Genomic DNA, 55,438 nt, shown 5'->3' on the forward strand with positions numbered 1-55,438 from the left:
TCCCACCAACAACTTGAATTTCTATAACAACCACCTTTGATCCTCAAGTTTAAAGGTTTGCTTCCATAAGTTGAATTAGTGCAATCCTCTCCACTAATGTAGCTTAGCTTTACAACTTAGATCAAAAGGACTTGACTAGGCTTGAATGTTAGGCTTGGGTTATGGTATGGTATAGGATGTATTTAAGCTAGCTCAACACCTAACCACTTCACTTGTCAAAAACCGAGTCTCTTCCTTAAAAAAATTTTTCTCTTGACCCTCTTCCCTAATTCAATACTCACAAGTACTTGATATTAAAATTGACTTCTCTTGCTATGTTTATTCTCTTCTTTTTTTTTTTTTTTGAACTAAAATGGGTGGAACACCCCAAACTTAGTTGCAAGCATATGTATTTTTTTTTTTTTTCATTGCTGATTTTTTTTTTCATATATTAGAAAGACATTTATTACTATATTATACTTATATAATAAATAGCAAGAGAAGGTTAATTGAAAGTTCATACTCATATACTTTGTGAGCTAATTCCCCCACCCCAAACTTACAACCCAACATTGTCCCCAATGTGGCTAAAAGTATAACCTTGAATTAGCTCGCCACAAGTTACACTCACCGCACTCACCCCAAACTTAATGTGAAACTTGGCTCTTGACAAGTGAGTAATTAAGTTAGGACATATGTGGAAATGCAAATTAAGATTGGCGTTAGATGTAGGATTGGGTTGCACAACAATAATAGGCTAAATGGCTCAAACTTGGGTGACTAGGGAAAAATTGAATTCATAGGGAAGGTTAGAAAAGCTCAAACGTCCAAAGATGGCCTAAATCATTTCTAAGTTATAAAGCTCGCTAGGATTTCGCCTCAAGGATTACACTAGCTAATTCTAGATGCTTAAACTCTCTCAAAGCGTTGGCTATTCTAAAAACTCAAAGTATGGTGGGATAACACAAGCACACAATTGTTGAAAGCATTCCTCATAGGCTAGCATGTAGACAAAAATAACACTTAAAATTAGCATTTTCAACACACAAACCAAGGCACTCCACAAATGGAGGAAAATGGATATGTTTCATCATCGAGCGCTACCCTAAACCAAGCTGAAAACACAAGCAGTATTTTTCTCATTTGCAAGCTAAAACATAACATCACAAACATGACAAAACAACATGATTAATACACATCTAATCCACATAATATTTATTACTCACACAACTAAAGACGACAATAAAAGTAAACTAAGTAAACAATCAAACACAACCAGCAATAACAATTTAACTAAGGAGAAAAAGAAAACTCCCTCAAGATTTGAACTCTTCCCCACTAGAGTCTCTGCTTCAAAATGCTGAAGCGATGCTGATCCAATGCTGTACTGGGACCTACTGCTTCAACATACAAATTTGCTCACACCATATTGCAGCAGCCCCTTTTTTCTGTCATTCCTTGCTTTGCACCAGCAATAAAGATCACCACACTACAGCGAAATCATTAGTAAATGTAGGAAATTAAAAGTTATATATATATATATATATGTAATTATATAAGTATGTATATACTAATTTTTTTTTTTCCTTTTTCTTCTTTTCCTCTTTTTTTTTTCTTTTTCTTTTTTTCTTTTTTTTTTGTTTATTTTTTTTTTCAAGGGGTGGCACACCCCAAACTTAATTGTAAATACATATATATTTTTTTTCAAGGGGTGGCACACCCCAAACTTATTACATAGCATATATATAACTAAATATAATCCTGTTCCTCCGCTCTTGGGTTGCCCAAATGTGATTCACTAAAGCCATGACAACCCGAGACCCTTCTTCCTCAAGCCTCTTCCAATGTGATGGAGGTCTTTGCTCGATCAACCTCACCACTCCCAAACTTCACTCCTTGGCCTTTCACCAAAAATTTTCTTCTTGAAAGTGCATCACGTAGTTCTACCACCCCATCGGGGTACTCTCACCACCAAGAAAGATCCATAACACCTTGAATCTAGTCGTCCATGAGTAGCCTTCATTAAAGAGTTAGCAAAAATCACTTGTTGCCCAACTTCAAACATTTGAGACCAAAATTTTCTACTAAACTTCTTTTTCTTTCTCTTCTTTTTGGGTGGTTTTTAAGGGTCAAATGATGTTTTGTCTTTGCTTTCTTGCGGCTCGTGATCCTTAGCAATTTCTTTAAGGGGAATCTTCTTTCTCACCTTCTTACTATTTTTGAATTTGGACTCCGCAACCATGTTAGGATCCATATCTCCAATTGCTAAGCATTCTCCTATTGCATCCGGAGCACGCATAGGATGAAAGACCTTGAATGTGGCTTGCTCATCTTGAGCTCTCATGGTAAGCTCTCCCTTTTCAACATCTATCAAAGTTCTTCCCGTGGCAAGAAATGGCCTCCCTAAAATGATTGGAACTTCCCTATCTTCCTCATAGTCAAGAATAATGAAATCGGCCGGAAAAATGAACTTATCCACTTGTACCAACACATCTTCAATTTTCCCTTCCGGATGAGCCATGGAACGATCCGCTAATTGCAAAGTGACGGTGGTTGGCCTTGCTTCTCCAATTCCCAACTTCCTAAAAATAGACATGGGCATGAGATTAATACTAGCTCCCAAGTCACAAAGAGCTCTTCCAACATCTCGACCCCCTATAGAAATAGGAATTGTAAAGCTGCCCGGATCTTTCAATTTGGGTGGAATTTTACTTTTCAACATAGCACTACATCCCTCCGTCAAAGCGACCGTTTCAAACTCGCCAAGCCTCCTTTTCTTTGTCAAAATATCCTTCAAAAACTTCACATAAGTTGGCATTTGCTCCAAAGCTTCCACTAAAGGTATATTGATGTGGAGCTGCTTTAGAACATCAAGAAATCTCCGGAATTGACCATCGTCTTGTTGCTTCTTGAACCGTTGAGGAAATGGTAGCGGTGGCTTTTGCAAAGACTTTTCTGCAGTAGAATGTTGACTGGATGCTGTAACTACTGGGGGAATTTCAGCTCGAAGTTGCTGGTTTTTCTTCATTTCCCCCTCTTTTTGGATTGAAGAGGGCTCTTTCTCGCCGCAGCCACATTTGACTCAATTATTTTTCCACTTCTCAAGGTTACCGCTTTGCAATCTCTTCTTGGGTTTTCGGTGTCACTAGGCAAAGTGCCTTGTGGTCTATTCTTCAAATCATTGGCCAATTGCCCCAATTGAACTTCAAGATTCCGAAGAGATGCTGCTTGGCTTTGAATTATAGCGTCATTCTTGGCCATATAATCTCTCATTAAGCTCTCCAAAGAACTAGTTTGAGAGCCTTGAGGTTGGTGAGGTTGTTGAGGTCTTGGTTGTTGAGAAAAACCCGGTGGAAATGATTGCTTTCCTTGTGCTTGTTGTGCTCCACTTGAACTTGCCCCTTGACCTCCCCATGAAAAGTTCGGATGATGCTTCCATGCCGGATTGTAGGAGTTTGAGTATGGATTGTTGTTGCGGTTGAAGTTTTGATTACCCACATAGCAAACCGAAGCTGGATTTGAAGGGCAATTTTCAAAAGTATGCCCATCACCACAATACACACAAGAGATTTCTGCCCTTTGAATGGCAGCGGCTGGTTGTACACTTCCTCCCATATTCATATTCTTCAAAATGTTGGTCATTGAGGCCATTTGAGCGGTTAGAGCGGTCAAAGCATCTACTTCAAGGACACCCGCTACTTTTCGACTTGTCGGAGCTCTATTAGTTGACCATTGATAGTTGTTGCTAGCTATCCTTTCCAAAATCTCAAAAGCTTCATTGTAAGACTTGGAAAGAATGGCTCCATTAGCCGAAGCGTCCAACACCATCCTAGAAGCCGCATTGAGACCATTGTAAAAAGTCTCAAGTTGGATACAATGGGGAATACCATGGTGTGGGCACTTCCTCAACAACTCCTTGAATCTTTCCCATGCATCACTAGTAGTCTCATCTTCCAATTGTTGAAAGGACATGATCTCGCTTCGAAACTTTGCATTTCTTGTTGGAGGAAAGTACTTTCTCAAAAATTTTTCAGCCAAGTCATTCCAATTAGTCACCGAATCGGGAGGAAGAGTATTAAGCCATGCTCTAGCCCGATCCCTCAAGGAAAATGGGAACAACTTCAATCTTAAAGCCTCTTCACTTACTCCTTGTAGCTTGAAAGAATCACTCACCTCCAAAAATGAGCGAATATGGAGGTGAGGATCTTCCGTTGGCGACCCACCAAATTGACCAACCGTTTGGAGCATTTGAAACATGACGGGCTTGAGCTCAAAGTGAGGTGCTTGGATTTCGGGTCTCACAATACCCGGATTTAGCTCATTGAACATAGGGGCTGCATACTCTCTTATTGCTCGGGCTCTATCATCGGCCAAAGCAATAGGATTGGCTTCATTATGAGCACCCCCAATTTCAAACCCATCGGCCATATTGCAGCGTTTTTTAGCCTTTTGTTCCTTCCTCCTTTGTCTAAAAGTGCGTTCAATTTCGGGGTCAATAGGAGCAAGTTCAAGGTCTTCTTCTTGCTCGTTCATGCACTAGATTAAATCTGAAAAAGAAAAAAAAATCAGCGCACCAGATAGGATTAAAACTTTAAACCAGAAAATAAATTGCACAATAGTTGATAATACACAATATTTAGTTTCAATCCCCGGCAACGGCGCCAAAAACTTGTTGTGAAAATTATATACGCAAGTATACGCAGTCACACAAGTAATAAAGTGATAAGTAAGATCGTCTCCACAGGGATTGCAAACAAAGTTTGATATAAAATCAACTAATTACAACTTAAAATAAAAAGAAATAATATGTAAATGGTTGAGTAATGATTCAAAATTAAAATTGACAAGAATTAAACTTGCTAAAATTAAAACTATCCGCTAGAAAAATTGTTTGCAAGATAAAAAATATAATATGGCAAAAATGGCTTGAATAACTAATTCCTTCTAGTCAGGTTTTTTTACAGTCAGTACAGCATTGGTTCAGCATTACTTTAGCAATTTGCACAGAGATAACAACAAATTCCTCTAGGCTTGTGAGAATTTTCCAACACTCACAACTTTAATCCTACCATTAAGCTCAATATATTCCTATATCAAACCAGCAAGCAGGACACCATTCAAGCATTCATTTGGTAAGTTATGCAAGGTAAATGAAATATTCCTATCCACTTACAAAGAAAAGCCTAAATCTAGGTTTTCACTTGCTTCATTCAAGTTGAACTACTAGATCTAGCCCTTCCAGTACAAGATCTAGCTTAGCGAATTGTTATTCATGGCCAAAAAACAACAATCAATTAAAATGAAACTCACTTGAATGAACAAAGGCAAACAAATACTAAAGTAAGCTTAAAATTTAATCATACCCAACTTAGAAGTTCATAGTCATTCAAGCCTCAAAAGCTTAGCTCATATTCAAATAAAAAGATAAAATCCAAGCTAAAAATACTTCATCCATGGCTGCTGCCCAAATTTACAATCTCAAGAAGTTTTGAATACTAAGTACAAACAACAATAACAAAGAGAAAAATAAAGAAGACTATCAAGAAAGGGTAAAAGAAAATTCAAACACTAGGCTTGGTCCCCTCTTCTTTCTTCTTTGTTGTACTTCCTGCTGCAATTAAAGCTCCTCCATAGAAAAATGGCAGCTGCCCCGTACTGTACATACAAGATGATGAAGATGACTCCCATGTACTTGCTCTTTTCTTTTCTTTTTGATGTTGGGTTTTTAGGGTACCAACCTCCTCACCCAAAATAGAAGCCCAAACTTTTCCACTTTGGCCCACTAGGGTGAGACCCCTTTCTTCCATGTCAGCTAGCTGATGCAATTTGAGTGATTGGACCGAAGTTGCTGAGGTGGATAAGTGAAATTCGTGTTTCCACGTCACTGCCAGGATGCTGAATTCACTTCAGCATTGCTTTAGCATTGCTTCAGCAACCAACCCAGTTCCAGCTTGTACTCCTTTTCTTTCTTGCTTCTTTCTCTTTTACCTATCAATTTAATTCCTCCTTTTTCAACAAAATAAGCACAGTTAATTGGAAAAACACACCCAACAATATCAATATTTACAAAACTTAAAGGTTAGATTACTAAATAGAAAATAACACTAAAACTAATTAAAAATAAGCAAAATAAACACATTTTCATTACTCTCCTCACAATACTTTAGTTTAAAAGCATAAAAATTAACTCTATACCATAGAGTTATCAGTTCAGATATTGATAATGCTCTGCTACAGAAAGGAATCAAGGGCTAGATATCTGAAAGGAAGGAGTCATTTAATTCCGCTGCACCCAATGTAAGGTTTCCTAAACTTTATATGTGTTTATTTCATCGTTTTAGAAAGTTCATATTTAGGGTGTTAATCAACATACTTGTGAGTAGATCTAAGATCCTGGTAAAATAATTTCCAACAGAAACCTCAAAAGAAAAGAGATTGATAATGATGATCAAACTTATCTATGGCATTTACGTTTAGGTCATATAGGCTTTGATAGACTCAATAGGCTAACCAAAGACGGTCCATTGAAAAATGTCGTCCTAGGTGAATTGCCAGTTTGCGAGTCCTGCCTGGAAGGAAAAATGACTAAACGTTCTTTCTCTGCAAAGGGAAAACGTGCCAAACAACCCCTAGGGTTAGTGCATTCCGATGTCTGCAGACCTTTGAATGTAAAAGCCCGAGGAGGTTATGAGTATTTTGTCACTTTCATTGACGATTACTCTAGATATAGTTTTCTTTACCTAATGCAAAAGAAATCTGAAACGTTTGAAAAGTTTCAAGAATTTCATGCTTTGGCTCAAAACCAATTAGGTAAAACATTAAAGATCTTGCGAACTGATAGGGGTGGAGAATATATGGATATGCAGTTCAAATATCATTTAATTGAACTTGGAATTGAATCCCAATACACTGCCCCAGGCACTCCACAACAAAATGGAGTTGCAGAAAGAAGAAATCGCACTCTTTTGGAAATGGTTAGGTCTATGCTGAGTTATTCAACTCTGTCTACGTCCTTCTGGGGATATGCTATACAGATGGCTAATGACATTTTAAATGTTGTTCCATCTAAAGCAGTCCCTAAGACACCCGTCGAACTTTGGAATGGTCGTACACCTAGTTTACGCCACTACAGAATTTGGGGGTGCCCTGCTCATGTCTTGAGAAAGAAAGAAGGCAAACTGGAATCGCGAACTGAAATTTGCATGTTTGTCGGAAATTCTAAAGAGACTAGGGGTAGACTATTTTACAGTTACAATGATAACAAAGTGTTTGTTTCTACAAATGCTACTTTTCTTGAAGAGAACTATATTAAAGAAAGCAAACCGAAAAGTAAAGTTGTTTTAGAGGAAATGCTTTCAGATATAACTCCTTCCAATGTTTCGTCCTCTTCCACTCAAGAAGAGGACAATCCCACTCCCTCAGTCCAACCTACTGAGAAAACTACTACCAAAGTTCCTATTCAGAAGATCACCGCTCCTCGTCGTAGTGGGAGGGTTTCAAAAAAACCAGCTCGTTATGGCTTGGATGGTAAAATCAATATGGTCGTTGGTGACGGTATTGAAGACGATCCATTAACCTATAAACAGGCAATGGCTAGTCCGCAACGGAAACGATGGTCAGTCGGCATGGATTCAGAAATGGATTCCATGAAAAGGAACAAAGTCTGGGAATATGTAGACGCACCTGATGACTATCATTCGATAGGATGCAAGTGGGTTTACAAGAAGAAAAGAGGAGCTGGAGGCGAAGTCGAAACTTTTAAAGCTAGACTTGTAGCCAAGGGTTATACCCAAAGAGAAGGTGTGGACTATGAGGAAACTTTTAGTCCTGTTGCCATGCTCAAATCCATCCGAATTCTTCTCTCCATAGCTGCTGCTTTCGATTATGAAATCTGGCAAATGGATGTCAAGACTGCCTTCCTTAATGGGGTACTTGAAGAAACCATCTATATGGAACAACCAGAAGGCTATGTTCTTCCAGGGCAGGAAAAGAAAGTTTGCAAACTAAATAGGTCTATCTATGGACTTAAGCAAGCTTCTCGCTCATGGAATAAAAGGTTTGATGAAATCATCAAAACCTACGGCTTTCTTCAGAATGAAGATGAACCTTGTGTTTACCAACTCAAGGAAGACCAAGTAGTAGTATTCCTGATCCTTTATGTTGATGACATTTTAATTATTGGAAACAATATCAAGAAAATGACTCACATCAAGGAATGGCTTAACACTCAATTCGATATGAAAGATTTGGGTGAAGCAGCCTATGTTCTTGGTATTCAGATTATCAGAAACTGGAAGAACAGATCTCTTGCTCTCTCTCAAATAACCTACATTGACAAAGTTTTAGAGAGATTCTCCATGAACAACACCAATGGGGCAAACATGCCTTCTAGATATGGTATCCGTCTATCTAAGGAGCAGTCTCCTACTGATCCTCAAGAGATAGAGGACATGGCGAAAGTTCCCTATGCTTCTGCAGTTGGAAGTCTAATGTATGCAATGTTATGCACTAGACCTGACATCTGCTATGCAGTGGGAATCGTGAGCAAGTATCAGTCTAATCCAGGACAAGAACATTGGAATGCAGTTAAGTATATTCTAAAATACTTAAAGAGTACAAGGAATCTTGTGTTAGTCTACAAGGGTGGTGCTTTAAATCCCATAGGCTATACTGATTCAGATTTCCAGGCATGTCTTGAAGACAGGAAATCTACATCAAGAATGGTGTTTACTCTTGGGGGTGGAGCAGTGGTTTGGAGAAGTGCAAAACAAACCCCGATATCGGACTCGACGATGGAACCTGAATACATAGCTGCAGCAGAAGCTGCTAAAGAGCTTGTCTGGCTAAGAAAATTCTTAACCAGTATCGGTGTCGTGCCTGGAATGGAAAAGCCTATGGTCCTACTTTGTGATAATAATGGAGCAATAGCCAACAGTAAGGAACCTCGAAGCTACAAGAGAAGCAAACACATAGAAAGGAAGTATCACATCATCAGAGAATATGTGGCAAGAGGGGATGTACTGGTTGAGAAAGTGGACACAGAAGACAACTTAGCTGATCCATTCACCAAAGTCTTGGTCGTGACTGCATTTGAAAAGCACCTTCAGAATTTAGGATTAATTGATATGTACTGATTAGTTTTATATTAGTGCAAGTGGGAGTTTGTTGGATTTTATGCCCTAAATAAAACTCCATTTCAATGTAATCCATTTTATTCAACATCAATAAAGAAACAGAAGTATTTTTCATTCATTTGTGTATGTTTTGGTTCACCTTATCAATTGCTTGTCTATTTGATTTATAAATTCATCTGAAACTCTTTTCACATACTTGATCCTGTTTATTGTGTTGTCAACATATTGGAAAGTAAACATGACTATGTGAATAAAAATTCCTAGATTTATTAGACATAGGGTTTTACTGATATGATAATCTACTACAGAGTTTACTTGCATTTGGAGAAATGCTATGTTCTTTCCAGAGCATTGGTTAAAGTAAAGCTCAGGTTGGATGCATGGAGTATGCATCGGAAGGGACCGATATTGAACTTTGACTTAGATTTATTAAACTTACCGTAATATCTATTCAAGTGAATATCGCCTAATTGATCCTAGATCAAATGATCTTAATCCTGTTATGATTAGGCTCAATCTCAAGAGGTTATTCGTGTTCTTTAATTTGTTAGTTAAGCCTACTTTTGGGTCAGGGTGATACGTACATTTTGGGAACACGGTAGTGCAATTGAGTGGGAGCGCTAACATAAACATGGAATCTATAGCTTCTATTTGGCGAATAGTAAGTAAAGGATGATCTCCTTCGAGCTTGACCAAACGAAAATAAATGGTGGAGTACTCATTTCACATAAGCTGAAATATCATTTATACGGGGTTAAGTGTTTTAAGGATAAAATACATTGTAGGGTGTAACGGTAATTTAATCCCTTTACAGTGTAGATCATTCATATAGAGGATCATTGATCAAATTAGGATTATAACAATGGATAACTAATGATGTGTCTATATGCTATATACTGAGAGTGCAATTCTAAGTTCTATGCGTGGATTCAACGAAGAATTAATAAGTCAGTGAATTTAGGTTAATAAATTCTTGATCTGCTTATTGGAAGCTCGGTTATATAGACCCATGGTCCCCCCACTAGTTGAGATAATATTGCTTGTAAGACTCATATAATTGGTTTTGATTAATCAATTATAATTCTCAAATTAGACTATGTCTATTTGTGAATTTTTTACTAAGTAAGGGCGAAATTGTAAAGAAAGAGTTTTTAGGGCATATTTGTTAATTATGATACTTTGTATGGTTCAATTAATAAATATGATAAATGAAAATATTATTTAATAATTATTTATAGTTATTAAATAGTTAGAATTGGCATTTAAATGGTTGAATTTGAAAATTGGCGTTTTTGAGAAAATGAGATGCAAAAATGATAAAACTGTAAAATTGCAAAAAGTGAGGCCCAATTCCATATTGCCTAGGCCGGCCACTTTTATAGGGTTTATCATCTGATATTTTCATTATTTTAATGCCAAATAATTCAAGCCTAACCTTAGTGGAATGCTATAAATAGATAGTGAAGGCTTCAGGAAATTTACACTTAACTTTCACACTTTTCCTTCAGAGAAAACCTGAGCCTTCTCTTTCTAAACCCTAGCCGCCACTTCTTACTCTTCTTCTTCCTTCATAATTTCGAACCACTTAGTGATTAGAGTAGTGCCCACACACAGCAAGTGATACATCAATCATAGTGAGGAAGATCGTGAAGAAAGACATTCAACAAGGAGGAGTTTCAGCACTAAAGGAGGAGAGAAAGAGATCCAGGTTCAGATCTTGATAATACTTTGCGACAGAAAGGATACAAGGGTTAGAGATCTGAACGGAAGGAGACATTTAATTCCGCTGCACCCAATGTAAGGTTTCTCATACTTTATATGTGTTTATTTCATAATTGTTTTCGAAGTTCATATTTAGGGTGTTAATCAACATACTTGTAAGTAGATCTAAGATCCTGGTAAAATAATTTCCAATACATTTATACTTGGACAAATAAGCAACAACCAAATACTCACACTCAGGAACGTCTTGATTGGGCTATTACTAACTCTGATTGGGAATCACTCTTTCCAAATCACAACCTTCTTCATGGTGATTTTTTCAGATCTGACCACCGGCCTCTCATTTTAAACCTTCATCACCAAGCGCAATCCACATCTCCCATGCCGCGCTTTATTTTCGACAAACTTTGGATGGCTGAGGATGGCTTTGATGATTGTCTTCGCAAAGCTTGGACATCGGTTCCTCGTGTGTCTGAATGTGACCCAATCATCAACATAAATAAAAGACTTGAACAATGCTCTTCTCATCTTAGCCAATGGAAAATAACCCTTGGTCCATCCTTGAAATACAAAATAAGGGACACTCAGTTGCGTCTCAAAACTGTGCAAAATTGTCCCCAACCGACTGAGGCTCAGCTTATGCTTGGGCGGAAGCTGGAGAATGAGCTTGATCAACTCTTATATAAAGAGGAAGAATATTGGAAACAACGATCCCGTGTGAATTGGCTAAAGCTTGGTGACAAAAATACCAAGTATTTTCACCAATTTGCTTCCTCAAGAAGAGCAACAAATAAGATCAATTCTCTTCTTCACCCTGACGGTTCTATAGCTAAGGATAATGACTCTTTCGCTCTCATTATTGAACAATATTTCTCCCAACTCTTTACTAGTCAGAATCCTAGCGATGCACTCATGCACCGCATTTTAACTGGCCTAACTGAGCATATTTCGGAGTCAGAAGCTGAATCCCTTAATAGTATTTATACGGATGATGAAATTCAGAGGGCTACTTTTCAATTGGCCAGTGATAAAGCACCGGGTTCGGATGGTTTTACTGGCACATTCTTGGCCAGGATGTCCTCCGTGCGGCTAAGGGTTTTCTTAATGGGAATGCTGACCTTGGAGCAATCAATAACACTGTCATTGTGCTTATCCCGAAACGTTCCCATCCTCAACAAATCACTGACTATAGGCCCATTAGCCTTTGTACGACCCTTTACAAAATCATATCTAGAGTGTTAGTGAACCGTCTCAAACCTATTCTTAGCCGCATTATCTCCCCTACCCAAAGCGCTTTTCTTCCAGGTAGACTCATATCGGATAATATTATCATTGCGCAGGAGATTACCCATGCCTTAACCCACCGTAAAACGGGTCAAACTGGATGGATGGGCCTCAAGCTGGACATGGCTAAAGCCTTTGATAGAGTCGAATGGGGTTTTCTTCAGAAAGTTATGGAAAAATTTAAATTTCCTCTTCGCTTTATCAACCTTGTGATGACACGCATTTCCACAGTTACCTTCTCCTTTTCCATCAACCAGCAGATTTTAGGGTCAGTCAAGCCTTCCCGTGGCATCCGTCAAGGGGATCCACTTTCCCCTTATCTTTTTCTGCTTTGCTCCGAGGTTTTGTCTGCTATCATTGCCCAAAACACTTTGAACTCTCGCTCTCATAATCAAGGTCTTGGCCTGAAAATTGCTCGTACCGCTCCAATCATTTCCCATCTTTTCTTTGCGCCAAGCAACTCCTTCTGCGGCTGCAACAATCAAAGAGGTGTTACATGATTACAGCCTTGCCTCTGGCCAGATGGTCAATTTTGAAAAATCCTCCCTTTATTTCTCGCCTAATACCACTGAGGATATCAAGCACCAAATTACTTCCCTTTTGGGCATTCCTATTCGTGTCTCCATCGAGAAATACCTGGGCCTTCCCCAATCTTTTGGGAGATCAAAGAAAGAGGCTTTTAATTACCTTACCGATCGAGTCTGGTCCCATTTGAACAAATGGAATGCTCAACACTTCTCCAAAGGAGGAAAAGAAGTTCTCTTAAAATCGGTTGTTCAGGCTATTCCTTCTTACGCTATGGCTTGTTTCAAGATGCCTTTCTCTTTTCTTTCGAAAATTGAATCTATGATGTCTTGTTTCTGGTGGGGAGGCACTGAACATAGTAGGAAAATTCATTGGAAAAAATGGTCCGCTCTTAGCCTTTCCAAGTTTCATGGAGGCCTTGGGTTCCGCTCAATGAAGGCTTTCAACCAGGCCATGTTGGCCAAACAAGCTTGGCGCTTACTTCAGGCACCTACTTCCCTTATGGCAACTGTTCTAAAAGCCCGTTACTTTCCCCGCACCACCTTCCTTGATGCTAGCAAAGGATGTAGGCCTTCGTTGGTATGGATCAGTATCTCTTGGGGTAAGGAGCTTCTTAAGATGGGGATTAGGAAATCGATAGGTGATGGCACCACAACTTCTATTTTTAATGATATTTGGATCCCAGGTCATGGTAAAATTAGTTATCTTGCACATCTTTCGGATGGGATCTCCAAAGTCTCTGACCTTATAACCCCTTCTCATCAATGGAATGTTTCTTGCATTGACACCATCTTTCCCTCTGACATCAGCCAAGCCATTCAATCCATACTCCTCATTCCCATTACCTCCCTCGATACCTTTTATTGGCCTTTCACACCTCATGGTAATTATACAGTCAATTCTGGCTACCACCAAGCACATAGTCTAAACTATAAACATGACCCCTCACCCTCCAACACCACCAACAATCAAACCTGGTGGAAAATCTTGTGGTCACAATCGATTCCCTCAAAAACCAAACATTTCATTTGGAGAGCTTATTATGACATCTTGCCAACTAGTTTAAATCTGCACAAAAGGAAGACCCTAACTACATCTACCTGCTGCCGATGCTCAAATCAAACTGAATCCCTAGAGCATGCTCTCTTCAGGTGTGGAACTGTCCAGAAGGTATGGAAGCTAACAAATCTTTATAATTTCATTTCAAAATATATTACACTAACTTGCAGGGATATTCTACACTTGGCGGGCACTGAGCTCATGGCAAATGAGTTCCAATTTTTTCTTTGTTTGCTTTGGAAGATTTGGCATTGCAGGAATGAGTTCCTTCACCACAGGAAGGGTCGTGGCACCATCAAATTCATACTACACCAGATTTTTTGGTGCAGTACCAGCAAAACAACAGACATCAAAGCTCTTTCAAGACTTCTTCGGTGGCTGAAACGGTGAACAGCGATGCTTCCTCAGGTTTTCATTTGAAACTCACAGTTGACGCTGCCCAGAATGTGACAGCAAACAAAATAGGTCTTGGCTTTGCTCTTTACAACAACAATGGGGATCCGATTTTGACTGTTGCGTCACCTTGGAATGGAATTCAACCACCTCTGCTAATGGAGGCACATGGACTATATTTTGCTTTATCTTGGTGTCAAAGACACAACATAGCTCCAGACTATATTCTTTCTGACTGTAAATCTTTGGTGGATTATATTTGTAAGGCTGCTACACATTATTTACTTCTGAATAGGTTTGCAACAAATATTAGAAGCTTGTTGTCTTCTCTCCCTAATGCTACTTTCAGGCACATCCCAAGACCAGAAAAATGAGGATGGTCATTGCCTTGCAAAGTTTGCATTAGGCTTAGATCAGGAAGCTTGTTGGAAAGCTCACAATTTCACTCTGTAATCTGTATCCTGTACACTATGGTTTATTTTGAAATGGATACATCATTCTTATTAAAAAAAAAAAAAGCGGATTTAATATGAGATGAACCCTCTCTATGATTATCCCATGTTAAATTGTCACCTTCAATGGGCAAGTCAATCAAATCATGGGAGTTAATCATCTCAGAAATAAAGAGTAAAAATTGGTCCTTTCTTTTTGACCCGACATGTTTCGAAGAATTCAGAACAAAATAAATATCTCCAAGAATCTTCCAAGAGCCACCAAACTTTACACCAAGATTTAAAATATTTGACCAAAACTTTTCTTTTTATAAAAATAAGGCAGACCATACACACAAGCCGAAAATCAAGGATAATTAGCGGTCAGACTATACAAAACCAAAAATATGAATTTTGGATAAACTAATATTCTAAAAAATAAATCCAAATTTCTAAGCTAACAAAATACCCTCACATTAATTATCTTAAGTTAAGCTTGTTTATACTTTATAGTTTCAAATAGGTACGTGAATACCAGTCACAACAACTAAATAATACATTATTTTATTTGTTCATTTAATTTTTCAAAATACTCACGTCTCTTAAACCTAAAACATGCAAAAAGTTTGAAAGACAATTAATGAAACGTGGAAAATGTTTGTTTACTCTCTTCTTACTTTGGCTATTATAGTCTCTATCTCTCACTTTAATTAACGCTTTGGAATATCTAATAGTATATATTCATTCACATATATCCTAAGTAATGTATTTTGACTAATTATTAGTTCTCTGATTCTTTTTCACATATTACCCATTGATATTTTTCTATATATAATATAATAGCTTGTGTTCTAGACGTTAGGGATTCTAATTTTTTATTTTAAAATATTAAATGATGAACTCGTATAGTATACGTGTCCGAGTGTTTATTAAATAGACTATAGGATGTTTTGGATAGTTATAATTTTAGAGTGATTCTACAATACACCACCTTAAAAGGATGTACTGATGCAGCCTCTACTTGTTTTGGTATTTAAAAAAAGTTTTTAGTCTAATTTTTTTTCTTCATATGTTATAGTTATTTAAGATATCCTACAAAATTCGGAATAATTTACAATATAGAAAATAATGTTCAAATAATCTATTTTACACTTGTATAAAATAAAATAGTCACGCGTACAATACACTGCTTGAACGTAATTTTCGGCGTATTAAACTTTTCTGAATTTCTTAAAATTTTGTAGGATGTCTTAAATAATTATAATTTACATATCCATGAGAAAAAAAAATTGACTAAAAAATTATTTCGTATACTAAAACAGATAGAGATGTATCAGTGTATCTCTTTTAATGGAGTGCATTATAAAATTTCCCATAATTTTAAATTTTTTTATATGACGGTGTAAAGATGCATATAAAAGGAAAAAAAAAATAAATGCATTTGTAATCAATTTTCTTATTTTATTTTTAACCTAATAAATTATTTTGAATTTATAAAAAAATTTGGATAACTGATATTAAATTATCCTGAATTTTTGAAGATAATAGTTATTATATTTAGTAAAAGATAATAATAATTGTTATTTTTATATAGACAAATAATAATATTTAATGTTTATTTTTAATAGTATAAATATTCAATATTTAAAAAATTGTATTTTGTTCAGTTTCGTCAATATAAATTTTATTTTAAATTTATTAAAAAAATATTTAAAAATAAATAATATTATATATTTTTATCTAGATTCAATAATCTAGAATTTATGCTTTATTTTAAGACAATAAGAAAATTACAATTTTAAAAATAAAGACAATAACAATTAAGTTTCTGTCACTTACAAATTTGAAACGCTTACGTCGGTATCTACCCTTTTTATATTTTTATTTTATTATCAAAGTTGACAGGTTTGGTGTGGCTCTACGCCGCTTACGCAGACAAAAGTCAAAGTCATCTCCCTCATTTTGAGTATCAAATCAATGTATTCGCACACACATTTATGCAGAGCTAACATTACTAAGAATGATTACCAGAAATCCCTCCATTTCTTCGCTCTTCACTGCCTTATGGACTTTCTTCTTCTTATTCATTTTCCTGCAACTTAGATCTCTAGCTCAAAACGCCACCACCGACCTTTCCGAAGGTAAGCCTTTTAATTAATTATTATTATTATTTCAAAAGAGAGTTACTATTGTTCATACATTGATATGGTTTGTGATCCATTTGGGGAATTCACTTGGCTTTTAGATTTCTACTCTGCACTTGTACTAATCCTATGAACGGATGTAAATGTATTCACAAATTTGAGTTGATCCTCTCTTTTTTTTTTTTTTGCTGGGTTCTACTTGCTTTGTTGGGGTTTTGGTTCGATTTTCTTACTCTGCTAATGCTTACTCTTTTTTTTTTTCCTTTAATTATAATTATTTTAATTTGTTTATTTACACATGTATGCTTACTTGAAAATTAAAAAAGAAACAGGATAAGAAGAAGAAAAAAAGCTGTGATGATTGCTTAGTTAATTCTCTAACAATGGTCAATTTGAAGTGGATTATGCCTTTTGGTTGGTTTTTGCTGTTTTTATTCTGAATAATTTGAATAACATAAAAGTAAAAGGACTGAAACTTTTTACAGTTTTTATTGGCTCATTGACATTCATAATTATTTATTTTTTGAGTGGTATTGTTGAACAGCTCAATTTTTGTGTTGTAATTGGCATTGGTGGAGATGGAGTCATATGCAAAGAAATTTTTTAATTAGTTGTAGCTTAAAGCTTTATCAAACGATTTGTAGTTGGCTTACTTAAATTTGAAGCTGCCCTTAATTGTAAATTATGCAGCTGTGACACTTGTTTCATAGCTCTTGAGACTTGTCTTTGCTTTATCATTTAAGCTGTAAACCAAAGCAAAGACGAAAGCATTTGTGTGTTATAATTCGTTTTGATATTATTGTAATTTTTTTGTGTTTATTACAATAAAGATAAATGAATATAATGTTTATAAGCAATGAAAATCAATAGTAAGAGAGTCATTCTTTATATTTGTTTATTTAATTTATTAAATTTAGGAAAGGGAACTTGATTAAATAAGGGCGCGTTTGGAAAGCCACAATATAATTGGATTTGTGTGTAATTGGAGGTAATTACACAATTTGTCATGTTTGTCTGACCATGTAATTACAATGTTACTGTGTAATTGTAAGTAATTGAGGGTATCCAATTACACTTTCCAATTCTCATAGCCCCCATGAGAATTGAATGTAATTACACTGTGTAATTATTAAAAACTTTTCATATTAAACATTAGCTACTAATAAATATTATTTTCCCATGTAATTACTAACTATTTTGCCAAATAAGATATTAAAAATTCATATATAATTACCACCTCATATCCAAACAGACCTTGAATTTTAAAATATAGTGTAATTATTAAACTGTGTAAATACTATCCTAGTAATTATCCTACTTAGTAATTACACAGTTACTTACAAACACACCCTTATTTCTACGAGCCACTTTTTGAAGCAACTCGACGTATAAATTTTTTTGGTACGAAGTGTGAATTTAATATTTCACTCAAAATATGAAGAAATGATTTCCACTAATGCATTGACAATAATTTTGGATCTTCCTTACAATTATGTGTAATATAGTTCTTTTTTGTATATAATATTTCGATTTGTTTATTTTAGCTCGTACTTTGTATGTTGAAGAGATGGCATCTAAACTAGTTTTGTATTATGCTTAACGAGATAGTGAGTGCCCTGAACTCAATATTCCAACAATGGGATGCACAAGCAACACCCCTATGGAACATAAGTGGAGAGCCATGTAGTGGATCTGCCATAGATGAGACAGAGTTTGAAAGCAGTGGTAATAACCCAGCAATTAAATGTGATTGTTCGTTCAACAATAACAAGACTTGCCACATTATTCAACTGTATGTTCTTTCTTTATGAACTACTGTGTGGTTCAATTACAAAAGTTAATCTTCAATTACAAAAGTTCTGGTGTTGATATTGGCGTGTCATGTCTCATGTTCAACAAGGAAAAATAAATTAAGCTATCATTAGTTACTACTTTCATATTGATATGTTAGCATTGTAGCACTGATATTGCTTAAATGTTTTTTGTAGCATAGTATAATTTATAAGTTATTATTGCAGGAGACTGCACAATTTGGGCAAACGAGGCATGATTCCTAGAGAAATTACAGCTTTAAAATATCTAGCTGTTTTGTAAGGAATTTCTTTTCAACCTAATTTTCTTTTGTTATCATTTTGTCATTCTTTTATGTACTTTGGATGAATTGATTGCTTGACAATTGGTCAAATTGTTTGTAGCAAGATCGATGAGAACTACTTCACTGGTCCTTTGCCTGCCTTTATTGGAAATTTATCTGCACTATTGATCTTGTAAGTGTTTGTTGGATAACTGAAGTTTTTCATATGGGTTAAAAACTTACCACAAGCTTCTTACAATTCTATTTTTGAAACTTTCCTTTTACGCTTTTCTATTCTGCACTTTCTAATTTAAGCTTCCTAGCTTACAGAGCCTGTGTGTAGTAGGGTTACTGATGGCTGGTAGGGAAATCATAATCATCATTTTCTAAAATTTTCATCTCCTTGAATGTAATTTCCCAAATGGTATTCTAAATCAGCCCAAGATGTTCATAACTGCAAGGTTCAATCTTTAAGTTATAGAAAACATACGTCATCCTAGTAATGACTGCTAACTTTACTCGTTATTTTGATCATTTGGAAACCCCAATTTTTTTTTTTGAAAAGGGAATAGACCCACATAAGGAGGGATCTTCCCGATATTATTAATGAGCCTCACTTATGGCGGAGGAAAACCATGATTACAATTACCATCAGACAAAACCTAAAACAGAATCATTCTCGACAGCTTATAAAATGGTTTTCCATTCTCTGCTTAAGTCTAAAAAGGACAAATTCTCAAAATGTTTTGTTTTAAAGACCCAAGTAGCTGTCCAAAATTTAACTGTCTCCCACACATCCGCTTCTGATTTAGCAACCCCTTCAAAAATTCTAGCATTTCTTTCAAGCCACACAGCCCAAATTGTTGCTAAGATCACAGTTTTCCAAAGCTTTGTTCTGCGTTTGCTGCCAATTAACTTGGAAGCCATCATTTGTGTTACTGACCTTGGCATAACCCAAGCCAAATCAAACTCCTCTAACACGTGTTTCATAGACACCGAATAAACTTGCAATCTCGAAATAGATGTTCCACATCTTCTCCACTGCCTTTACAACAAACGCACCAGCCAGGGGATATATACAGGAAAGGCTTCCTTTTTTGCATCTTGTCATGGACACTCACTTTGTCTAAGGCGACGAGCCACCCAAATACTTTAACTTTTGATGGCACGCAACTTTTCCATAGTATCTTTGTCCAAGCCAGGTCCTCGATTGATGGGTTTGATGTCAACCAAGAGAATTTGGAAACCCCAATTTTCTTTTTTAAACCATACAAGAATGAACTTTCTGATTAAGAATATAGTGAAATTCCCACTTCAGTGCTTTGATTATGTCTCACTTGGATGGAGTGAGATAGAAATATTGCCAAGACTTGTCTTACAACTTATGTTATCCTTTCTACTGAGACAACTTTATCTGTTACATATAAGAAGTGTGACTCTTTGAGTTCTGAACAGTTGCAAAAATATTCCTTTGGATAATCTGGGGGAAAATGAAGATCATTAATTAAATTAATTTGTTGCTTTCTTTCAGGTCGATCTCTCATAATTCATTTTATGGAACTCTTCCTAAGGAGCTTGGGAACCTCAAGGATCTTTTTATGCTGTAAGAAATCAAGCCACACTATATTTAACATCTTATCTTTATGGAACGGAAAAGTATTTTTTAGAATGCAGTTTGAGAATATCAAAATTCTCATTATAAGGCAGGCATAAGTAGATGGGTTATAGGAACATAACTTATGAATCTCTGTTATGGTATTCTGTAATCTGATATTTAGATTTTAGAATAATCAATCTATGTTTTTAAACTCTTTGCATAATATTTTTTCCTTAACCCACTTAACCATGTTCATGCAAAGAAATAATGTTAAACAGACTTTGTTGCAAACTATAATCACTATTCACAATAGGTCTAATTCTACTAATATCTTAATATATTAGGTCTATAACTTGTACATGATTGGTTAACTATACTACAAATTTAATCACAGGAATTCAGTACTATTGTAATGTCAATAATAACAGACCTATGTTAAAAGATGTTTTACAGAGTAATCTTTTGTATGGTTGTGTGTAGTTTTGAGTGTGGTCAAGTGTGGTGTCAAGCATGCTTGATTGTGGTTGAGAAATACTATACTGAAAAATAGAAAAATTGGCTTTTTTACTAATAAACGCTTATAAAATGGCATATTTTGCCAAGAACCCTAATAATTAGATTATTTTGTCATGACAACACTTTTCAATACAACATATAGTATCATCTATGTTTATGCATACAAACTTATTTCAGTGCCAATTAGTCTTTTCCAATATTTGTATGGTTCTTTGAAATGTATATTGCAGTTCAATCGGTTCAAATAACTTTTCTGGTACTCTTCCTCCAGAGCTAGGCAATTTGATCAATCTTGAGCAAATGTAAGTTTCTTCACATATTTAAGACTTTACCCAGTTCATTAAGAACAAATAATGCTATTGCTATGGTTTCTATTTGGTCTGCATGTAGTTTCTTATCGTTTATTTTGGCATTTTTTATCCTTAAATTGAGTTTTAGATATGGTGTTTGTTGGAGATTTAATCCAACACTAATCTCAAATCCTTGCACACAAACAATAATAAACCAAAAAGTGCAACACAAATACAATAACAAAGCAATTCACAATTTGAACCAATAAAAGAAAGTAAAATCAAAGAAATAATACAATGTTCAAAAAAAATGCAATTGAGCCTTAAGGCGTTTTTTTTTTCTGTAAGGCGAGGCGTAAGCGTCAAAAACTAATGTAATCAATACTTTTAGAGCACTTAAGAATGAATAAACTGTCACATAAATTTCACACACCATAAGAATATCTTCGAAAAATAATAACCATAAAATGTCTCATAAATTTCAAACATACAAAAAGATATGTCTCATAAAACTCAAACTAAAATAAAGATAATTATATTTTTAGAATTAGAATCCTAAATTCTACTATCCTAGAACACAGCTGCACAAAGCGAGCAACAAGTTTTTGTTTTTTTTTTTTCGTTGTTTGAAGAAATAAGCAGCTGCACAACTGCTGTGAAGAAGAGAGGGAGATAGGAAGAAGATAGAATTAGGGGTTTTTATTTTTAAATTTTATTTGGGCTCACTTAAATATTTCATTGGACTTTTTTATTTTTTTTTTTTTGGAAAAAAGGGAGGAGGGACCACTCACTAAGATTGGCCCCCACCCTTGAGATAAATAACAACCCTCGCTTATGGCGGAGGAAAACCGTGGTTACAAAGTGCCCTAAATTCTAAGGCTTAAACAAAGTCTCAAAGATATGATTACAACGAGCATATTCTCTTGTTAATTCTTTACAGCAGTGCTCTCCATTCTCTCATTAAATCTGAGAAAGAAACATTTTCAAAGAGCTTAGTCTTGTACACCCAAGAAGCAGTCCAAAATTTAATTTTATCCCATAGGGCTTCTGAAGAGCTCTCCGGACCTTCAAAGATTCTGTTATTACGTTCTAACCAAACCACCCATAGAACTGCCAAGACTGCTGTTCTCCATAAACATTTGCTTCTTTTACTGCCCCCCACCTTGCTCACTATCATTTGAGAGACCACACAAGGCATAACCCATTGAGTCTCAAATTCGTTAAACAACTTTGTCCAGAGATTACATGCAAGGCGACACCTTAAAAACAAATGAGTTGCATCTTCCCCACTTGACTTACAACAAACACACCACCCCGGTGACAAGCACATAAATGGTCGCTTCTTTTGCAGTCTGTCATGTACGTTCAACTTATCTAGAGATGCCAACCACCCGAACACTTTAACTTTAGAAGGTCCTCTGCTTTTCCATAGAGTCTTCGTCCAAAACACCTCACCAAACTCCTTGGACGAAGAAAACCAGTAGAATGCTGATTTAGAGGAGAAGATCCCACTGGGATCCGGAATCCACAAACGGCTATCATCAAGGATGTTGAGTACTCTAACATGTTCCAACTTCTGTAAAAGTTGTGTCATTTCGGGATTTCCCTGTCCATAAAGTTTCTTCTGAATTTAAAGTCCCAGCTTGCCACGCAATTTCCCACCTCGCCCTCATCGACAATCATCTCCTGTATACTTACATTCTTAGCCTTAGAGATCACTGCAACGTCTGGGAATTGCTCCTTCAGAGAGGATCCTTCAATCCATACGTCCTCCCAGAAACGTATACTTGCTCCGTTTCCTACTTTGAACTTCACCAATTGGCCATATTCGTCGTAATGATCTGAAATATCCTTCCACGGCCCTCTTGGAGATAATCGAGCCCCCTCTTTTGTATCCTAGAAGTTATCTGCTATGCCATAGCGACTTTTGATTACTTTGTGCCACAGGGAGTTTGGCTCTAAAGGAAATCTCTATAACCATTTCATTAGCAACCCTTTGTTCCTCAACTCTATCCTTCCAATTGCTAAACCACCCTCACTTCTTGGTTTGCATACCTCATCCCAAGCCACTAAATGGTCACCCCCTGCTAAGTCTCCACCTTTCCAAAAGAAATCTCTCATCATTTTTTCTATTGCCTTGATGACCATTTTTAGAGCTTTGAAGAGAGAGAGAGGTAGTAGATAGGGAGGGAAGATAGGACCGACTGAATAAGAGTAAGCCTCCCTCCCCTAGACAAGAAGGAGCATTTCCATCCATCATTTTTTCATTGGACTTTTTTATTAATGTTTATTGGACTTTTTTTTAAGGATTATTAAGTTGGGCAGCAGAAAAACAAATTTAAAATAACAATTTGGGCCTTTTTTTGGGGCTCAAATAACCTATTTCACATTCAAAATTTGAGGCGCACGCCTCTTACGCCTCAACGCCTCACCCATTAAGGCGTACGCCTCTCTTCTCCTCTGCAAGGCGCACGCCTTGCTGCACTCTTTAAACGCCTCAACTTGAGGCGCGCCTCCTCAAAAATGCCTTTTCAAACAATAATTGGAGAGCCTATTCCCCTCTTCTGAACTCCGAAAAATGGATTCAGATTATTGCTCTATATCGATTCAATTATTAAGTTACAACCAAACAATGGTCCCTGAAAACTTCTCTGTACAAACACAACTATACAGCTTCAAGATCCATCTCACACTAGCAGTAGGCACTCTCTGTTTCTCTCTCTCTCTCTCTCTCTCTCTCTCTCTCTCTCACTACAATCTAGGGTTCAAGAACCTTTATCTCATTTCTCTCTTGGCTTACTTTCAACAGAGCTAGAGACCTTTATATATAGGCTGACTAGCTTTACATGTTAGGACTCAACTAACATAACAAACACCTAACAAACCAAGAACCCGAACAAATAAACAAACTTAAGTAAAAACATGGGCAAGAATGACGTGGCCCATAGACAAGTTGGGTCTGATCCAACAAATTCCACCTTAGACGTAACTTGACTATGCAAAACAACAATGATGCCTCGGGAGTTCAGGTCTTCAAGTTGACTTCATTAGCCAACTCCAATCTTAAGTAGTGACTTGCAATGGTTGAACTTGTTTAGAGACGCTACTTTTGTTCCCATATCAGGTGGGTTCTCTTCTGATATGCAAACCAACAATGATGCCTCAGGAGTTCAGGTCTCCAACTTGACTTCATTAGCCAACTCCAATCCTAAGTAGTGACTTGCAATGGTTGAACTTGTTTAGAGTCGCTACTTTGGTTCCCATATCAGATGGGTTCTCTTTTATTGACACTTTGCTGATCTCCACAATCCCTTGTGTCACCTTCTCTCTTATGAAATAATACTCGATGTCTATGTGCCTGGAATGATTATGATACATAGGATTCTTACACAAATGTATAAAACTTTGACAATCCAAGTATATCACAATAGTATCCTTGAGAAAATTAAGCTTTTCTCACAGTCCTTGAATCCACAAACACTCCTTTATGGCCTCAGTAGCAACCATAAATTCAGCCTCAGTTGTGGATAATGCAACCACGAATTGGAGTTGTGTTTCCAACTTACATAGTTCCCACACACCATGAATTGAAAGGTTGAGGTAGACCTCCTTGAATCCTTGTCACTGGCGTAGTCCGAGTCACAATACCCTTCCAGGTTCACATATTCCCCGTTCTTCTTGTAAACCAACCCTTCTTCACTTGTTCCAATTAAATATCTCAGCAACCATTTAATTGCAAACCAATGTTCTTTCCTTGTATTCGACGTGTACCTACTCAAGCAACTAATGCTATGTGCAAAATCTAGTCTTGAGCACACCATTAGAAACATAATGGCGCCAACAGCTATAGCATAAGGGATCTTTTCCATTTCTTTCTTCTCTTTCTCCGTAGTGGGACATTGCTTGTTGGAAATCTGATAGTGGGCTGTCATTGGCTGTTTGGTAGGCTTAGATCCCTTCATAGAAAACTTTTCCACGAGCTTGCTGATGTAGTTCTTTAGCATGATGACCAAGCTTCCTTCTTCTCTATTTCTTCTAAGGTCCATCCCTAGAATTCTTCTGGCTGTTTTATATCAAATTTAGTCTCTAGGACTTTCTTCAAGTTTTCTATCTTTGCATTAATAAGCAACATGTCATCAACATAGAGCAACAAAAATTCGGAATTCTCAATTGTACTCCCTCTATTGTACAAACAGGTGTCATGATGGCTCTTCATAAATTCTTGTTTCATCATAAGCTATCAAACCTCTTATTCCATTGTCTAGGCGATTGCTTCAGCCCATATAATGATTTCCGTAGCTTACACACCAAATCCTTTTCCAAACCTTGCTCAAAACCCTTTGTTTGTTTCATGAAAATTTCTTCTTCCAATTCTCCATGCAAAAAGACTGACTTCACATCCATTTGCTCTAATTCCAACTTGAATTGAACCACAGTTGGCAACATTATCCTTATGGTATTGTAGTTCACAATTGGAGAGAAAATTTCAATGTAATCTAGGCCCTCCTTTGGTGTGAATCTTTTTGCAACCAGCCTAGCCTCGTACCTAGGTTTCTCTTCACCAACTCCTCCATCTTTGATCTTGTAAATGCACCTATTGGAAACTGCAGATTTCTCGTGAAGCCTTGGAACTAATATCCAATTCTTGACGTTAACACCTTGAGATTGATTCTGGGTCCGAACCCAGCTGTAATACCGGGTATTCAATCTAACACCAATCGCAAATCCTTGCACACAAACAATAATAAATCATAAAGTGGAGCACAAAAACAAGAACAAAACAATACACAATTCGAACCAATGAAAAAAAGTAAAATCAAAGAAAAAATACAACCGAATTATAGAGGTTTGTACTTCCTCCAACAATAGTTGGAGAGCCTATTCCCCTCTTCTGAACTCCCAAAAATGGAATTAGATTCTTGCACTATATCGATTCATGTCTGAAGTTACAACCCAAGGCAACCAAACAATGGTCCCTGAAAACTTCTCTGTACAGACGCAACTATATAGCTTCGAGATCCATCTGACACCAACAGTAGGTGCACTCTGTTTCTCTCTCTACCTCTCTCTCTCTCTCTCTCTCTCTCTCTCACTACAATCTAGGGTTTGAGAACTCTTGTCTCATTTCTCTCTTGGCTTACTTTCAACAAAGCTAGTGGCCTATACAGGCTGAGTAGCTTTACATGTTAGGACTTAACTAACATAACAAACACTTAACAAACCAAGAAAACTAAGAACCCAAACTAACAAACTTAAGTAAAAACATGTGCAAGAATGATGTGGCCCATAGATAAGTTGGGTCTGATCCAACAGTGTTATTGAGTAAAGTCTGTAGAATTGACACTTAGTTTAGTTCAGCTCAAGTATTATAGAAACATGTAAGGGAAAGTATAACTCATCTGAAATTCATAGAATTCCACTTTGTGTTTTCTTGCAGTTATCTAGACAGTTCAGGTGTTAGCGGTGAAATCCCTTCTACATTTGCTAATCTTCGAAATGTGGTAGTCATGTAAGGAAGATTTTGCGTTCCATGTTTTAAATCTTTTCTTATGTTTTAGAAACACAATTTTGTTAACTCAACTTACTATAATTTGGCTTCTTGAACATCAGGTGGGCCACAGACAGTCCTTTCTCAGGAAAAATACCTGACTTTATCGGAAATTGGACGAAGCTAACCTCTTTGTAAGCATTAAATTTTAAGATGTTATTACTAAAGTAGATATATGGCATTGTTATTATGGGTATTTAGGTTCACAAGTCTCTCAAAATAAATTTGTAGGAGATTTCAAGGGAGCTCTATTGTAGGTCCTATACCATCCAGTTTTTCTCAGTTGACCTTGTTGGAATCCCTGTGAGTAAATATATTCATTGCATTTTGAAATTCTCTCTTTCTACTATGCCAACTAGAGTGGGAGACTTATGTTTTTATAAATAATTATGTAGGAGAATCAGTGATATATACAATGGGAGCTCATCTCTTGATTTCATAATAAATTTGAAGAATTTAACTGAGTTGTAAGTTACCAAACTATTAAAGTCTGTTATTTGGTAATCTGACCAGATTTTTCGCTAATCAGCCCATCCGTTTATGCTCACCATATCATCACATTGTTTTTCCTCCTTTTCCAACAGAATTCTCAGAAATGCGTTGTTTGCTGGTACAATTCCATCTGATATTGGAAAACTTGAGCATCTAAAACAACTGTATGTCAAAAAACTTTATTACTGGTACAATACCAATAAGCTGTTAAATTTACTTTGTGTAACGTTACATTGTTTTTTTTGCAGGGATTTGAGTTTCAATAATTTAACAGGCGAGATCCCAAGTTTGCTGTTCAATATGAATAATCTCACACACTTGTAAAGAATTAAGTAGTGTTTTTATCATTATAATCTGATATCTGCCTAAAACTTGCCTGACTTCTGCTTTGCTGTTTCATTTTTGGCATCTATCATCAAAACTACAGATTTCTTGGAAACAATAGTTTGTCTGGAGCCCTTCCTCTCCAATGGAGCGACACACTTATGTATATGTAAGCCATATTTTTTGTTATAGCATTAACTTTGTGTTGTATTGAATCTGGCTGCAACTGTTGCAACCTTCAATAACATGCTGCACTCATGTAAAACCATTCCTGTCAAATGGATTACTTCATAATAAAGACTTGTAAGTAATATGCTGATACTTCCTTAAGAATAGATTTCATTGTATTTTATGACATTACAGTAACTTTCTTATTTTTTATTGTAAGAATTGTTACTTAATTTAGAGAACAAAATTCTGGACGTCGAAGGTATTTTCAAAGAAAATGAAGAGGGGGGGCAGAACAAAATTCTTACAAATTAGAATAATGTCTTCCATGCCTCATAATGACGGATAGATAGACTGTTAATATGGAAAATATATTACTAGCTTTGACATCTCGATGACGGACAGATAGTCTGTTCCTTTTGAAAATTAATTTGTTAGGGTGCTGAAATGTCTTCCATGCCTCATAATGACAGATAGATAGTTAATAGTAAGGTACATTGTAGAATCCTCGTCATTATCATGTAGCTGCCAATAAGAACACATTCTCATATCAAATTTTTTATGCATCTTTTGATAGAAACTACCTTGGTAGTCTTTTTTTTTTTCTTTTTCAAATGGGAAACACAAGTGTTATCAACCCCTTTTGATAACAAACTATTGTAACTTCTATATGCTGTTCTCATTTCCATATTACATGTCTTTTAAACTTTGTGCATCTCAAGTCTTTTTTTGCTTACATTTTACAATATATGCAGAGACTTGTCTTACAATTACTTGTCAGGACGTTTGCCTCCCTGGGTTACCTCAATATCACAACTGTGGGTAATCTCAACTCTCTCTCTCTCTCTCTCTCTCTCTCTCTCTCTCTCTCTCTCTCTCTCTCTCTCTCTCTCTCTCTCTCTCTCTCTCTCTCTCTCTCTCTCTCTCTCTCTCTCTCTCTCTCTCTCTTATTTCTTTATTAATATTTTTACGTGGCACACATTGCTTTGTGTTTCATTTATGACAATGGTTGTGATGTCAAAACACAATCTCTCTTTCCCTTGGAAGTTTTTAGCTCTTTACAGTTTTAGCAAAAATGAAAATATGACGAGTAAAATTTGTGCAGGAACTTAGTGGCCAATAACTTTACATTTGACAGCTCAAACAGATCGTGAGTATTTCACATTGTTGATGATTTTCTATTTTTATTTTTAAATTTTCTTTCTATTAGGAACTAAATATTAGTTTAGTTCGACAAGCACAAGATTTCTATAGTGTTAATTTTTTTTTCCTTTCCTTTCAATAAGCACTAATTATCCTCTTTGCTTGCAGAGTTATTCCTGGATTAGAATGTCTGCAGAGGAACTTTCCATGCAATCGAGATTCTCCACTTTGTAAATTACTTATATTCAATTACTTGTTAGCAATTTGATGCATTATAATGTTAAGCATACATGTCCTGGCTCTCCAATATTATTTATTTATGCATTTTTATCAACACTTCATTGTGATAAAAACAAGTTCTACTAAGGATATATGAGACTGTAATGATTTTGATTATCTGTCGTTTGGAAACTATCCATTGTGAACCTTACACAACAATCTAACCCAGTTCCATAAGTCTTTATTTTATAGTATGTCTGTTTTGAGATGGTTGTGTATTTGTATGAATAAGTGCACAATAAAATTAACACACTTAAAAATGAGGTCAATTACATTGTCAAGTGAGTTATTTATTGTTTCACTTGTGTAACTGAAAAATTGAGAATTTTCATTTATTACTTTTCAATCCTTCATTCACGATAGTTACACAGTTTATATTTAAGTTGCTTTCAATCTATGACATTTAAATTCTTTTCATTTTCCGACATGACAGTTATGATGTATTGGATCTTACAGATGCTGACTTCTCAATCAAGTGTGGTGGACCTAAGGTGATTGGAAGAACTGGCATAGTGTATGAACCTGAGGACTTAGTTCTTGGTCCTGCAAAGTTTTACGTAATCAATGAGAGATGGGCAGTTAGCAAGGTGGGCTTGTTTGCTGACAAAACAGGTAAGATGGATCTCGAAGGTACCCAGGCACAAGTCACAGGCACAGATGAGAATCCGGATCTTTTCCATACTGCAAGGATGTCCCCAGGATCTCTAAGATACTACGGTCTTGGTCTTGAGAATGGGCCATACACTGTAACTCTGCACTTTGCAGAAATTGGTTTTCCAAATCGAAACTCACAGACATGGGCAGGTCTAGCTAGGCGCGTGTTTGACATATATATTCAGGTAATTGTACAATTAAATAAGAAAATATTCCAGTTTAAAAACTCAATGTTAACTTTCTGAGTAGAAATTACAATTAATTTATGTTATTGCAAAAATATAAAGATTTTCTGAGCTTACCTCTGGTCGTCTTATTTATAGGGTAATCTCAAACTAAAGGACTTTGACATAGCAAAGGAGGCAGGTGGGGTTGAGAGAGCAATTACAAAGACATACAACATTAATGTGTCTGAGAACTATCTTGAAATTCATTTGTTCTGGGCTGGTAAAGGGACCTGCTGTATACCTAAAGAAGGTTACTATGGTCCATTGGTAGCGGCAGTCCATGCTGCTTCAGGTAACATATTTCTATATGTACACATTCATAGTCAGATGGTTTAATTGTTCTTCATTGCTTCTGTTTTCTTAAATCATTTTATTGAATGAATATATTTTCTTGCTCAGATTTTACAAGTATTGCTGGGGGTCGACAATCTACTCAAGGAAAGAACAGAACAGGCTTAGTTGCTGGTATTGCGGTTTCAGCAGCAGTTGTGGTCCTTGTATTGGTATTTTCAATACTATATATGAAGAGAAAATCACGTGATGATGATGATGAAGGTAAGATAATGTAAGTAGGAGTTACAGTTGAAGTCCTGTTAATGAACATCAATAGATAATCCATTTCTGAAGTCAATTTTGTTTTAAACCTTCACTGATGGCTGCAAAACAGTATTCCTGAATTAATCAGGTTCTCAGGCTATATTAACATTGCATTGAATATTTCTTTAGATTTTCATTTGGGACACTTCCATTATAAAATTTAATTAACTTTTTCCCAATACTTCATATCTACGCAGTTTATCTGTTAGTAATGCTTTCATGTTATGTAAATAGTCTTAAGCTCATCTCTTGTTATATCCCTACTAGATCTTATATCGTGTACATTCTTGCATGAATATGCAGAACTTCTTGGAACAGGCCCTCGTCCAGTTACTTACAGTTATGCTGAATTAAGAGCGGCCACAGATAATTTCAGTCCGTGCAATAAGCTAGGAGAGGGAGGATTTGGTGAAGTTCACAAGGTGATCTTTATGCTTTTAATATTCAATTGTAGCTGAATTGGAAAATAGCATTTTCAGCTTTTTTTTTTCATAATATATCCCAGTTCTATCACATTTCTCATTTTGTGGTGTTGATTACATTGTAGGGCACACTTTCAGATGGAACAGTGGTAGCTGTTAAACAAATTGCTGTAGCATCTACCTACGTAAAGCGTCAGTTTGTATCTGAAATTGCCACAATATCTGTTGTGCAACATCGCAATCTTGTGAAGTTGAATGGATGCTGTATTGAAGGAAATAGGCGCATCTTGGTTTATGAATATCTTGAAAACAAAAGCCTTGATCAGTTACTATTTGGTACGAAGCTACTGGATATATGCTATGCTTGCCTGGTATTTTAAAAGCTTTAATCATTTGAAACCTTTTGTGATAGATGTAAAGAAAAAGAGAATAGTACCATTAAATTGCAAAATTCTTTGGGCTGGTTTTACATCATATCCAAGTTACTGTCTGGAAGGGCTAATATATATTTTTTTATTCTTTTCTTTTCTTTTCTTGCCCCTTCACTTTTAGGTGTAAATATTTCCATAATCCCAGGCTTTGACAGTATTTATGTGAAACACTAAATAGTTCACAGTTAGAATTTTTATTGGTATGTATCTTTGTGGTACTTAATATTGATGCAGCCAACCTTGCAGGAAAAGTTAATTTGCATCTGGACTGGCCTACCCGCATCAATATATGCTTGGGCACAGCTAGAGGACTTGCTTATCTTCACGAAGAATCCATGCCAAGGATTATACATCGAGATGTCAAAGCTAGTAATATTTTACTTGACGATACATTTTGTCCTAAAATATCAGATTTTGGTTTAGCAAAGCTCTATGATGAAAATAAAACCCATATCAGCACCCGAGTTGCAGGGACAATGTAAGTCTCTTTAACCAACTTACAGGACCTATTCTTTCTATAATTGCTCATAATTCCACAATTATCTAAATGTTCTTCAGGTTCATTAAAATTGATGCTACAAGATAGTTTTTTTATGAATCTATTTTCATTCTCATTGAATATGATAGTCTTAATGAAGAACTGATTGTACTGATGATGGTTGTCCTGAAGTTAAAATTACATTCATATTCTAGTTATAACTTAAGAAATTTTGGAGTGTCCTAAAGCATGAAAGCATTATTTATTGAAAAAATAAAGATAGTGAGGCATTTTGTCATCTTACAGAGGCTATCTGGCTCCAGAGTATGCCTTGCGTGGGCGCCTAACGGAAAAGGCTGATGTTTTTGGTTTTGGTGTTGTTGTATTGGAGCTTGTTAGTGGGAAACCAAACATCTACAATACTCCAGATGGTGAAATCATATATCTCCTTGAAACGGTAAAAGAAAAATTAAGGCATTCTTATTTTCTTTCTTTCCAAACTAGCGTTATTGTTTCAATGTATAATGCTTGATTAGTCAAAATATTTTACAGGCATGGACGTTACACGAAAATAACCAAAGTTTAGGATTGCTAGATCCAAGATTAGTGGAATTTAATGAAAACGAAGTAATCAAATTAGTACAAGTGGCGCTTCTGTGCACTCAGGCATCAGCAACATTGCGGCCGTCAATGTCACGTGTTGTAGGCATGCTTGCCGGAGATGTTGAGATTGACACTAATATTTCAAAGCCAAGTTATTTAACAGAATTGGGTTATAAAAACATGAGAAATTTGAATCAAGGCGATGTTATGATTCCCCCGGGCCCTATAAATGATCCCATGTTCCCTTCTCCTTATAGCCTAGCTGCTCCAATAAGTGATGTTATTACTGAAGGAAGATAAAAACTTCCTTGCTCATGCTGTAATGTCATCCATATTAGGTACAGGAACAACCTTTCCCTGAACACGGAACTCCTACATCAGCACGACCTTTCGTTTTTGTTTTCGGTGCTGCTCTTGTTTCTTCAAATTCATGGCAATGTGAATAGCATATGAGATACCAAATAGAGTATAGGGTAGTCAACATTGTTAGGAAAGTTGGATTGTGAAAAACATAGAAGAAAAAACGTTTTGATTCAGAAACTTCTTGTGGCAACATAAGACATTTATTATAGTTTTGGAATGTTGAATTGATTAAAGTGATATTGCAAAGATGTAACTCAAGAATTCTTTGAATAACTTTTTACTAATTTATACTTCTCCTGGAGCCTTAGTGACATGTAAGTATATTGTCACTTTCACTTATTTTGATTTTTCTTTTTCAATATATTTATTGAGTATATATGTTTACAATAATGCACATATTTTAGAAATTTATTGAGTATATATGTTTACAATAATGCTACTTCTTGCAACTACCGTTTGCTTTTTACTTCGCCATGTTACTACATTACCCCATACAAGAGTACAATACCCAGATGTAGACCTTCTATCATCAATTGACCCAGCCCAGTCTGCATCTGTGAAGACTTCAACCTTCCTCTCGTTGCTGAACGGAAAAATAGACATATTTTAGAAGTTGCTCGTTCTCTCATGTTTTCTACTCAAGTCCCCAAACATTTTTGGGGTGAAGCCGTTCTTACAGCCACCTATCTAATCAACAGAATGCCATCTCGAGTACTCAACTTTCAAACTCCATGTCACACGGTTTTGAAAGATTTCCCTCATACAAAATTCATTAGTCTTCTTGATCCTAAGATCTTTGGCTGCACCGCCTTCGTTCATCTTCATTCTCAAAATCGTAGTAAGCTAGACCCTAAATCTATCAAATGCATTTTTCTTGGTTATTCCTCTCATCAAAAAGGTTATAAATGTTATTCTCCTATAACTCGGAAAATGTATAACACTATGGATGTCACCTTTTTTGAAAATCATGCTTACTACAAATCTGAGATTCAGGGGGAGAATGCAGGTGAATCTCATCTTTGGGACACTATTCCAAGTATTAATAATACTTCATCTCCTAGTGTTCACCATGAGAATTCTTCCGACTCTCAAGTCATAGAAAGTCAAGTCTCATCCTCCTCTAAACTCATGGGTTCCCAAATCATTGAACATTGTCCAAATCCACCCATTGCTCTTGCACCTTGTCAAAAACCAGAAATTCGTGTCTATACGAGAAGGAAAAAATCTGGTAAAGATATAGAGCACACAACACATATGGAGGACCACCATGCATCGGAACCGGATCCTCATTCCCTAGAAACTCATTCAGGTTTAAGTAATTCTAACCATGATAAGGTTTTGCAAATAAATGATGATTTAGATTTGCCAATTGCATTGAGAAAGGGAGTTCGCGCATGTACAAAGCATCCTATTCGTAATTTTGTATCTTACAAAGCATTATCACCATCCTATCAGGCATTTGTCTCTATTATTGATAACATACTGATTCCTCAAACAATTCAAGAGGCTCTGACAGATCCTCGATGGAAAGAAGCAGTAGAAAATGAGATTAGTGCTTTGATGAAAAATAATACGTGGACAATCACGATTCTACCACCTGGGAAGAGATCTGTGGGTTGCAAATGGGTCTTCACCGTTAAATATAAAGCAGATGGGAGCGTTGAGAGGTTTAAAGCTCGCCTTGTTGCTAAAGGCTTCACTCAGACTTACGGAATCGATTATCAAGAAACGTTTGCGCCTGTTGCCAAGCTTAACACTGTACGTGTTCTATTATCCCTTGCTGCAAATAAAGATTGGCCCCTCCATCAACTTGATGTGAAAAATGCTTTCCTAAACGGCGACCTTGAAGAAGAAGTTTATATGGACATTCCACCAGGCTTTGAGAACTCCTCAAATCAGAACAAAGTGTGCAAACTCAAGAAATCTTTGTACGGTCTCAAACAATCTCCACGGGCATGGTTTGGTAGATTCACTAAAGCAATCATACAGAATGGGTATACTCAGTGTCAAGCAGATCACACCTTGTTTGTTAAGTTCTCGTCAGATAAAAGGATAGCTATCCTAATTGTCTATGTAGATGACATAATACTTACAGGTGACTACAAGGAGGAAATGGAGAGATTGAAAGAGTTCTTATCTAAGGAGTTCGAGATTAAAGATCTTCGTTATCTTAGATATTTTCTTGGCATGGAAATTGCTCGATCAAGACATGGCATATTTGTTTCTCAACGTAAGTATGTTCTAGACTTATTGAAGGAAACATGAATGCTTGGATGCAAACCTGCCCCAACTCCAATGGATTCCAACAAGAAGATGGGTTTAGGAAAGGACATGACATCAGTAGATAGGGGGAGATTGTTGGGTTTTATGCCCTAAATAAAACTCATTTCAATATAATCAGATTTACTTATTAATATAGATCATAAATAACATTTAATGTTGCATGGTTCACATGATTTATTTCATGATTATATGTACATAATGTATAGATTCATCTGAAACCCTTTTCACATACTTGATCCTGTTTATTGTGCCGTCAACACATTGGAAAGTAAACATGACTATGTGAATAAAGTTTCCTAGATTTATCAGACACAGGGTTTTACTGATATGATAATCTACAACAAGAGTTTACTTGTATTTGGAGAAATACTATGTTCTTTCCAGAACATTGGTTAAAGTAAAGCTCAGGTTGGATGCATGGAGTATGCATCGGAAGGGACCGATATTGAACTTTGACTTAGATTTAATTAAACTTACCGTAAAATCTATTCAAGTCAATATCGCCAAGTTGATCCTAGATCAAATGATCTTAATCCTGTTATGATTAGGCTCAATCTTGAAAGGCTATTCGTGTTCTTTAATTTGTTAGTTAAGCCTACTTTTAGGTCAGGGTGATACGTACATTTTGGGAACACGGTAGTGCAATTGAGTGGGAGCGCTAGCATAAACATGGAATCTATAGCTTCTATCTGGCGAATAGTAAGCAAAGGATGATCTCCTTCGAGCTTGACCAAACGAAAATAAATGGTGGAGATCTCATTTCACATAAGCTGAAATATCATTTATACGGGGTCAAATGTTTTAAGGATAAAATACATAGTAGGGTGTTACGGTAATTTAATCCCTTTACTGTGTAGATCATTCATATAGAGGATCATTGATCACATTAGGATTATAACAATGGATAACTAATGATGTGTCTATATGGTGGAACATATAGAGCATTCTATATACTGAGAGTGCAATTCTAAGTTCTATGCGTGGATTCAACGAAGAATTAATAAGTTAGTGAATTTTAGTGCTAAATTCTTGATCTACTTATTGGAAGCTCGGTTATATAGACCCATGGTCCCCCAACTAGTTGAGATAATATTGCTTGTAAGACTCATGTAATTGGTTTTGATTAATCAATTATAATTCTCAAATTAGACTATGTCTATTTGTGAATTTTTCACTAAGTAAGGGCGAAATTGTAAAGAAAGAGTTTATAGGGGCATATTTGTTAATTATGATACTTTGTATGGTTCAATTAATAAATATGATAAATGACAATATTATTTAATAATTATTTATAGTTATTAAATAGTTAGAATTGGCATTTAAATGGTTGAATTTGAAAATTGGCGTTTTTGAGAAAATCGGGTGCAGAAAAGGTAAAACTGCAAAATTGCAAAAAGTGAGGCCCAAATCCACTAGTATAGGGCCTGCCACTTTTGTAGGAAATTTAAACTGATATTTTCATTATTTTAATGCCAAATAATTCAAACCTAACCCTAGTGGAATGCTATAAATAGATAGTGAAGGCTTCAGGAAAATTACACTTAAATTTTCTATTTTTCCTTCAGAGAAAAACCTGAGCCTTTCTCTCTCCTTATCTTTAGCTGCCACTTCTTCTTTCTCTTCCCTCTTGAATTTCGAAATTCTTAGTGTATGAGTAGTGCCCACACACAGCAAGTGATACCTCAATCATAGTGAGGAAGATCGTGAAGAAAGACTTTCAGCAAGAAGGAGTTTCAGCATCAAAGATTCAGAGAAAGAGATCCAGGTTCAGATATTGATAATGCTCTGCTACAGAAAGGAATCAAGGGCTAGATATCTGAACGGAATGAGTCATATTATTCCGTTGCACCCAATGTAAGGTTTCTTAAACTTTATATGTGTTTAATTTATCGTTTTAGAAAGTTCTTATTTAGGATGTTAATAAACATACTTGTGAGTAGATCTACGATCCTGGTAAAATAATTTCCAACAGAGATATCAAATGTTAGTTGGACGCCTCATCTACCTATCTCATACCAGACCTGACATTGGTTTTTCAGTTAGTGTTGTCAGCCAATACATGAACAATCCCACTGAAGAACACATGGAAGCTGTTACTAGAATTTTAAGATACCTTAAGATGAATCCTAGGAAAGGTCTTCTATTTAAGAAAAGTGATAGCAGAGAGGTCAAAGTCTACACTGATTCAGACTGGGCAGGAGACGTAACAGATAGGAGGAGTACTTCAGGATATTGTTCTTATGTTTGGGGTAATCTAGTGACTTGGAGAAGTAAGAAACAATCAGTGGTTTCAAGAAGTTCAGCTGAAGCAGAATTTAGAGCTCTTGCTCTAGGTGTTTGTGAAGGGATTTGGCTAAAACGATTACTGAGTGAACTACGACTATTTGCAGGAGAGTCCATTAAAATGCTTTGCGATAGTCAGGCTGCTATTAGTATCGCTAAAAATCCTGTTCATCATGACAGGACAAAACATATTGAGATAGATAGACATTTCATCACTGAGAAGATTGAAAATGCCACAATTCAAACTATCTATACTCCATCAAGACTGCAAACAGCCGATGTTCTTACCAAAGCCCTTCCCAGAACTGTCTTTGATGAATTAGTGTGCAAGTTGGGAATGTTTGATATACATTACCCAACTTGAGGGGGAGTGTAGAATTATGTAAATATTTAATATTAATTGTGTATCAATTATTTAGGAATTAGAATTATCTTATTCTTTAATATCCCTGATTTTTAGGAGATTAGTTGACCTAAGTTATTTGTATAGCTTTGTAATCTATCCATTTATATGTAATTCTTTGGTGAATAAAATAATTCAAGCCATTATTCAAAAATCTACATATATTGTATTTTAAAATTATTTATGTTTACTGACACTTTTGAAAATCGAATTAAAAGAAGATTAAGTTAAAGAAAATAAGAATAAGAAATAAATAAGATGAGATTTTTTACGTGATTGGGCGTTAAAAAATTTTAGTTCATGAGACAATATTATTAAGCTCCATGGTTATAGAGTATTTTATCATTTTTTCTCATACAAGATTTCCTAGCCAAAACTTGTAACCCTTCAAATGAAGGGTTGTGACTTTATTTATAGGCATTTTGGCTAATGGATCGAGTTGATCGAATCCATTAGGGTCTACTAGGTGGAAAAAGCTCACTGATAAGGTAAAATACTATTAAATATTGACTATTGGGCCGGTTATGTGAGGCCCATTATGTAGGTATCGTTGTCTGTATGTGGATATACTATTGACAGGCACGTGTAGGCGTGAGCCGTCGTTTGTTGAAAGAGAATGTCAGATTAGTGGGCATTGGCCCAACAATGTGATTTTCTTTTGCTGTGCACCTTTCTGAGGCCTGCTATAGGGTAGAAGCGGCCAGATTTCTCAGGATTCTTGTCAGAGGTATGCCACGCAAGATGATATCTTGGGCACTTGTATCCCCTGGACATCTCTTTGACTTCTATTCCCGAATGACCCCTGAGGACATCCGTCTATGCCTCTTAGAATACCTGTTGTGTGAATGTGTGATTATCCTTCGGGACCATGCCTCCAGCTTAGTCCTTGGGGAACAGTTTATGAGATTTGAACGTTTTTCCCGACTTTGCGTATGGATTGACTAATCTATCTTTCTGGACCTAGTTAATGGGCTTACAGAAAGGCCTACATGTCATCTATCCAAAAATGTAGATGAAATTTATCCCTAAGTCTTCGCAGCTCGAGAGCCACAGAGGCTTGTAGCCACCATATGGATTTATCATTATATCCGAGGCCATGAACGACCTGAGTCTTTTAATATTCTTTGGTGTAAGGTTGTGAAAACTCCTGAACCTTTCATATCCCATTAGTGGAATACACATGTCAAGTGATCTTTGGTTTGTGTGTCACACAGCTTGCGGGGGCGTGTGTTGTCTCAGGTTGCGAACTGACAACTAATCATGTCAGCGAGTTACTCGAGGCGAAATCATCATTATTGCACGTGTCCTTGATTATGTGAATTGTATTAAATGAAACATTTGGCATTCCCAGACTGTTGGATTGAGGATATTTGTACTTTCTCAAATTCAATCTGAGCCCTTGGATCTGAGGTAGGAAGATTTCCAGGGCCTATTTAAAAAGCTTGTGACCCGATGGTTTGGCATTTTAGCCATTTCTTTAAATTTTTTGAACTTTTATAGAGAGAAAATCCTTTGCAACCCCAAAGTTCTTCCCATGGTGAATGTCCGATATTGGTGCCAAACTTGTCGACCGCTTGTTAAACCTTCAAAAACGGTTGTTCCCAAATGCTGCTCCGACCGCTGCCACTTCAGAATCGTCGTTCGTGGACTTTCAAAAAGCCTCCAACGAGCTTATAAGATGGTTGAGCAATTTCTAGCCAAGAAATTTTGCACCAACCTAGAATCTGACACCCCCGTTGTCAAGTATCACAAGTAAGCACCTGATTTTGTAACTTTGATGTTGCTTTTTGCATAAATAGATTCTAAGGTAGTATGTTTTAGGTGAACATGCCATGATTTTTGGGGATCCTATCATTGATATGGTTTCAAAGACAGTCTCTGCGAGGCCTTGTCCTTTCACCTTTGGCTTTTTCCCGTTTTACGTTTAGGTGCCTACAAAGGTCTATAGTGGACCAACTATTTTTAGGAGAAATAATCTCGACCTCCCTAACTTGGTTTATAGAATTTCTAGGGCAATTTTTGCCTGACCTCAGCACTAGAGCACTAGGTCTACCATTTCGGTCAACCTTGGCTCGCAGATCGGAAGGGCATCCCAGCCCTGGAGTATGGGTGGCCTTATTTTTCCACAAAGGCTGGTTGACTTCATTCTGGTTAGCCCTAGGTACAGCAGGAAAAGTCTTTTTATGAAGTTCATCCACTTTCCCTTTCCATTTGTCGTTCGTCACAGCAGAAGGTCAAGCGTTGACGGGGTTTGCACTTTTTGTGACATTATTTTCCTTGTAGACAAGCTCTTCTGGAGCGTTATCCTTCAAGATTTTAATTTATCCGCGCTAGCATTTTCTTCATCTAACAAGAGACGTCATCTCGTGCTACTAACTTCTGCTGAGTTATTGCAAGTTCTTCAACCATCCGATATACCTCGAGATCTTGCTCATAATAATATGTCTTTGTAATAATCATCTTTAATCTCACTTTTGCCTTCATCAGGGTCTTATTCTCGGTCATCCATCTCGTCTTCATCAATGGGGTTTTCATCGATAAATTTCTCCTAATGTTGAGCTTTCTCGACTGGATGACCACTAGATTCGAACGTTTCCTAGTCTCTCGCAGTGCCCGGCTGGGCGTGCACTGTAGGGGCAGGTTAACATCGTCCATGGTGACATCCTAACCAGGGGCAACAAGCTTAGTGACAGCCTTTCTAGTAGTCACCATTGTTACAGATACAATTTAGCTTAAAGTCTTTTCTCAGCTCTCAATGAAAGCACCAAAATATTTATTGAGATTTTCGGAAACTCAATATATTAAAATAAGAACTAGGAAAATGAATCAAATAGTTGAAAAAGGAGATGTAGATTTTTATATAGTTCAGGTACTAATGAATCCTAGTCCACTAGTTAGTTGTATTGGGCTAAAAAGCCTTGAAATATCATAATGTTGTTCTTACAAGCTTAAGAACCCTAGCTTTTTGCTATAGTGATTGAGCTATGAATTTTTCGACCCTTTGCATGAAGGTATCAAGTAGTTTATAGGCTAGGATCTGGGTATGGATACACCCATGAACCGCTAGAGTTTGCGTGTAATATGGCTCACTAATGGGGTAAATACAAAAATACATTGACTTTGAGTCCGCGGACTAAGGCCTAGCCCATGGGGCCTTTATGCTCTGTACGATAGGGGACTACTTAAGGTCAAAAAGTGTCGTGCATGCGCCACATTTTCCATATTGTAGTGTTAGAATAATAGTCGTTGGATAAAAGGGATGCTCCTTTTGGTGGTACACACATTGTCAGGGTCTGACATGAGGGACAATCCCTTCATTCGGTGGGATTCAATGCCAAAGGATTGCAACGTCAGCGTCTCTTAGAGCTCTTCTAGATCTATCCCAAATACTCATCCGAAAGGCCTTGGTTGCCTCTTTTTATTTTTGCAAGGGGCCCTTCTAGATTTCCTGACATCCAACTCCGAATGTAGATATTCTACCCCTCGGATGTAGATATTTGATGAGGATTGAATCCATTATTTTTATTAAAAATGTCACATGTCCCCCAAACGGAAACACAAACAACACTTAGTTTATATTTTAAATGAAAATAGAATATTAGGTAATTCTATAGTACTCCCATTTATTGGGTAGTTTCGATACATTTTTATTTGTTTCACCATTCATGAAATTTTTTAGTTTTTTTTTTCTTGATCGTGTTCGTTGTAATTATTTAGAATTACTTATAAATTTTTAGAAAATTTATAATAGTTTATAGTGCCGAAAATAAGGTTTAAATATTTTGTTACATGTACGTGATTATTTTTTTATTTTTTTTTATGTAGTAATCAATTGTTTGAACTTTGTTTTTAACATTGTAAATTATTTAAAAAATTTTGAAAAATTTTACAAATGGCCCGTAAAAAATATAATGTTGGAACTGGAATTTTTTTCTGAATGCCAAAATGAAAAAGGTGTACTGAAATAATCTTTTGGAAAAATGTACTATAATTTATTTCTAAAATAGTGACACTTTTTCCAATTGAAAATTTTCTAAAATACTATTATTAAAAAGTGTATATGAATGCCACATGCTAATTTTCATAAATTTATAACAAAAAGAGTGACATTAGTGAAAAGGTTGCTTTTTTTTTTTTTTTTTGTTGTTGTATGGGACATTAGTGAAAAGTTAATAGAAGAGAAAAGTTGTTGGACCTAAAATAAGAATATTTTGAAGAAAAATTTATGAGCACTTAATTAAATATATATTTATATATATAAGTAAATTGTTTTAAGAAAAAAATTGTGAAAAGTTTGGATCCCATGGATGGCAAACCATCATTTGAAAAAAAAAACAAAAAAAGTCATATATATTTAGCACCACACCACCATAAACATGGATTGTATGATCAATTTATGATATTTTACACACATATATTTCAAAAGGGTCTTTGGCCAATGACATTTCCATGTGGATCATAATTGCAAGAGATGAATATGTCTCCATTCCAACAAGTGACTTTAGCACAACCAACCTTGGTAGTATGCCTCCAAACCATCTGAGTATAGTGAAGGCACTCTTGGTTATCAATACAGGAATTAGAGTGATAATCATAATACCTTCTTTCATCACCCCAATCTGCCACTGCATCACCTGGACTCCAATTTTTCCCACTTCCCCAAAATAAGTTCTCACCATAATCACCTCCCGAGTGGACCAACGAGCAATCGCCACGTCGCTGGTTGGCCCACCAATAGGCGTAATTCGCAAGCGTTTTGCTCCATCTGAGTGGAGGGAGTCCTAGCTTGGATCTCAAAATGTTGTGTGGAGTCAAAAATTGGTCAATTGTAGTATAGGTGTACGAGGTTGTGGTTAGTTGATGACTAATAGATTCAATGTTGTGAGTTGAGAGTGAGAAAGTGAGAGAAAATAGCAAAGAAAATGGGAGAAAGATTGTTAACCCAAGTGAGGATAAGAAGGTTTTCTTGATCATATTGATGATGAAGAAGAGAGAGAGAGAGAGAAAGAAAGAAAGAAAAAATATAACTTAATTGGGAGTTGATATATAATACCCAAGTGTTTAGTTTGGGTCTTTTTATACATAGTAAGATGAGAGTGAAGACTAGAGTGTTTAGTGTTGTGGAATCGTTTCACATGTTGAGGGCCATAGCTTTTCATAAAGTTGAGGTGTAGAACATGTTATGGAATGTGAAGAGTCGGTCCAAATAGAAGTGAACTATATAATAATAACAATAAAAATAAAAGTGAAGGTGTATAAGTTTCATTTATTCAACTTCCACAACTACTTTCAATCATTTGCACCTTAGATTATGACCCAATTTTTTGCAATTATTGTGTATAGTTAGTGATGATATAAGCTTCTCAATATTATTATATTGGAATATTTCAGAGTAGCTATATCTATAAAATAAATAAAGTCATATTTGTTTTAAAAGGATATGAGTGGACTCGTTGAATTTGATTTTATATAGTCTAATAATTTTCTGACACACAAAAAACAAAAAAGTCTTGTAATTTTAAAAGCATATCCAAAGAAACACCAAATTTGTTGTGACATTATCACTAAATTTGGTATCAAAAAGTATTTCTACTCCAATCATAACACCAAAAATTACACTAAAAAAAATATTCCTTATTATTATATTAATTTTTTAATAAAATAAAAAATAATATCATATTAATTAACAAAAATTATCACAATTGTTATATCAGTGCACCACACTTTTAAAGAAGTGCATTATTTTCGGCATATTAAATTTTTCTAAATTTTACCGGATGTCTTAAATAATTATAATATACACTACTATATATATAAAAAAAATTGACTAAAAAAATTTGTCGGGTGCCGAAACAAATAAGAATAGATTCGTACATTACTTTTAAAAATGTGCATTGTAAAATTTTCCAAAAAATAAAATTTCATTTTACAAATACAATAATATAAATATTAAAAAAAAAAAAAGAATGCCGTGACTACAGTACACGGCATATATGCCGTGCACTGTACATAAAACATCAAAATGCTGCATGATATGCAGCCTCCTTAGAACATATATACACACTATACCACTTATTTGCAGCTTCTTTGGAGGTGCTCTAACACCTTGATAAAAATTTATTTTCCTTTTTGTTAAAAATAAACAAGTATTTACACTACTCTATAAAAAAAATTATCCATACAAACATAAAATAAAATGTAATACTAGCCTACCTCTGAAAAAAAAAAATCTTATTTGTATGGTAAGTCCTTGAATTATATAATAAGTATTAGTAAGTTGGTCCATAAATTTATTTTTTTACTAATTATCCTTAAACATATAAATTTTGACAAATTGATCCTTAAATTTTATTTTTTAGCTAAATGTTCTCAAAATTTTTAATTTATTTCAAACGCTAACCCCCACCTTTAAATAATAGTAGTTTTGGTGACTTTTATTTACATTTTTTGATTTATTTTTTGTCTTAATTTTAAATATTTATTTTGATATTGTCCTACTTTTCAAAAATTAACGTATATTAAATATTTTTATTTTTTATTTTTACATATATATTTACGTATATATATAAATTTTTTTAATAAAGTATTTATCTATAAAAGATTTATATATATAGGGCAAGACTATGGTAGGACTAAGCATAAGTTTCCTACCGGTAGAGAAGCTTTTTTGACCATTGATTTTAGATCATGTGGTTATTAAGATATCAGGTATATAGAATTACGATAGGACTGCTTGTATACAATTAAAACTTTATATATATTATAATAATATTTAATTATATATTTATTTTAAAAAATAAAATAATATTAATAATTAAAAAATTATTAATTATTAATTTAAATTATTAATATTATTTTTAAGTTAATTTGAATTATTTTTATACAAGTATTTATTTTTAAAAAATAATTTTACTTACGAATTTTGCTATTATTTTTTTTTTTATACTAATAGTTAGCTATAACAAAATTGATTACTTAAATACTTTTGCCACTAATTTATTTACACACATAATTTGACCATATAAATTAAGTATCTTTTAAATTAATTTACTTTATTAAATATTTTTATCAAGAAAGATAATTTCTATTAATCAAACCGAGTTCATTACATCCACAAATGGATTCCCCTTCAAAAGACAAATTTACAGCTCTTTTACATTTTTTTTTTTTAAAAAATTATCTATACTAGAAAACTTCTTTTTCTATACAAGATTAAATCTATTTTTGAGGCTCTTTTTAATGCTACTATCTATACAACTCAGATTCATATACTTTTTCATATGAGAATTGTTAAAAGGCACCACTGATGTTTAGCACCGTCCTCAGTGTCCTACCGTTATTGGTGTAATTAAGTATCAAGTCTTATATAACTTAAGAAAATAGTTTTTAGGGAATATCAATAATCAATCGTGGGGCGCCGCCTATAGAAGGTACTTGGCACTACTGGTGCCCAATAGCAATGTTGTTTTCTTATTTATACACAAATTTCAGTTTAGCCAAATGTCATAAACTGCACCTGCTAACACATTCTTATGAACATAATATAATTTTTATGATATATTTTAATATATATATTTTTTTATTTTTAAAATTATATATGTATTTTTTTTGAAACATTTTTTATCAATAACAAAAAAAAATAAAATAAAATAAAATAACAAAGTCTATTAACTTAAATCTGAAAAAAATAAAGTCCATTAATGTATACATACACACGACATATATAAAGCAGTCATTTTTTTGTTTTTTTTTAACAATTTTTTTTTATACAGCAGTTGCTTTTTTTTTAGCAAAAAAAAAAAAAAATCATAAGTGTACATACACACTACCATACCATGTAACCTTTGTTTGAATTTAATGTTATTGGCCAAAAAATTATACCATGTTATGAGGTACAAACAGTAAAATTACCCAATATATATATAAATATTCTTTTATTTGTTACTTTTACGTGCTTGCAGTAGTGTAGATATTGGACATATGTATGCATATGTTCTTTATAATTTTTTATGATAAAAATAATTTTTTTTGCAGCTAGATAAAAATAATTTTGATTCAAAGCTTTTGTAAAATGATAATAATAAAACTTTGGATGTGTTTGTGCAACAAATATTAGTAGTTTATTTATTTTTTAATTAAAAGAGTGATAAATATTTTAAAAAAATGTGTAGTAAAATTGTTTTAGATAGGAGTGTGTCGATACACCTCTTTTAGGGGGGTGCACTGTAGAATTTTCTTATAACATTGAACTACTAAAAATAGACCATTAAGCAAAAAAAAAAAATTACTAAAAAGAGGCCTAAGAACACTCAGATTAGATGCTTTAAAATAGATAATCTTTAAAATATTTAAAGATTTAAACTGAAAACACGCTATATTAGATGCTTTAAATTCTTTCTCTATTTTAAAATTTCTTTAAAATTCACTTTTCATGCTCTATATTTATAGAATATTATTATTCATTGCTCTAAATATATTTTATCAATTGTTTGGGGTTTTAATTTTACTTTTCATATGGGGATATGTGTAAATATTAATATTATATGTTTAAAATGAAAAAAATATAATAAAATTTGAAAGAAAAAAAATAGTGATGTATTTCAAAGAAGGTGATGTATGGTAATGTGGTATAATGTAAAAATTTGAGGTAAAATAGAAAATAATGAATTAAAGTAATAATAGAATAAAACATCTGAAAAGGCATAAAAAAAAAACCCAAATCTAAGCTGGTTCCATTTCCCCACCCACCTATAAAACACTCAAACTCAAGTATGCCTATTCATTATGGTGCCGTTTGGTAGCACTTTTGTTTTTTAATTTTTTAATCAAAAAATGAAAGTAAAATTTTTGTTTTTAAAAAATTTATTTTTGAAAAACAAAAATGCGTTCTGTAACTACTTTTGTTTTTCAATTTTAAAAACAGAAAACAAAAGTGTGTTCTGTAAAGTTCATTTTCATTTTTATTTTTTGATTTGATTTAAGTCGGGTCTAGGACTGGGGTCGGATTCGGGTTCAAGTCAAAAGCCGGGTTCAGCGCCAGGGCCGTGGGGAGGGGATTTGGGTCTGGGTCTGGTCGTAATCCAAGAGATTGATTAAGAAAAAAAAAACTGTTTAAAAAAATATTGAAAGTAATTTTTGTTGTTTTTAAAATTTTGATTTCTAATTATAAAATTAAAAAGTAAAAATAGTTTTATAGAACATGTTTTTGAAAAATATTTTCACTTTTCTACTTTGAAAAACAGAAAACTGATTAAAAAAGTGTTACCAAACGCCACCTAAATAAAGTAATTTTAGTTATATAAAATAATAAATAAATTAAATTATAATGTACAACAGTCCACTATAAATAAAGAAGACTTTCATCTATTTAATTTGTGATTGGTTTATTTTACTACCCTATACTATAGGGTCAAAACTAAAGGAGGTACAGTAAATACCTCCTATATATATAGGGTATTTGTAGGGCTTAGTATATTACACCTATACTATATGGTAGTTATTTTAACTAATCTAAACTTAGAAAAAAAAGGTGCTCATAACTTTTATTAAAAAATTGTAGAGGATTATTTGAAACTTTATTATATTGTCGCATTAATTGAGTGTTCAGCTGATAGTTCACGCCTAGGACATTAGCACAGGAGCTCATACAAGTGGACTTGATATTTGGACTTTGGCCTTGATAAGTAATAATGTTATTTTATTATTTTATTATTATATTTTTATCATTGTCAAAATCAGTAATTTACGGTATAAATATTTAAATTTAGCTCTCGATTTAAATAAATACTTAAATTTAATTTTTGACGGTAATAATACTTAAGTTATATTTCTGAAACTTCTGTAGGTCACTACAAAAAATCTTACTTTTAGTCCCAACAAAATTTGTCACTAAAGATAAAAAAAAATTGTGGCTAATTATAAATTATCATTATTGTGTTGTGACTTAAAGGTCCGTGACTAAAAATATTAGTCACAAAAATTACAATTTGTTGTGACTAAATGTCTTTTTAGTCACAATATTTATTGTGACTAAAGCTCAATTAGTAACAACTTGTAACTAAATACTATATTTTAGTCACAAGTAACTTTTTGTTGTGACTTAAAGTCACATTTAGTCACAACAAAATTATGTTGTGACTAAGAGATTGTTACTAAAAATAACAATTTTTTATAGTAGGCACCTGACCGTTAAATGTCAATTAGTTAATAGTCACGTGACAGTCCTTGATTAGTCAAAGTCATTATACCAATAATAAATGATATGGGAATAATGACTTAACATTTAATGGTCAGGTTCCAACAAAAGTTCAAAAATATAACTTAACTATTAAAACTGTAAAAAATAATAGGGAACTTTTGCTAGGTCCTAACATAGTCTTGCACTATATATATATATATATTTTGATATTATAATAAAAATATAAAGAGACATGTTGTAACCAAAATGAATAATTTGAGTCCATAGGTTGTGTTATAGTAGGTAGAATTTGTCCATGTTATCTTAAATGGCTGACGTGTGTTGGTGGTCATTTATTTTATAATACGGTTGCAATGAATTATTGTAAAGTCACTCTAATAGCCATTCATTACATATCCAACTATCTACTTAAATGTTCTCATCATTTATAAACAATTGTAAATATAGGGTAAACATGATTCGATTCAATTTAATTGAACTGAATTAATTTAATTTAATTTAATTATAAAATATTAGGTATCCAATTACAATTAGATTAGATTAAATATTAAAATTGAATTCTGATTTGATTGGATTAGTTATTAGATGTCAATCTTAAAATCTAATTAAAAATCAAGCTAATCAAATTACGTTTGTCATTGGACTATGAGAGTCTGTTTGTGATTGAGGCCCATAGACATAGTGGTGGGCTTGCCATGTTATGGAAAAATAGTAAAGAATGAGAGATTATTGATTTTTCTCAAAAACATATCAATATTCTCATACACGTTCCGAATATGCCTACTTGGAGACTTATTGGAATTTATGGTGAAGTTAATAGAAGTCAGAGAGAGAACACTTAGGTTCTTATTCTTCAACTTTCGGAAGATGCTCATTGGCCTTGTGTGTTCATCGGGGATCTCAACAATGTCACCAGCCACCGTGAATAACATGGGGGACGATCGTATCCTGAGCGGCTGATCCATGGGTTTTCCTAGGTTCTTTCGGACTGCAACCTCATTGACATGGAGCGTCATGGGCATCCTTACACATGGGAAAGAGGAAGCGGTACCACAAGTTGGACTGAGGTAAGACTTGATGGAGCTTTGGCTTCACTTTCATGGCTTGATAATTTTTTGATTGCCAAGTTGTTTAATCTTCATGCTTCCTCGCCGGACCATTGTCTAATTTTTTTGGACCCTATAATTCGAAACATTTTTAATGGTGTGAAACATTTTCGTTTTGAAAATACTTGGTTGAGAGAACCCTATTGTCTCCAAGTTGTCCGAGACTGTTGGCATGAGTATAGCACGCTTCCTATTCAGTCAAAAATATCTAAGTGTGGTGACATTCTTGTGGCTTGGGTAATTAAGGAGATAACAGGTAATTTTAAACAGCAAATTGCAGCCTGTAAAAATTCAATTAGGCATCTGAAAGGGAAGAATGATCATGTGTCTGTTGATGCTCATCGAAATGCAGAAAAAGAACTCTTTGAACTGCTAACTAAAAAAGAAGTTTTTTGGAGACAACGATCCAAGCAACTTTGGCTCAAGGAATGGGATAGAAATAGTAAGTACTTCTATGCTTCAGCAAGTGCTCGTAAACGCCAGAACATGATACATAAACTTCAAGATGAGAATGGGGTTGGCTTGATTGGGGGTCGGGGTTAGCGGAACATATGGTCAGATTTTATACGGAGCTTTTTACTACCTCAGGTGGCCATGGTAGTGATGTTCTTGATGATATTACTCCTTCCATTACTCAAGAGATGAATGTTGATTTGTTGGCACCAGTTTCAACTGAAGAAGTGAGAACAACTCTATTTCAGATGCATCCTGACAAGTCTCCAGGACCTGACGGTATGATACCGAGTTTTTTTTAAAAAATGTTAGGGTGTTGTGGGTTCAGATGTGGTAAAACTTGTTCGAGATTTCTTCGATTCAGCCTCTATTCCTGAAGATTTAAATAACACAAATCTGGTGCTCATCCCAAAGAAAAAGAATCTTGAAAATATGGGTGACCTTCGTCCTATTGCTCTTTGTAATGCTGTCTATAAAATCATTTCTAAGGTTATGGCTAATAGGCTCAAGGTGTTTTTGGAAGACATTGTTTCTGAGACTCAAAGCGCTTTTGTCCCTTGTAGACTAATCACAGATAATATTTTGGTGTCTTTTGAGATAATGCACTACCTCTAAAGAAAAAGTAAGGGTAAAGTGGGGCAAATGGTGTGCAAGCTTAATATGAGGGAGGCGTACGATTGAGTAGAATGGCCTTTTTTAGAGACGTTGTTTCTGAAGATGGGGTTTCATTCTAGATGGGTGCAGTTGATTATGGCCTTAGTTGTATCGGTCCGTTACTGGATCACATCGGGTGGGAATTTTTTGGGGCCCATTACCCATTCTCGTGGCATTCGTCAAGGTGATCCCTTATTCCCTTATCTATTCGTAATCTGTGCCGAGGGTCTGTCATTTATTATTCAAAAATATGAAAGTAGAGGGTGGATCAAAGGTTGTCAAGTAGCTGGAGGACTCTACATATTACTTATATGTTTTTTTGCTGACGACAGCTACCTATATTATCGGGCTCTTGAGGCTAAAGCAGAAAGGATCATGTCACTTCTTGAGAAATTTGAAGAAGCATCAGGTCAGAAAGTGAATCGTCAGAAGTCATCTATTTTTTTTTAGTAAAAATACTTCTTTGGCTACTCGGGGGAGCATTTGTTCTATTATGGGGATGACTGAGGCTGGCGACGATGGTTTTTATTTGGGTCTGCCCAAAATCATGAAACACAATAAAAACACGGTGTTGGGTTTTCTCAAAGACAAAATGAGAAAGAGAGTAGAGAGTTGGAATAGTAAGTTTTTGTCGAGCAGAAAAAGAAGTGCTTATTAAATTTCTGGCCCAATCTTTACCAAACTACGCTATGAGCGTGTTCTTAATCCCTAAAGGTATTTGCGAGGACTTTGAGCGGATGATGTGAAAGTTTTGGTGGAAAGCATCATCTAAGCATAAAACTGGCATCCACTGGATGAATTGGGACCGAATGTGCGTTGTTAAGGACAAGGGAGGCATGGGTTTTTGTCATTTACATGAATTTAATATAGCTCTTCTTGGCAAACAAGCTTAGAGGCTTCATACACTCACAAACTCTCTTGTTGGAAAGCTTTTTAAAGCTACACACTTTCCTCGCGGTTCTTTTATGAGTGCGGAATTGGCTAATAATCCTAGCTATGTTCGGAGGAGTATACTTGAAGCTAAGGATTTAATAATAAAAGGTGGAAGATTACTTGTTGGTTCGGGAGAGGATATCTCTATTACTAGAGACCTGTGGCTCCCGGATATTGAAAATCCTTTCATCACATCTTTCCACCCCAGCCTTTGTGATAAAGAAGTGAAGTGTTTAACGACTATGGATGGTAAGAATTGGGATATAGAGATTATCTCTAACTTGTTTAATGATAGAGACAAGGACCCCATTCTCTCTATACCTATTTCTTCTTCCAATTCGGTGGATACATGGTACTGGAGTAAGGAAACTTCGGGCAAGTACTCGGTAAAGTCAGCTTATAGTTTGATCCAAGACTTGAAGTCTTCTCATGTCTCCTCTAACAGTTCGCGTTTTTGGAGAGAAATTTAGAATTTAATGATCCCCCAGAAAGTGAAGGAAATGTTGTGGAGAACTTTGTCTTATTGTCTCGCCACTCGGGTGCAGCTCATCCAAAGACCTGTTTAGATCGCCCCCTCTTGTCCCAGGTGTAACCGAGAGGCGGAATCGACTGCTCACTGCATTGTTGGCTGCACTTTTGCTGGTTTATGCAATGAAAGCATTGATAATCTTTCCTTTGGTGACTGGTTTCAGAACCATTTTCAACTTTGGAGCAGCCATAAAAAACAGCTGGGTGCCATGCTCTGCTGGGCAATTTGGCAAGACATAAACAATAAGGTTTGGAATGGTAAATCTGGATCGGCCAAGAATGTTGTGGCATTAGCAAGAACTGATCTTGAACAGTGGCTATTTTCTCAAAAAAAAAAACTTTTCACCCATTTCTTTCTCGGTTGATGTAGGAGAAGGGGATGAGCAATGGTGTGCTCCTTGTGTTGATTATGACAAGATTAATGTGGATGCTGCAACATTTAGGGACAAGCACAAATTTGGTTTTGGTTGGGTGCTTCGAGATGCTAGAGGATTTGTCATTCAAGTTAGGACGGGTTCTTGGCAAGGGTGTGTGGATCCAGGCTTTGCAGAGGCTTTAGGAGTGAAGGAGGCTCTTAGTTGGATAAAAAATTCGAATGTTTTCATTGTTACTGTGGAGACGGATAGCCTTGTTACCGTCCAAGCTCTTCAGAGTTCAGTAATTATGGCCTCTCTGTTTAGCAGTTGTATTGAGGACTGTAAATGTCTTCATTCTGACTTGAACAATGTTAATTTTTGCTTTGTAAAACAATCTGCCAATTGTGTTACTCATGTTTTTGCTCGAGCCTCATGGTTACACTCTGATCGTAGTTACTCGTTTACCTCTATACCGAGTAGCATCTTTGATGTAATTGTGCAAGAAATGCTTTAATAAAGTTACAACTTTTATTCAAAATATATATATATATATATTAAAAATGATTTATATTTATTTATATATAATAAAAAATATTTTGAAAAATAAAAATATTTATTTTAATTATATGTATAATAGCTGTTTATATTTTTTTTTGTAAAATTTGTAATATTATTGGTTGCTTTGAGTATTTGTTTTAGAATGTTTTGTTCTATTTTATTACTTAATAGTGTTATTTTACTAATTTTAAACTTTTAGTTGCATTAAATTTATAAAGATAATATCTTTATAGAGTATTAAACTAAAATGAATGGTGATATTTAGTTTATGACCTCGGCTAATGTCTTTTTTTTAAAGGTAACAGAATGGTACCATTCCATGGTGGTCAACTTACATTTTATTTTAGGATTATTTCACACACAAAAATAACAAAAATACGGTTTTATAGAATTTCAAATATTTTTACTATTTTTTTGATTTTATTTATAGAAAAATACGGTCTTTTTATGTTGTCCTCTTGTTAATTTGTTATTCTCTGCATGTTATTTTTTGTTGTTGTGTTGATGTTATTTACATGTTGTTTTTATGAAAAACTGTAAAAATATATATATATATAAAAAAAAAAAAACACTAGTAAACGTTAAATGTAATTTTTTTTTATAAAAATAGTATCTAATGTAATTGTCATTTTCATTTTGTGTCAGCCTTTAGTAGGTGAGTTTTTATTAAAAGTTTTGGTGATACTCGTTTTTTTTTTTTTTTTTTTTTTTTTTAAAATGAAATATCAACTTCATTGAAATTTAGCATTCATCGTACAAAAGAGCTTGAAGCTCATCAGGAAAATCAATCCTATGAATGCTACGATCAGTGAAAAATCGAGAGCGCCTAGCAACAAAGTGGGCAACTCGATTTGCTGATCGTCTAACAAAACGAATACTAACATTATTTAAAGCTGACAATAAACTTTTACAATCTCTAATAATCAAACCGAAAGTAGAGGACATAATTTGATTACTAAAAATTGGTTGCACCGTTACCATACTATCAGTTTCCATGTCAACTTTATTCCACCCTTTGTCCTTCAACCAACTTAGAGCTTCTTTGATACCAAGAGCTTCGACCACCTCGGCTGGGTAGTTTCCTCCCTGATATCTTGCTCGGAGATCAACAATATGGCCCGTCGAATCTCGAGCAACAATGCCAAAACCGTAAGCACTTTCTCTCTCAAATAACGCTCCATCAACATTTAACTCGACTGTATCAGAATCGGGTTTAGTCCAACGCTCAATGTTATTATCATGTTGCAAGAGAGGCAATGATAATAAACTAGTTTTATCTTGAGCAATACGCCAGTGGTCAAGTGTAGTCCATGCTGAATGAATAACTTGAGTTGGAGAGGAAGTCTTCTTCTCCCAAACAAGCTTGTTTCGAGACTTCCAAAGTGCCCAACAGATCATGATGGCACGGCAAGCTATATCATCACCATACAATTCGAATGTAGAGTCAAGCCAATAACCAATAGTTGATGAAGTATCGGATTGGATGGTGAACCCACAACGCTCCCAACAACTGAAAGCGAATGAGCAATTTAATAGCACATGAGAAGCAGTCTCACCCGCATTGTGGCAGACAGGGCACAAGGAGGATAGATCGACATTCCTTGAAGCCAGTTCAAGGCATGTGGGGAGAGTATTGGTGACAGCGCGCCACATGAAGTTCTTCACTTTTGGCGGTATTTTAAGGTGCCAAAACCTGTGCCAAAATCCTGAGTTTGGTTGATTCTGCTGACCATGTTTACTAATCTGCAGCATATCATAGGCACTACGAACAGAGAAGGAACCAGATCTTTCACCCCTCTAGGACCAGCAGTCTTCAATTGGTGTAGAACTCAATAGGATTCCAAGGATCAAATGAGCATCTCGAGGGTTAAACATATCTTGAACCAGGGGGATATCTCAAGATGTCTCATGAATATCCATAAGAGAGTTGACCATTTGATTGTTGAGGCCGAGAGCATTGGAAGTCACAAAAGGATTGACGGGATCGGGAAGCCAAGGGTGCTTCAAGATACTTGTTGACATTCCATTACCAATGGTTCGTTGACAACCCGATCGAACCAAGCTTTGTGCACTCCAGATGTTACGCCAAACAAAACTTGGATTGTTGCCAAGCTCTGCAGTAAGAAAATCAGAGTTGGGATAATACTTGGCTTGGAGCACACGACTGGCAAGGGATGTTGGGGAGACAAGAAACCGCCACCCTTGTTTGGCCAACATCGCAAGATTAAAATCATGTAAGTGACGAAAGCCCATACCACCGGAATGTTTTGGAGTTGCCATACAATCCCAAGACATCCATATGATTCCTTGACCTTTAGCACTTGCAGTTTTCCACCAAAAGTTAGCCATAATCTTCTCAATTTCTTGACAGGTTTCCAAGGGAAGAAGGAAGACGCTCATAGCGTAAGTTGGAAGAGATTGAATAACAGATTTAAGGAGAACTTCCTTGCCTGCACGAGATAAAAACTTGCCATTCCAACTATTGAGCCGATTTATAATCTTGTTTTTGAGGAAGCCAAGTATCACAGTCTTCTTTCTACCTATAATGTTAGGTAGTCCCAAGTAAAGAGAGCCTTCAGTAGCTTCTGTCATGCCAAGAACATTACAAATCTCATTTCGGTTTGGTGCTGCGTTGTTGGGGCTGAAGAAAATAGAAGACTTAGCCACATTCACCTTTTGCCCAGATGCAATTTCGAAAGAGTGAAGCATTTGCTTAATGTTGATAGCTGTGGTGGGATTCGCTTGACAAAAAAGGTAACTATCATCAGCAAACAACATGTGAGTTATGGGAGGAGCATTTCTAGCA

The 55,438-nt window shown here is 35.2% G+C and overlaps 4 protein-coding genes and 1 non-coding gene across 11 annotated transcripts; 3 read left to right on the plus strand and 2 right to left on the minus strand.

The window, feature by feature from the left end:
* Positions 1-3,003: 3,003 nt before the first annotated feature.
* LOC133039735 (uncharacterized) lies at positions 3,004-4,512 on the minus strand. The gene is made up of 2 exons (XM_061118667.1): positions 4,216-4,512; positions 3,004-4,134 (listed from the first exon to the last, which is right to left on the minus strand). The coding sequence occupies exons 1-2, from the start codon at positions 4,510-4,512 to the stop codon at positions 3,004-3,006; spliced, it is 1,428 nt and encodes a 475-aa protein (XP_060974650.1).
* On the plus strand, positions 3,863-3,969 carry LOC115698396 (small nucleolar RNA R71). Its single transcript, XR_004008145.1, has one exon. It is a non-coding gene; the product is annotated as a small nucleolar RNA R71 (small nucleolar RNA).
* An 11,937-nt stretch (positions 4,513-16,449) lies between the features above and the next one.
* Positions 16,450-33,170, plus strand: LOC115697161 (probable LRR receptor-like serine/threonine-protein kinase At1g56140). Of its 7 annotated transcripts, none has more exons than XM_030624067.2 (24): positions 16,450-16,668; positions 18,280-18,463; positions 18,690-18,761; positions 18,867-18,938; positions 20,277-20,348; positions 21,089-21,160; positions 26,586-26,657; positions 26,759-26,830; positions 26,928-26,999; positions 27,092-27,163; positions 27,281-27,352; positions 27,437-27,508; positions 27,616-27,681; positions 28,436-28,498; positions 28,786-28,830; positions 28,992-29,053; positions 29,559-29,941; positions 30,080-30,275; positions 30,383-30,538; positions 30,884-31,002; positions 31,128-31,338; positions 31,668-31,911; positions 32,218-32,368; positions 32,464-33,170. In XM_030624067.2, exons 1-24 carry the CDS (start codon positions 16,548-16,550, stop codon positions 32,812-32,814), a joined length of 3,072 nt encoding a protein of 1,023 aa, XP_030479927.1. In that variant the 5' UTR covers positions 16,450-16,547; the 3' UTR covers positions 32,815-33,170. The 7 variants fall into 7 exon arrangements, with proteins under 7 accessions (XP_030479927.1, XP_030479928.1, XP_030479929.1 ...); XM_030624068.2 differs by having other exon boundaries at positions 16,452-16,668; positions 31,680-31,911; XM_030624069.2 differs by having other exon boundaries at positions 16,539-16,668; positions 18,276-18,463.
* Positions 33,171-37,141: 3,971 nt separating this feature from the next.
* On the plus strand, positions 37,142-37,807 carry LOC133039736 (secreted RxLR effector protein 161-like). The gene has a single exon (XM_061118668.1). It carries the CDS (start codon positions 37,142-37,144, stop codon positions 37,805-37,807), a length of 666 nt encoding a protein of 221 aa, XP_060974651.1.
* Positions 37,808-42,197: 4,390 nt separating this feature from the next.
* LOC115697808 (pathogenesis-related protein PR-1) lies at positions 42,198-43,169 on the minus strand. The gene has a single exon (XM_030624941.2). The coding sequence runs from the start codon at positions 42,818-42,820 to the stop codon at positions 42,266-42,268; it is 555 nt and encodes a 184-aa protein (XP_030480801.1). The 5' UTR covers positions 42,821-43,169; the 3' UTR covers positions 42,198-42,265.
* Positions 43,170-55,438: the final 12,269 nt, after the last annotated feature.

This window comes from Cannabis sativa, chromosome 7 (assembly GCF_029168945.1).
Source record: "Cannabis sativa cultivar Pink pepper isolate KNU-18-1 chromosome 7, ASM2916894v1, whole genome shotgun sequence".
In the NCBI taxonomy this organism is placed as follows: Eukaryota; Viridiplantae; Streptophyta; class Magnoliopsida; order Rosales; family Cannabaceae; genus Cannabis; species Cannabis sativa.

What these genes read in the sequence shown, in the direction of transcription:
- LOC115697161 (XM_030624067.2), top strand. Translation starts at nt 16,548, where the DNA reads ATGATTACCAGAAATCCCTCCATTTCTTCGCTCTTCACTGCCTTATGG. An exon ending in TGTTTGACATATATATTCAG is followed by an intron (nt 29,942 to 30,079) that starts GTAATTGTACAA and finishes TCTTATTTATAG; the next exon opens with GGTAATCTCAAACTAAAGGA. An exon ending in GATTTGGTGAAGTTCACAAG is followed by an intron (nt 31,003 to 31,127) that starts GTGATCTTTATG and finishes ATTACATTGTAG; the next exon opens with GGCACACTTTCAGATGGAAC.
- LOC133039735 (XM_061118667.1), bottom strand. Translation starts at nt 4,512, where the DNA reads ATGAACGAGCAAGAAGAAGACCTTGAACTTGCTCCTATTGACCCCGAA. An exon ending in TGTTTCAAATGCTCCAAACG is followed by an intron (nt 4,135 to 4,215) that starts GTTGGTCAATTT and finishes GATTCTTTCAAG; the next exon opens with CTACAAGGAGTAAGTGAAGA.
- LOC115697808 (XM_030624941.2), bottom strand. Translation starts at nt 42,820, where the DNA reads ATGATCAAGAAAACCTTCTTATCCTCACTTGGGTTAACAATCTTTCTC.
- LOC133039736 (XM_061118668.1), top strand. Translation starts at nt 37,142, where the DNA reads ATGTTAGTTGGACGCCTCATCTACCTATCTCATACCAGACCTGACATT.